We start from the raw sequence: 72,089 nt of genomic DNA, 5'->3' as shown, positions 1-72,089 counted from the left end.
TATAGACCAGCCCGTCAACCAAACCCAATCAACTTAATCCGTCCTATAAATTGTTAGTATTAATTTGATTTTAGTGATTTAAAATTTTATTTTAGTTCATGGGCTTTCTAAGCAACCCAACGTTCTGTGGGCTTGTTTGGGAGCTCGTTGTCACGGACAAAATGTTTTCCGTTAACTTCTCCTTGACAGTGGCCCAAATCTGCTAGCGAAACGGGTTGAAAATGGGTTGAATCGAGTTGTCAAGGAGACTCAAACCCAACCCGCTGTGGGGAGACAAAGGGTTTTGTAACTCCCTCATCAATGATGGAAACTCAAGGGTTATGAAACTCCTATGAGTTATGGGTGACTCTTGAGCTTTTGGTCATTATGAGGGCTCATTATGAGGGTGAGTTAATGTGTCTCATAATGAGAGAGTTAGTGTGTGTCTAGGTTCGTTGTATCTAGGAGCCTATAAGTAGTGGGGTTTGGCTAAGGCCATGACACACAAGAGAGGGTGTGTGTATGTGTGGGTAGTAATCTCTTTTCTAAGTAGTGTAGTACTTAGTCTTTTGAGAGAACCTCTGCCTCTCTCTCTTTGTCATTTCCCTTTGCATACTTAGTCATAGGACGCGAAGGTCCGGGCTAGCAATAGGGACGAAGGCTTGCCTATCTTCGAGCAGGAAGGCGGGCGCCGCACGGACTTTGCGAACAGAACCGCTAAGGCCGTGACAGTTGGTATCAGAGCCGGTTCGAGAAGGAACCATGTCTTTGTCGGAAGCTGTCGTCGTTGACGTTGTGCCCGAGCGGGAGCGAACCGAGGGCGATCGAGGTGAACCATCAAAGGCGAGCAAGGCCAAAGGTGGGGGAGAGCACCGCGATCCAGGGGACGCAAAAGGGTGCAACGAGAGTTCAACTCTGACAGCCTTGCAGCTTTGCGAGGAGGTGAAGCGTGGGAAGGCCGAGGACCTCGAGGAGGAGGGCCTGAGCGGCGGCGAAACTATCGAGTCTCATATGGCGCTGAAGTGGCCAGCGTCGAAGCAAAGTGCAAGTCATTCTGCCAAGGAGCCTGTGAGGACCAAAAGGCGTTCCGCAGCTTGGCGGAGTACGCGTGCGTGTCGCGGAGGACATGCACACTTGGGGCGTTCAGCAGCTTGGCAGAGTGCGCGTGCGTGTCACGGAGGACATGCACATCCGGCGAACTCTTCGCACAGCAGGCTTGCTGGTGCACTTGCTCAGAGGGGCAAGACACTAGGTGCTGGTGCGGGGACAAGTGCGGACATTGGGAGCAAGGCATGGGGCCGATCGCGCGTGAAGGCACGACGGACCGCGCGGAAGGTTATGTGGACCGGGAGCAACTCGGCGCGCGACGAGGGCGTCTGCGCGTTAGGTGGGAGAGAATGTCATGGACAAAATGTTTTCCGTTAACTTCTCCTTGACAGTGGCCCAAATCTGCTAGCGAAACGGGTTGAAAATGGGTTGAATCGGGTTGTCAAGGAGACTCAAACCCAACCCGCTGTGGGGAGACAAAGGGTTTTGTAACTCCTTCATCAATGATGGAAACTCAAGGGTTATGAAACTCCCATGAGTTATGGGTGACTCTTGAGCTTTTGGTCATTATGAGGGCTCATTATGAGGGTGAGTTAATGTGTCTCATAATGAGAGAGTTAGTGTGTGTCTAGGTTCATTGTATCTAGAAGCCTATAAGTAATGGGGTTTGGCTAAGGCCATGACACACAAGAGAGGGTGTGTGTATGTGTGGGTTGTAATCTCTTTTCTAAGTAGTGTAGTACTTAGTTTTTTAAGTGAACTTCTGCCTCTCTCTCTCTCTCTGTCATTTCCCTTTGCATACTTAGTCATAGGACGCGAAGGTCCGGGCTAGCAATAGGGACGAAGGCTTGCCCATCTTCGAGCAGGAAGGCGGGCGCCGCACGGACTTTGCGAACAGAACCGCTAAGGCCGTGACATCGTGCTTAAGTTTTTACATGCGAGGTTAGTCCCATATTGGGAACAAAAGTTTAGTTATTGCACCATTTATACTCCATCATTCTTAGATTAGTTGTTTGGGAGATAATGATAGTGATGCTTTTCACAAAACATACACAGATCTTATCTTACCTCGGTAAGGCCCCAAATCTTATATCTCGATAAGATTCAACGGCTTATCCGAAACAGAGCCGGTCCATTGGACCCTACCTTTGGTTGGGGTTAATTGAGATTTACTTCTTTTTTCTCTTGTTCTTTTGCTCATTGAGATCGGTAAGGCCCCAAATCTTATATCTCAATAAGATTCAACGGCTTATCCGAAACAGAGCCGGTCCGTTGGACCCTATCTTTGGCTGGGGTTAACTGAGACTTACTTCTTTTTTCTTTTGTTCTTTTGCTCATTGAGATCGAGTTGCATTACTAGGAGTGATTGTCGGAGTCTTATACGTAAAGGGGCAATCTCATTTCTAGGATAGTGCTTAGCACGTCTCGACTCACAGACCTCATTTGATCTTCATTTTCATATAATATTTAGTTATTAATTTTTGCATGTGTTTTTAAATACTTGTTTAAATTTTGCGTTTTAAAATATTTAAAAAAATTATAATTTTCGTTAAAAGATTAGAGAGATTTTTTCAACATAAGTAACTCCATCGCAACGCATCCATCCTAAATTGATGCGTTGATAACCCAAACAAATCAATAGCTAGATTGAAATCGTCCCAGGAATAATTCAGGTGGAGGTTGCGATGACCCAAACTACTAACAGACTATAGAATAGGTGAACGAAAATTGATCTCAAAAAGAGATCAGTTTGTGTTGACCCAATAATTTCAGGTAAAATTTGAAAATTGATCTCAAAAAGAGATCAGTTTGTGTTGACCCAATAATTTCAGGTAAAATTTGTCACTACGATCTGGTAATTCTGGTCCAACAAAATAACATTGTAGCCCAGATCGAGGTAATAATTTGTTTTTTTAAATTATTTCCATCAGTACCAACTCTGTAAGGGAGCTTCTCACAAACTACAAACACACAGCATGTGCAATAATTGAAGGCTAAGGATTGCGAGGAGACATCACAGGTGAAACACAAAAGGCGTTGTACGTCTCATACGTGTCAGTGCCACTCCGTGAACAGCCTCCACGGCACCCGAGTTGTCAACGCCGCAAACATGAAGGCTTACTCTACGTACCCACATGTGCTCCATTAATTTATCAATAGTAAAATCCAAATGATTAAAAAAAATTATATATGGTAGTGGAGATGAAGGGAAACCAATAATATAGAATTTATTTTTATATTATTTAGAGCAAAAAATGAAAGAATTTTTTATAAAAAAAATAATAAATTTATTAATTTTTCTATTAACTGATTTTTTTTTTTTTTAACTCTTCACTTGCAGGAGAATAGGTGGCTTTTCATTTTCATTTTTTATATTACTTAAAGGCTAAGAATTCTTATGTTGTGCATAAAAAAAAAAAAGTGCTCAAAAGAGCTTATGCAAACACACTATAAGCTTTTTAATTGAATATTAAATATTTTGAAATTTAAATCCAAACCACTGTATTCTACACCATTAAAATATTTAACTATAAAAATTATAATTTTTTTTATATAGTATAATGAACTTTAAAAGTTAACGCGGCTGATTTTGGCACATGCTTCGTCCGTAAGAATTATATTTCCAAAATTATAATATTTTAGAAATTGTACACAAATCTGTATAAAAATCTCCATTTTTTTGAGATAATATCTGTTAAATTAAATTTTAAGGATATCAAATTTTAAAAACAGCGTGTAGATGCAACGATGCACCGAAACTGGTCATTTCGCAATATCATCCATTCAAAAAGCACTTTTAAGTTTAATTTTAATCAGCCATGAGGACCAATGTTTTGATAATACAATTAGAAGATTTGAATTCGTATTCTCAAAATAAATTTAAATTTATTTTAAAAATTTAAGGAAAAATTTGGAATCAAATTTTATGTCAAACTGAAAATTGAAATATGAATTCATAATTCAAATTCTTAATAAAATTTAAATTTGCTAAATTCAAATTTGAATTTATAATTTCATCTCAAAGTTGAATTAAAAATATGGGTTCAATTTCCAAAATTGAAAATTCAATGAAATTTTGGATTTAATTTGGTTTTACACTTTTTTGATAAAATAAAAAAATTAGAAGAAGCTTAAAATCAAAATGTAAGTTGGTATCTTCAATTCAATTTAAATTTATATTACTAAATAAAATTTTACATCCAAATTGTGAAACTGAGATCGAGTCCTTTTAATTCAAAATGTTCTTACATCGAAATAACCACTGAAAATACTTTGAATTCGACAATCAAACTCAATTTTTAAAATTTTTTAAGTTAAAGGTAAAATTATGGTTTATGATATAAATTTGAAACTGCGACATTTGTAAAAAATTTATATTACACATCTTTTAGAATTTGTTATACCAAAAAAATTTAAAGCTTCAAGTTGCACTCGGTTTGTGACCTGTGGTTCAAAAACTTTAACTATGTCTTCCTATGGTTTAGCTCATTTCACTTGTTATCCCATGATTCAAAAAATAACACGTTGCCTCTCATGTGGTTTAGCATATTTTTACACTTTATCACCCTGTGATTCATTAAATAGTTTTAATTCGCCATCCTAATTTAATTGGTAAAATAAAAATTAAACCACAGGGGTTTCATGTAAAGTTTTTGAACTACATGTGGCAAAGTAAAAAGGAGCTGAACTAATTAGCGGCAATTTGAAATTTACCAGAAAATTTATAATTGAGGGCACAATTTTAAATTTAAGTTTGATTTTTAAGACCAAATTCAATAAAACTGCCGCATATCTGGAAATTAAATTAATATTGGATGATTATTTAAATTGATTGAACAATCTATAATCTGTATATAAATTTTAATTAAAATTCAATTTGGAAGTAAGAATTTTGATTTGACACGTAGCACTTTTAACGAATTCATATTGAATGTCTTTTAGAATTTCTATATCACAAATAATTTACAATTGATAGTGCAATTAAAACGTGAGTTCAATTTTTAAGTTCAAATTAATTTGAAGCAAATTAGAAATTTGAAACCACAATACATTTGAAAATTTAATATTGGCTAATTCTTTTAATGATTAATTGAATAATTTATAATATGCATTCAAATTTTAATCTCAAGTTCAATAACTTTACAATTAATGAAACAAAGAGTATAATTATAATTATACATACTTACTGACAAAGAGAAGGCGTGAGACAAAACCATCAAACCTATTTGCTAATAATAATAAAAATATACACATGCATAGAGTTCACCTAGTATACTATTGATACTATATAAATAGTGTTTATTATCAATTTTTCTACTCTTGGATTATTGCTATTGTAGTACACTGAACTTTGGTAAATTGCGAAGTTCGAGTGTTGGAATAGTAATTGAAACTATTCCACATCTTTTTAGAGGTTGTCGAGAAGTTTTCGGCAAGTTACTGGAGTGATTAAGCGGCCGGAAGAGCGAAAGTGCATTGCAAAATGCGAAATCTGCACTTTGCACTGAGTACCGGTACCCAGCACAGCAGTTGCGTGGCTGAGGTTGTTTTGGTCATTTCCTTCTCCAGCCTTATCCTTATCAGTCCAGCTTGACCCCTCAGCTTGTTCTTATTATGTTGGAGCTCAGAGAACAGGGGTGAGCCTTTCTCTTTCTTTCTCCCTCTAGGTTTTCCATTTTGAAGTGGAAAACTAGTGATTTGAGCATGGTTTCTTTTCTTCTCTTGTTGCTAGCTGGTTTGAAGACTTGGGGGCCAGCTATGGAAGTGTGGGAAGTGAGGTTTGTTGGTGTATATGTTCAAAAAATAGAGGTTAGCAACAAAATAATTTAAAAAGTGTCAACGAGTCGATCAAGCCGAGGCACGGATATCTCGCTTTCTTTAAGGAGATTCAAGCCCTCTGCGGTTGGCAAAGCCTTTGAACCGATGCAGCAGCACACTGACTTGTCTCCTCCAAGATACAACTGCTCGACTCTCGTCGTGTGGCTTCACCAACTCTGCACAAGTAGATGAGCCCAAAGCTCTACCAAAAGAAACACCTTTCTTTGACCTTCTCTCTCTCAAGTATAATTAAAATAACTTTGTTGTTTTTTTGAGTTATATCCAAGTGAATAGAGAAGTCCTCTATTTATAGGCTCGTAGGATAGAAGTTATATGACATTTAGTGTAGTTCATAAATTGAAGGAATAACGATAGGAGTTTATTATACTTTAAATCACATTTCGGTTGTGATTCCAAGTATGTATTATTAAAAATATATGAGAGTTTGATGGTCAAAGAGGGACCATTATACATAATGAAGGTGTGCTCTGCATTGAACTTTCACTTAGTGAAATAGTAATCTCTACTCCAGAGCCAGAGTGGTCTCAGACTTGAACTTTGGCTGCTTAGGAAAAATAGAAAGTTATTGCTCACATATAACAATTCAGGTGTTGACATGAGCTTTAATAGCTAGCACGTTACGGCCTTGTGCTGATCCTGATTTTCATGAGCATTTTTGAGAATATGCCCATTCTCATAGGAAGCGGCCCCACTTCCATGCTCACATAGGTGAAATCCGTCAAGGGTGCTCCTGTAATTCTGACACCCTGCTCATAAGAACCACATATTTCATTAAGAGCAAAAACTCAACCCTCTTTTCATTACAGAATGAATGCACCCTCACCATAGGGATAGGTAAAGATGTGTAATATATCGAAACCTCGGTAGCCTATATCGAACTTTAGTCAAATTGACCAAAGTGTCCGAGAGAATAGTTGGACAAATTTCATTTAACATTCCAACAACGTTGGAAGGGTTAAAGTTGAGTTCCAAAGGAGTTAGAAAGGTTTTAGCATTGCTCGGCGCGAATTGAAGTGGAAAAGGTGCAAAACTCAAGTCTGGAGCTTTTGTCACCGGTAATGCATTGACCTTGTACCGGTACCATATGGCAGACAGAGAGAAGCAGTTCTCGGGTTTGAGAAAAAAAGGCTGTTAAACCGGTGACAGGATCCCGTGTACCGGTACGCAGTGCACTTCGCAGTAGGTTGATGTCTGCTGCAAATATGAAGATTGGGGGGGCCTTTTTGCAAATATAGCAGCTTATATAAGACCCCAACACCCCTCTCTTGTTCACAGCAGTTGAGAACACTCCTCCCACTCACTTCTCTCCCTCTCTCTCTCTAGAAGCTCTCTCCCAAGATGGATTTGGAGGAGAACTTGGGGATTTTGGAGGAGATTTGGAGGATTAGAAGGTCTAGGTCTCTCCTACAAGGTGGACATTGGAGAGCTAGTGGGCTAAGATAAGGTTTTATGCAAGATAGATGCTAGGGCTTGGATTTAGACCCCAAATCTTTTGGTTTTGATCTTCTTGCAAGGCTAGAAACCTTATTAAGGCCATAAACACATGAAAGTCCATGTTTTTCTTCATGAGCTCTCATGGTAGATTTCTAGGGTTCATGTTAGATGCCCTAGGAATGGTTTGAATGACCTAGAAATGGTTTTAGAGAAGTTCTTAGATGGTTTTAAACTAGTTTTTGCTTAGCTCTAAGATCAATTCAAGAAAATTGCAAAATAATATTGTTAGGGCACCAAAATTAGGGCTTTTGCTCTAGGATGGTTTTGGAGCAAATTGACCTTGTAGAAACCAAATTGGGGGTATTTATAACTAGAAATAAACTCGGTTCGGTGATCCGACGAGTCTACATTAGATTAGGGGGGAAAAAGCCTAATTTGGCTTCGTTTTGCCGCAGGCGAGAGAATAGGCGCTAAAAAATTATCAAATTCGAACCGCAACACCTTTGCTACCATACGTGGTGGGGGGTGCTATCCGGAATTTCTGAATTCCCTTCTATATCTATGTTGCCTTTTTATTGAACATATATGTGAATAGTGACATTCATGCATGATAGGGTAGTTGTTATGAGAATAATGGTTGGCATTCAATATTATGCTTCTAACGTAGATAAACATAGTGATTGATATAGAGCCATATGTGACATGTATGTTGGACCCTATACTTGTATGATTGTGAGACTTGGACTATGATAATAGTAAACAAAGGTGACATTGACATTAGTGACGAGATTGGTATTGAGAAATGAATTGTTAAACAAAGTTTAACCAATTGTGGCATTATGGCAAGAGTAGCCTAGAGAGTGGCATAAATGACAAGATAGAAACCTGTTGTGATATTGACATTGTGGCTAGTGGCTATACGTCCTCAAATTGAGGATTGGATCGATACTCACATTGAGTCTTGGCTTAAGGGTGGTAGCTCCCTCTCAAGCGGTGCATTCCGGAATTGTCACCACGGGGAGCGCGGTCCCCGAAGACGGTCCCTCGGGTGGTAGTGCTTAGAGCCTCCCCGAATGATAGGAATTTTGGGTTGTGAGTTGTTGGGGTTAACAAATGTTAACCGGTTTAATTGGGTATAAGCCAAAGTAAATGTGGAAAAGCATGCATGCATATTCATCATACATATGATTATCTATCTGTTAACAGTTTTTTTGCAGGCATAGTATTAGCATTAGTATGATTTGCTATTTTCTTTCTTTGAAATACTTATCCCTGAATAGACCTAGTGGGTAAGTCGGCGATGTCGGCGGCCGAACCCACTGGAAATTTCGTTGTAGTTCTCACACCACTAACCCTACAGATCCGAGCGCAAGTGGGGGGGGCGGAGGATCGAGGCAAGGGTATAACGCCATAGCTAGTGGCCACCAGAGTATATATATAGTCATTCCTTTTTGTGTCATGTATAAACTTTTATTTTGTTGAAGAAGTGATGTAAAAGATGTGTAAATCATATATTTTGGGTGAATGACTATGTGATGTAAAGAATCATGAATGCAAAGAAAATGAATGTAATAATTTAGTTTACTTGTATTTGGTTAAAATGTAATCAAATATTATATATATGGTTGTATGTAGTAGCTTAGCGCTTTCACTACTTGTTGTTGTTTGCCCTCGTGCAAGCCTTGTATAATTGCAAATCTCGTTGTTTGATTGCATGATTATACTTGTTGTTGGAGCCTTGGGCGGACAGGGGAGGTGCTGTCCGTTCAGCGTCTGTTGACGTGCCCGAATCCGACCAAATAGGCGGAGCTTGGGGCGTGACAAGATGCGATCATATAGATCTATATATTGTGCATTCTTTACGACCATCATATGATTCGTTTTTTCCATTGAACCCAATTTTCAGGACCTCTGATCATCGGGTTGGGTATCCTCATACGTGGTTCATGATGTTATGGGCTTCAACCCTATCCCCCTCGATGTGCTCCAGATCTTTTCTCTTCCCAAGGCCTTGGTTAATAGATCTGCCAGATTATCAGTAGATTTAATATAATCAACACTGATAATACCATTGTTCATATATGATCTCACAGTACTGTGTTTTCTTCTCACGGATCTGGATTTACCGTTATAATAACAGTTTCTTACTCTACCAATAGCAGCAGTGCTATCACAGTGTATTAACACGGATGGAACTGGTTTTTCCACAAATAAAATCTCAGACAATAAGTCTCTCAACCAACTAGCTTCCTCGCTAGCTGAAGCTAAGGCAATTAGCTCGGCTTCCATAGTTGAGTTATCAATAATAGTTTGCTTTTTAGATCTCCAACATATAGCATCACCTGCTAAAGTAAAAATATAACCAGTGGTAGAGAGAGAATCACCTGATAGGGTATTCCAGTCAGCATCACTGTAACCCTCAATCACAGCAGGATACTTCCTATAAAACAAGCCATAAGTTTTGGTACCAACGAGATAGCTCATCACACGTTCCATGGCATGCCAATGCTCTGTACCCGGTTTGCTTGTAAATCTACTAAGTATCCCTACTGCATACGCTATATCAGGTCTTGTACAATCAGTCATAAACCGCAAGTTGCCAATCATACTAGCATATTCCTTATGATTTAAAATTTCATTTTCACTTTTAATAGAAAACAAGTGAACACTCGAATCAAAAGGTGTAGTCACATGCTTGCAATTAAGAAAGTTATACTTTTTTAAAATTTTCTCAACATAATGCGACTGATCAAGAATGATCCCATCTGATGTTTTGGTAATTTTTATATCGAAAATATAATTAGCCTCACCAAGATCTTTCATTTCAAAATAATGACTTAGCATAATTTTTGTCTCATTTATAACATTTAAATTAGAGCCAAAAATTAGCAAATCATCCACATAAAGGCTAATAATAACATGCAACTTTTCAAAAGTTTTGTAATAGATGTACTTATCACACTCGTTTAATTTAAAGCTATTCTCAATCATGCAAGAATCAAAATTTTCATTCCACTGTCTAGGTGCCTGCCTTAAGCCATAAAGGGATTTATTTAGCTTGCACACTTTATTTTCTTATCCAAGCTCAATGAACCCCTCAGGTTGATCCATATAAATTTTCTCATCTAGGTCATCATTCAGAAAGGCAGTTTTTACATCTATCTGATGAATCTGTAAGTCATGAATTGCAGCAATAGCAATCAGAACTCTGATGGATGTCACTCTTGTCACCGGAGAAAAGGTATCAAAGAAGTCTAGATCTTCTTTTTGTTTATAACCTTTTGTAACAAGTCTAGCTTTATACTTATCTACACTCCCATCCGGTTTCAATTTCTTTCTGAGGACCCATTTACAACCAATTGTTGTACAGCTAGGTGGTAAATCCACTAATTTTCATGTTTCATTAGATATTAGGGATTCCATCTCATCAGATACAGCCTCTTTCCAAAACATTGCATCATTTGAAGATAAAGCTTCTTGTAAAGAAAGTGAATTTTCTTCAATATTCATAACAACATAATTAGGGCCAAAATCTTTTTCTATTATGTTCCGTTTGCTTCTTTTTGGTTCAAAAATATTTTCTTCTTGATTTTGCAAAAAAGAGTTTGAAGAACTCGGTTTATTTGAAACACTTTTAAAATCTTGACCCCCACTATTTTTCGATTTATAAGGAAACTTTTCTTCATGAAAAATAGCATCTCTTGATTCAAAGATCACATTATTTTCAATGTCTAAAAATCTATAGGCTGTACTGTTCAAAGCATATCCAAGAAAAACACAAGCGGCGGCTTTAACACCCAATTTGGGTCTTTTGGGGTCTGGTAGCCACACATATGCTAGACAACCCCACAATTTAAGATATCCCAAATTTGGCTTATACCCTTTCCACAATTCAAAGGGTGTCATCTTAGACTTCTTATGTGGCACACGATTCAAGACATAATATGCAGTTAAAATGGCTTCACCCCAAAGGTTTAGGGGTACACCAGCATCAACTATCATAGCATTTGTTAGATCAATAAGTGTTCTATTTTTTTCTCTTAGCTACTCCATTTGAGGCAGGTGAATATGGAGCAGTAGTCTCATGGATAATTCCTAAAGACTGAACAAAAGTGTTGAATCCTATAGATTCATACTCACGACCTCGATCACTTCTAATTGTCTTTATCTTTTTACCGAATTGATTTTCTACTTCATGGAGGAAATCTTTAAATTTGTCAAAAGCATCACTTTTATTTTTTAATAAATAAACATAAGTATATTTAGAAAAATCATCGATAAAAGTGATAAAATATCTATTTCCTCCACGAGTTAGATTACCTTCAAATTCACAAATATCACTGTGAATTAGCTCAAGTAATTCGGTACTTCTTTCAATACTCTTATGAGGTCGTTTAGTGATTTTTGACTTACTACATATTTCACATTTGTCAAAATCACTATTCAGTCTGAGAATTAATCCTAAACTAGTCATCATGCTAACATATCTGCTATTAATATGATACAAACGAGCATGCCAAAAATTCACAGAAGAAAGCATGTAAGCATAAGTAGATGATACTTTATTCTCAATATTTAGTTTAAACATTCCGTCGCATGCATAACCTTTACCTGCAAACTTTCCATTCTTTAAAATCACATACTGATCAAACTCGATGGTCTGTTTGAAGCTAGCTTTATTAAGAAGAAAACTTGACATCAAGTTCTTCCTAATCGAGGGTGTATACAACACATCTTTCAAGATAAGGACCCTTCCAGAAGAAAATTTTAACTCGACCTCACCACTCCCTAAAACTTCAGAAGTATGCGAATCACCAAGCATTATACTTCTTGGTTGTTTATAGGGAGTATACTTTTTAAACCAAGCTTCATCATGACAGACATGCTTATTGGCACCAGAGTTTGCCCACCATCCTTCAGTATTCTCCACTAAGCATATTTCTGTTATCATCGCCACAAGTGGCTCCTCGGTAACATTAGCTTGAGGTAAAGCTTTATGTTTCCGGAATTTGCAAATTCGAGCAATATGCTCACTTTTGCCACAGACATAGCAAATTATAGAATTTTTCACATTTGAAGGAGGTCCTTGGTCATTTTTCTTAAATTGAGGTCTATCACTGTTCTTTTTAATTTTCTTCTTAGGCTTCAAGTATGTATTTCTAGAACGATTGTTATTAGGTAAAGTATTAGAAGATACTAAGTTTACCTTAGTGGCGCTAGCATCATTCTCTTTTGCTTTAAGTGCATCTTGGCCTTTTGCTTCTTCTTCCACGCGAATGCGTGCAATTAATGTCTCGAGAGACATCTCCTTTTGCTTATGTCGAAGGGTCTTTTGGAATTCCCTCCATGATGGTGGTAGCTTGTCGATGATCCCCAGTACGATCAAGTTATCTCCAAACTTGACTCCTTCAGATTGAACTTCATGAGCGATCATCTGAAAATCTTGAACTTGCTCCACCACAGATTTTCCTTCGACCATTTGGTAGCGAAAGAAGTGGCTAGCAGTATACTTCTTTGCACCAGCTTGTTCTGTGTCATACTTTAGCTACAATGCCTTCCAAATCTTCTTTGCAGAGGAGTAAGTATTTTCATAATAATCATAAAACTGATCTGAAAGGCAGTTAAGAAGATAATACCGACAGTTATACTCATCCTTCTCATATTTTCAATTTTCTCGTAGTGTTTGAGAAGTTCTTCTTCATTCATATCGTCGGTATTCATTTTCTTTGGGTTCTTCCCCGTGAGAACATATGCAACTTTAAGTAAATTGAGGTAGAATAACATTTTTCCTTTCCACCTCTTGAAGTGACTTCTGTTGAAGCGAAAGGGCTTGTTGAGATCTCCGGCAGTATTGTTGAACTTTTCACGTGTAGCCCCCATTCTTGAACTCTCCTTAAAATTATTGGTGTATATATTCAAAAAATAGAGGTTAGTTACAAAATAATTTAAAAAGTGTCAACGAGTCGATCAAGCCGAGGCACGGATATCTCGCTCTCTTTAAGGAGATTCAAGCCCTCTACGGTTGGCAAAGCCTTTGAACCGATGCAGTAGAGCACTGACTTGTCCCCTCCAAGATACAACGGCTCGACCCTCGTCATGTGGCTTCATCAACTCTGCACAAGTAGATGAGCCCAAAGTTCCACCAAAAGAAACACCTTTCTTTGACCTTCTCTCTCTCAAGTATAATTAAAATAACTTTGTTGTTTTTTTGAGTTATATCCAAGTGAATAGAGAAGTCCTCTATTGATAGGCTCATAGGATAGAAGTTATATGACATTTAGTGTAGTTCATAAATTGAAGGAATAACGATAGGAGTTTATTATACTTTAAATCACAATTCGGTTGTGATTCCAAGTATGTATAGGTTGTAGGAACTAATTCACGATGAATGCTAGTTTAGTGAAGTTGTAACTCCACTAGCATAGGTTATGAGAATTAAGATTCACATTAAATAATAAAAATGTTACAACAAGATTTTACTGTGTTTCTTCAACCTTAATTCAGTAGAAACTGAGTTGAAGCTGTACAAGGTGACTAGCCAACTTTTCTCTCTAGTTTGATGCTATAGTTGTGGGTTTGAGATTATGTTTTGCTTCCTTGCTGCCAGCTGAGTTGGGGAAGCTTGTAGCAGCTGTAGAGAAGGTGTTTTGGCTGTAATTCTCCAATCCTAAACTAGAGGAAAGCTGAATTGAAGCTTTGGGAAGGTGATTAGCTAACTACTCTCTCTATTTTGAGGCTATACTAGTTATATTGGTGATAGTAGTGATGCTGTTTTGATGTATGTTCACAGCAGGTTTGTGAACCACCTTGGCTGAGTTTTAGTGACCCTTGTAGATTGGTTTTGGTGTGCTTCAACCTGAGTTGGAGCTGTGCAAGGTGAGCAACCTAACTTCTTGCTAGTTTGGATGTGTTGGTAGAGTATTGATGGAGTTTATGTGTGATGGTTCATAGCAGGGTATTAGATCTCTTTTGGCTGAGATTTGGGAGCTTTCAAAGATTGGTTTTGGTGTTCCAACCTGAACCGAAGTGAGGATTTAAGCCTTGATATTATACTAGGTGAGATTCTAGCCTAAACTATGTGATTATGTGAGGTTTATATGTAGAGATTTGAGTTAAGCTTCTAGCTGACTTTAGAATCATTGCTAGGGTGCTTGGAGGCTTTGTATTACCTTCGTTTGCGGAATTAATGAGAGTCGACAGCGATTTGGTGGGTTTGACCTTACTGAAATGGGTGAATTCCCTCTTTGTCTTCTTGACATTATGAAAGTGAAATTGTTACATGTTCGTGTGAATATATGTATATTTGAATGGATTGGTGCACGCATAAATCTGCATAGTATATCGGATAAAAGGAAACCTCTATGTAGTAGGGGAAAATTATGAAATGACTTCGCATACATAGATCACTTGTTTGTTTAACATGCATTACATTAATCTGAAGGGTTTGTAGTATCTGGAAATGAAAAAAAAAATTGTAAATTAATTAAGTTATTATATGGTTGAAGCAAGCGCCAAAATAATGGCATGAAAAGTTTGATTCTGTAATATTGTCCCATGGATTTAAAAACAATAATGTGAATAAGTGCATTTATTCTAAATTCATAGAAGAATATAGTGTGGCAATATATCTATATGTCAATGGCATACTTATAATTGGGAAAAATATGAATGAGATAAATAAAACTAAGAAATATCTAACTTCTATATTCAAAATAAAAGATTTAAATAAAATAGATACTATTTTAGGAATAAAAATGAAGAAACACAGCGGAGGTTATGTTTAATCTCAGGTGCACTATATCAAGAAAATGATTTTAAAATATAATCATTTAGGAATCAAAGGAGTAAGTACCCAATATGATGTTTCTGTTAAATTAGTCAAAAATTCTGGAAGAGCAATTGTTCAAATAGAATATGCAAGTGCAATAAGCAGGTTTGATGTGTGCAACACAGTGCACCAGATATCGTATTTGCAGTTTGCAAACTTTTTAGATATACAAGTAGTCCTAGTACTGATCATTGGAAGGCTACAAGTGGAGATTTTGGATATCTTAAAAGAACTAAAAATCTAGAATTATTCAATGCTAGAAGGTTTTATTGATGCTAGTTGGATAACTAGCTTAAGTGATAATAACTCTACGTCTAGATGGGTATTTATTTTAGAAAGTAGAGCAATCTCCTGGTCTAGTAAGCGTTAGGAGTAGATCTTCACCAAACAAAGTGAAAGAAAGCAATACATTATTTCACACTAGTTTGTATCGACGGACTACTTATTTGAATCTTCTAGAAAGAGTCGACGGAGTCTTCTAGTCTCCAAGGTGGCCGTGGGTGACAGCTTGAACTATTAATTCTTGTCTTTTGCACCCTCTCTGCATTGTCAAGAGAATGAATTTATGTTTGCAGAGAGAGCATATAATCTCCTATGAGATTTGGATCGAGAGCAGGCATATGTTCCCATAATAGACCTAGCCTTTGAATTGGAGCTTCTAGTTTTCTAGCAGCTCAATGCTCTCTAGCCTATTCGCGATATCTATATCTACTCACTTGATTTCCTACTTCTAAAAGTGTCTTTTGCCCAATAGAGCTGAAGGGCTTCAAAGAAACATAGGTGTATAACATATTCTACAATGAAATCTGAATTTATAGCGTTAGCAACTACAGGCAAATAAATGGAGCGATTGAAAAATTTGTTGTTTGATATAAAGTTGTGGCCACAATCGATGCTGCCCATCACTTTGCATTGCGATAGTCAAGCATCAATGTCTCTGGCACTTAGACAGGTGTGTAATGACAAGTCTAGACATATAAGTTTAAGACATGACTATGCTAAAGAATTAATAAAAGAAGGACTAATTACTATTATATATTATATATGTGAGATCATGTGGTAATTTAACAGACCCTTTTACAAAAGAACATTCGAGAGATATAGTAAAATCTATATCAGTTGGATTGGGTTTGAAGCCTTTTTTTTAAAAGTCACCAATAATGGAAACCCAACCTTTATCTAGTTACATCACCAGTGAAAAGATTTAATAGGTAAAAACAAGTTATTGATAAGTGACTATCAATATACTAGAAATGTCGTTTAAATATTATTACAAAATATTAAGTGTATATTATTACAGAATTCGAGGATGAGTGATAAATACTCTTAGTGAAGTTCAAGTTTATTTGATGCCTATCATAATAAAGGCAGTAGAAAAGGAGCTTCACCTATATGAGCATAAGAAGTGGTGCCACTTCTAGCAGTTTAGGGCTTGGTTTGTTCATGAAATCAGGAGGTAGAGCACATGGCCATAAAGAAACTAAACCTATTTAGTGTATGTGTTATTTTTGGTTATAATATAAAGACTCCTGGTTTAAGCTTTGGCCACCATTGATTTATTGGAACTTTGAGATAATTACACTAATTGAAGGTTTAATCGAAAAACACCTTCTTGCTATTTCTAAATCAACATTACAATCTAATGGGGGATTGTTAACATAGATTATAATAATGGATGCAAAATAACTTGAGGAATTAAAATTAAAATTAAATGAATGGTTGTATCTCTTTGGTGAATTAGTAATTCAAATAAAAAAATGTCTTTTCATTTGATGCAAAGATGTGTTTCTTTACAAAAAAATATGTTTCTTTACAGAGAGATGAATCCTTTTGTGAAAAAATATATCTTTTCACTATTTGTGAAAGGAAGTATCCTTTTGTGAAAAAAATATAACTTTAAAAATTATGTCCTTTTATCGTAACTACTCATCTCCTATAAATAGGAGATGTATGATGGCTTCAAGAGCAGCATAATCAATTCTTTCTCCTTTCTAAGTTTTCATACCGATTAATAATAGAGAAGTTTTTAAGGAAAAGTCTTTAAAAGTATTGTTTGCAGTCTTTCGGTGGTCTTACTGTATTCTGAAAGTGATTTGCTGGTAACCTGACAGCATACATTCAGTGGGGGCAAATATCACCTTAAAAAAGTGAACTTACACGCTTCAAGACCATAATTTTTGCAATGCATTTGTTATAGGAGGAGTTTTGGGGGGTGGTTGGCAAAGTTATCATATTGAGAGATTTTGGGTGAGATGTTAAAATCGAAACGACAAAAAATAAATCCAGAAAATCCCTTAATACAAAAAAGAAAAGAAAAGAGAAAAGAGCACACCGATATTTACATGGTTCGGCCAACGGCCTACGTCCACGGACAAGGATGGAGCAAATATTTAATTAATGTCAAAAGACGGAGTACATAGAAAATCTCTCAAAGAACCCGAACTCTATTTTAGATCAGAAACGCCGAAATCCGCATCCGCACATGCGACTCCAAAAAAAAAACAGCACGGCTCCTCAACCGTACGGATGGACCACAAAAAGGCTTAATTAATTTGCATGGTCTCCCCTTTAATTAGATCTCCGAAAGAGATGGCTAAGCCTGCTCTCTATGCAATGCGCATCGCACCGCCGCAACGTGACTACCAGCCCCAAAGAAGCACAGGTGGCTTGGACTTAATTAAGAGCTTAATTAGGCATGGCTTCACTATAGAGATCTGGCTTTAATTTGTATGGCTTTATTAGAGTTGTCGTGCTTCTTTAATTTGGCCGTAGCATGTATATATAATACATGTCTCCTAACTAGAGTCGAATCCTAATTCAATTAGAATTACACTTCTACTTATAATCTATATATACCAAATTAAATCTAAATTATATCTAATCCTAATTATATTAGGATTTAATCTCAATTTAGATAACTATAAATTTAAACCAAATTTAACACGAGAGATATTCTTTACTGGGGGAAGTTAATGAAATGATAGAGTTAGATAATTATTGGAGGATATAAAGAGAAAAGTTGATTTTTATGAAGGTAAAAACGGTTAACATTGACAGACATTTTTTTTAACTGATTCTTTTAATAGTAGTGAGAAAGTTGAGCCACGGTGTTTTAAGAAGTACCGTGCAAATTCACATAATAATTATTTTAATTTATTCAAATTAATATAAATTTGTACATTATATTTATTCAACAATCAAATTCAAATTTACTTTCAAATATATTTTTAAATTTTAATCTTATTTAATTTTAAATTTTTATTTCATGTTAAATTGATACTTGAAATTAAATTATACGATTTAAATTTAAATATAAAAATTAAAATTAAAATTAAAATTAAAAATTGTCCTTAAATCATGATATAAATTTAATTTTGGATATCAAATTTGAATGAATAATTAAAAATTTCAATTAAAGTAAATCAATTAAATTTTAGGTGAATTAAAATTTTGATACGTTTAGTTACACATATTTAAATTTGGAAATGAATTTTTTTTATTAAATATCGAGATTAAATACCAACGGAATATTCTTTTAAGCACGGTTATTTAATCTTATCCTTAAATTAGGCTTTTTTTCATTAAATACCGAGATTAAATATCAAGAGAATATTCTTTTATTTTTTTTTTATTATGTTTGTCATTGTAAGATTTTCCGTACGCTTGTGAGCGCACACACACTATACTATTGATAGTATAATAGTCGAAGTCTATAAATATATATAAAATTAGGCTTGAATAATTTTAAAAGCATCAAATTATTGGTGCTATTAGATTTTCGGCAATTGAATGAAGGGATGTGCGGTTAGTATGATAGTGATTCTCTAGGGTTGAGTGGGTGGTTGGTTGAAGTATGACCTAATGGATTGAAATGGTTAAAGTAGTAAATTTAATAGTGAAAAACTTGGCAGCACCAAGTGCTTGGTGCTATTAGAAGTACCCAAGCCGGGCTTTATGTATATCTGTAGTCCAACTATTATTCTCTTAAAAGGATGAAGGTTTTTATCCTATTAAGTCATTTTAGATGATTGGGACTCCAAATTGATAATCGACAACTTTGAAATTGATCTACACTATTAGAAATATTTAGAAACCAAGTTTCGTAATTTTTAATAAATCATTATCAAGCCTATCGAATAGATGAAAAACGAATAACCTTATATAAAAATTGAGGTTAGACATTCTTAATTCATTATTGGAGTTATCAAATATTATTTAAATAATAAGAATTTTTTTATAAAATCAAGCCATTTTGATTGCTCTATACCATCAAATAAGCAAACGGCTCATATAGACTGTCAAAAACTGTCGGTTTTATGATCATTTTATTACTATGTAAATAAATTTAAAAAATTATGAAATTGATTTGTAGACACTTCAAATAATCTAGATTAATTTTAACATTTCTGATCATCAAATTTAGAATCGCTATCATCAAAAATGACTTAACAGGACAACGGCCCTTTGTTCTCCTAAAAGGATAGTTGTCGATATAACTACGCTAAAATGCATGTAATAGAGCTAAATTACTGGTGCTTATGAATTTTTCTGTCACGCCCCGAGACCCGCCAATTTGGTCGGATTCGGGCACGCCAACAAACCGCCGAACGGGCAGAGTTTTTCTTGTACCTCGGACAGAGTTTCCTCTGTACGTTAAAGGCGTCACAATCCATACAATGTGCGAGGTTCCAACCAGGAACAACATTCATACACAGATTGTAAAAGGAAGGTATCAAAAACATAAATACAACTATACTATTACAAGCATTCTCCACATTTAATTTACATATTACATTTTGATTCTTGTTTCCAAATACAATCCACATTTTACACTTTATTACATTCTTGTCTTTTCTTTTCTACATCCCTAGCTAAGCCGACTTGGGGTATTGCTATCTCTGGTCTCTGTGGTAGGGTGCTATCTACGGAGCTACGCCCTTACCTCGAGTCACCGCACCGCTCGCGTGCGAACCTGAAAACCCCCAAAACCATGTGGGGTGAGAACTATTGTCATAGTTCCCAGTGGATACGGCCACCCAAGGGAAGAGCTCGACCCACCAGGTCCAAAGAAGGCAACAAAGCAAGTTAGTTCAATAGATAGATATCATCATATATATATACTCATGCAACTACTTGCTATCATGCTCTTGCCTCACAATTAAGATAATGCAAAATTATGCAACTCATGCAAGTAGATTAATTAATTCTACTCTCTATCACTTGCCATTCTTTATTCTTTACTATTTGCTATTCCTTGTCATTAGCCGTTCATTATTCCTTGATATTCTTTATTATTGGTCGTTCTTTAATATTTACTATACTTCATTATTAGTTGTTCTATGCCCATTTGCCATTCTTTCCTAAGGTTACTTTTACCTTAGCCAACTATGCCACTCGACTCGATCTTGAGTCAATCATCTGCGAATAATCCACGCTCTGTCCGGCTCGAGGTAAAGGAACTCTTACATATACCTTAGCATTCAATCCACAAGCCACATCGCCCAACGGGTCGCCCAGAGTTGCGTATACCCGTGGTCAGGAATCTTCTCGGTGGGAGGGGAATATACCACACGCACCAGTGGCCCAAAACCCCCGATAGGGAGAGGAACATGCCACATACACCCTAGCGCTCAATTTCATACCGGGCGAGGAGAACCAACATACCGGTTGAATCACTGTCGGGCAAGGAGAACCAACATACCCGCAGTTACGATTCACTTGCGCTCAGTCGCAAGTCTCATCTGCTGCACTAGCAGCTGCTGCACTCGCAGCCTTCATTCATAGGGATTCTGGAATCCACTTTTCATGTCTCAAGGGTTGGTCTGACCCTATATCAACCTTTCTAGGTTCAAGCAATTACTCAACCTAAGTTTAATATATTAGGTCTAATGTCATTTCCATCCTAGGTCCACTCAACTCTAGGTTCAATGCCACTCATCATTCACCTATGTTCAACAACACTAGGTTTCAATGCCCATATGCTCATAATCTAGGTTTACTTGACTCTAGGTTCAATTCTCAACCTATGTTCAATGACACTAGGTTTCATGCCGCTCACCTAGGTTTATTTAACTCTAGATTTCATTCTCAATCTATGCCCAATGACACTAGGTTCAATGCCACTCATGATTCACCTATGTTCAGTAACACTAGATTTCAATGCCACTCATGATACTTGTTATCTTAGTTATCCACACTTAGGATTCTTTACATGCCACACTTGTCGAGTTCTTTACTTTTCTTAGAGTTTATCGATCTTAGTTCACATTCATATGAATCTAGCATACTCTCACAATGTCAACATGCATATACTTTATCATCCAATGGTAGTCAATACTTAGCATCTCATACATTCTTTAACATTTACCACATGCATTCTTGATTAGCATAAATCTCATGCATTCATTAGCATCTATCACATGCATTCCTTATTAGCATATATCATATACATTCATTTAGTATTTAGCTCTTGCATTCACTTAGCACATATCTTATGCATTCATTAGCATACATCTCATGCATTTATTTAGCATCTAGCTCATGCCATTATTTACTTTGCAATTAACTACCATTATATGCATCAACAATACAACTATACTCCACTTTGGCACGGAAGCGACCTAATCGCTTCGGTGAAGCACAACCCACCTAGTATTGCTCTCAGATTGCATCCTCTAAATACCCCAAAAATATGTGGAGTAACATACTTAGAATACCCTAAAGACTACTAGAATATCATTCATGAAGGATTTAACCAAGTCCCAAATACTCACCAAAATGCGAACGCCGAGTCGAAAGCACGCCGCTCAACCGGGTGCACGAGGACTCGAACCGTCGCCTCCATCGCGTTCCCAAGCTCCTTCTCCTCCAAAACCCCAACTTTGGGAGAGAGATCTAGAGAGGGAAGGGAGTATTCTAGAGAGAGAGAGAAGAGCTTCTCTCTCTACCTTAGTGTGTGTGGTGTGTGTGTTTGGGCTGAGGGAGGAAGAAGAAAGGGGTGTAGCCTCTTTTTAAAGTCAAACCCCGACCAATATTTACAAGTACGCCACTCTCACTGGGCAGTTTTCGGGCTCGGGTTCTGGACCTTGGCTAGAGGGTCCAGACCCCGTAGGTACCTCCAGCCCCGAAATTTCAGGACTTAGTCAAATTTTCAGCAATTTCAGCCTTTTCTCCGTTTTGCTTCGTTTTCGCTCGTTGGGCCTCCGATTCGTCTCTAATCGTACCGAGACCCCCAAAACATGTTTTCGAGCACATTTAGACCATCTTTTCATCCACGCTTTGCCGGATCTCGGCCAAAGTCCAACATAGCTATTCGGGTTCTGTTTCCATGTCCAACGCGCACCGAAAACACTCGAATGCTCCCGAACTTCACCGGGACAATTCCAATAGCTTCTAACATCCACCAAAACTTTATAACTATAGAAGTTCGGTATATAACATTTTCGCCCTTGGATTAAAGGGTTGTAGGATTAGGATGATAGTAATCTACTTGAGTTTGTGGTGATTGGTGGAATAATATGATTCAAGGGGTAAAAATAATCAAAGAGATAGATCTAATGGTGGAAAAGTTGGTAGCACCAAATGCTTCGTGCTATTAGAAGCATTACAACCTATCTCTATATATAGAGTTTGGCTGGGGTGTTTTTAATAGCACCGAGTCTTTGATGCTTGTGACTTCTTGGCCCTTGAATCAAAGGGTTATGGAATTAGGATGACAATGACATACTTGGATTCAGTGATACTTGGTGGAATAGCATGATCCAAAGAATAGAAATGATCAAAGTGATAGATTTAATGGTAAAAAAAATTGGTAATATCAATTGTTTGGTACTGTTAGAAGTACCCAGCTGAACTTTATGTATTGAAAGTGAAGTGCCTCTAATAGCACTAAGTCATTAGTGCTTGTAAATTTTTGGCTTTTGCATCAAAAGGTTTTGGGTTAGGATGATAAAGGTCCACTTAAATTAAATAGTGGTTGGCGGAATAACATGATCCAATGAATAGAAATGATCGAGTAAATTTAAGGCTAAATTACATAAAATCCCTACCAATACTCATTTTTTTATTTTCCGCCTTGACTTTTAAAACCCTATATTTTAGCCACTTAAAAAATAAAAAATGTTCATATAGGGGTACAGTGTTAACTATGATGACAAAATGACTAAATTGCCCTCTCCCTCTTCATGTCCTACCCAATCCTACTTTATTTGTAGCCTTTCCTCCTCCGTCCTTCGCACCTCCCTCAACCCCAACTTCGACTTTGCTTGCTCCGCTAGCTCTCTCTGCTCTTCCTACAATCCAACCGCCCCTCTATTTGGTGACGATGGGGATAAGGTCAGGGTAGGCACAAATGGAGGGGTGGGCAAGGGTGAGACGGCAGAGGAAGGCGAGTGCATTGGATTGGACATGGATGGAGGGATGGGCAAGGGCGAGACGGCAGAAGAGGGCGAGGGGGCATGGCCGAGGATGTCATCGGCGAGAAGAGAGACAACGCTGCGAAGAGAAGGGATACAAGGGTATTTTGGGTATAAAAATATAGTAATAGGATATAGACGAAACCCTAACGGAACACTGACAGTGGCATCCGAAGTGAATATATATATTTTTTTAAGGGGGTAAAATATAGATTTCTAATAGTCGGTGAGAAAAAGTAAAAAAGTGGGTATTGACAGAAAGGTTTCTATAATTTAGCCTAAATCTAATGATGGAAAAGTTTATAACAATAAATGTTTGGTGCTATTAGAAGCACTCCAGCCGAGCAATATATAGAACTAGGCAGGAATGCTTCTAATAGCACCAACTCATCCGTGCTTGTGAATTTTTGGCCCTTGAATCAAAGGGTTGTGGAGTTAGGGTGATAATGGTCCCATTAGATTTAGTGGTGGTTGATGGAATACCATGGTCGTAGATGTAGAAATGATCCAAGTATTAAATCTAAGGGTTTGTTTGGCAATTATAGGAATTTAAAATAAAGTTTTATATTTTGCTGTAATATGTTGGTACAAAAATTTTAAAACTCTATAATTTTTTTACACTGTTTTTTAGTGTTTGGTTCAAATCCCCAAAAAATAATGTGATGTGAAAAAAAAAAATCCACTACCACCACCTTCTCCTTGCTCAAATCCAACCCTACCACCTTCACCTTCTTACTCAAACCCACAATCTCCCCATCCCTCCCACCTTTGTCATCACCCTCTGCTGTGACAACCTAGTACGAAAAATTCATCGATGCCCTATCTTGGAGCGGGAACGCTTGTTGGCGGCGACAACAACCAACGGTGAGGAAAAACTTCACAATCTCGAGGACGTAGCAGAGGTAGAAGAAGAAGAGTAGGAGGTTGGGGGGCGGCGGCGGCGGAGGTAGATGGTGGCGGCGATGGAGGCGGCAACTGACGACGAGGAAAAACACCACAATCTCGAGGAGGAGAAGGTAGTAGAGGTAGAAGAAGAAGAGTAGGAGGTTGGGGGGCGGTGGCGGAAGTAGAGGGTGGTGGCGGCGGATGGCCGCGATGCTAGCGGTAGAGAGTCGGGTGGTGGAGGGGCGCGCGGTTGACGGAGTGGAAGAGCTCGTGAGTATCAACGGCGGAGTCTAGAAGGAGGTGGTGGTGGAGGATGTAAAGGGTAAGAGGAAAGAGGTTGGATGCGTTCTTTGGGGGAAAAAAAAAAAGTGATTTTTACTATTTTTTCCACCAAAGAAATTCTATTTTGAGCTTATTTTGCTATTTTTTTTACAATTTCAAAACTTATACAAACATGTCTCTTGTAATGTTTCAAGAGCTATAAAAAATAAACTGTAAATTGGATAATTACTCTGTTTTGGAGACTATCCCTAATAGTGAAAAAAATTGTAGCAGCAAATTCTGTGTTACCAGAAGCAAGCAACCGAACTCTATATAAATATATATGGGGCAATTGCTTATATACCCCTGTAAAGTTCCCGACTTTCCGATTTACCTCTCTTAGAAGCCTAATATTGAAAATACCCTTCCTACGTTCCAACCTATTTCTAATATACCCCTAGAGTTAAAATCTGTTAATTAACTCTGTTATTTCTGTAAAATTACTATTTTGCCTTTTCAAATGTACCCTTCCACCTTCACTGTCTTTCTTATTTGCCCTTAAAGTTAATGGCACAAAAAGTATTTTGACTTTTAGTTTTTTCCAATATAACCCTCTACCGTCACCAACATTTCTTATTTGCCCTTAAGTTAAGGGTAAAATTGATATTTTAATTTTTTTTAACTGTGGTAGATATTTAACTCACGCTTAACCCAAGTTAACTTAACAGGAGATAACTGCGGGAGTATTTTGTAATAACGGTGGAACATATGAGGGGTATTCTAAAAAGAAAAAAAAAAGAGGAGTAAATTAATATTTTCAAACGTGTGAGGAGTATATAGGATATTATCCCAATATATATAATCTAATTTTGCTAATCTGATTTTGCTTGCCGTCCTGTATTGGCACAAAGTAGCATGGAAGAGTGCATTTCGCTTAGATTTTATTTTTTGGCTTTCTTCGTCATTGATTTTTTGTATTGGACAAACTAAAATTTCCAATTTTTTCATAACAAAAATATTTAAAATATAATATTTTTTCTAAAATTATGATTATTTCTCTCCACAGTATTGTACTATGTGACGGAGGAAATCTACACTGTCACACTTGCACCACGTCATTAATAACAAGTCAATCACATTCCTTTTTTTCAAATAAAAGTACAATAAAAATATTTTTTTACAATCATGATGGAACATATACTCATAAAAAGAGATATTTGATTGATTTGTTACGCCACGTCACTAATATATTCGTTGTATTCTAGAATTTTTTCCTGTGACGAGGGTTAGTAATGATTAATAAATAACAGATAACCAGTGTAGCCAGCTCGGCACTGTCCCCCCCTGGCATGCCTCGTGCCGCTGCTGGCCTCCTGTCTGTCTACCACCGGCGTCACCCATCTGCAGAGTGCAGATGCAGATGCCCTTTCTGCGAACAGAGCCAGACCAAGATTGGATCGCCTTCCTTAATTAATTTGGCTTGTGGCAAGTGCTGTTATGAGAAAAATTAATTGCGGCAAGTGCTGTTATGAGAAAAATTAATTGCGGCAAGTGCTGTTATGAGAAAATTTAATTGTGGCAAGTGCTGTTATGAGAAAATTAAGCACCTTAATCTGATTGAACCTGCTTAAATAATTTGCAAGATAATTTCATTGATCTTTCAAAGATGTATGATCCCACACAAAATTGACAGCAAAGTACACGAACCAATCGAGCAAATATCAGAAGCGAATCAACACTTAACATAGATCCACCACTAACTACAAGTTTCAATTACCTCTAATTTTCCCAAGCTAAACACGTACAAAAGGAGTAAAAACTGAAACTTTTTTTTGATGATCGTCGTCAATTCATTAGGATCCGCGGATCTTATAAATTAGTCGTCGTTGTTTACTGCAGCGGACGCCGACTTCTTCTGAAGATTAGCTGTTTGAATCATGGAGCTCTTGCAGTGCGCGATGGCGCCCTGTATGGCGCTCTGCAGCTCCTCCATGGACGACGAGCTCGCCGACGACGAAAGAGCTCGATTGAGATCTGGGAAGCCACCGCTGACCCCGCCGCCTATGGAGAGGAGTCCGGAGTGCGTTGGCGACGAGCGCATCGAAGAGGGGCAGCTGGCAGCGCTGGACTTCTTTCTTGGGAACTTGAGGTTGCCGGAGAACGAGTTGGAGTGCATGTAGATGATTTTCGATCTCCGACCGCTGCCGTCGGAGATTCCGTCGCTGCCACGATCGCCGTTGGCCCGTTTGGCAGCGGACTTATCCTTTCTGATGGAGAATGTGAAGGATTTCTTGTTTCGATTCTGCTGATCATGCTGATTCTGCTGCTGCCTGATCTGCTGCAGCGATGACAGCTTCTCGTAGAGCAGCGGCTTCACCTTCTTGACGTACTTCTTGATCACTTCTTTTGTGGACGAGGAGGAAGAGGAGGAATAATTGGCGGATCTGGAGGAGGAGGAGGAGGAAAGGGGGATGTCGTGGAGGTCGGCGAGGTGGTGGTCCTTCTTGCTGCCGCCGCGGTGGAGGAAGACGGAGGAGAAGCGGGAGGCGAAGGAGGAGAGGTATTTGGGGCCGCGCTTCGGCGGGTGCGGCGGGAGGGGCGTCGTCAGTGGCGGAGCTGGGACGGGCGGAGGAGTCGGCGGCGGAGAGCTCGGCGGAGAAGGAGGAGGAGGTGCTGCCGTTGGAGTCGCGGGAGGCGGTGGTGGCGGTGGTGGTGTCGGAGGATGCGGAGGACGAGGAGGAGGCGAGGAGGAGGGCGCGCACCATGGTGATGCGGGGGGACAGCTGGAGCGGCAGCAGCTGCCCCTTGTAGAACAGCTCGTCCGCCGGGCACAGCTGCTGCGACGACAACGCCAGCGGCCGCCTCGACGTCGGCGACAGCGACACCGCGAACTCGAAGTCCGTCGCCGCTGCCTCCTCTTGACCTCCCCATCTCTCTCCCCTCTCTCTGTGCGTGTCTCACTGCAACTGCGTCGAAGATGACGAAGACAGTCAAGAGGAAAGGTTTGAGAGTTTGGAGAGAGATATGTAAGAGGGAAAAAAATACTGGGACGGGCGGCAGAGAGGAGTGAGATTTTCAATAATATATTGGGTTGGGAGTTGGTGATGGAGCGAGGTTTGATGTGTACGGTTGGCAGTGGGAAATGGGTCACATGGCTAGCCAAGAGAGAGAGATTCCTAATTACCAAAGTAAGGGCTTTTTTTTTTTTTTTTTTTTTTTTTTTTCAAATAGCGTCTTGACAAATTTTATTTGTAAAAATAATTTCGTCCAAAAATTATTTACAAAAATAGTCCTGTCCCTACCACGTCAGCGCCACGTCAGCGCCACGCGGGCAGGACGGGCCCAGATGTTTAAGTTAAACACGGTAAACCATTCACCGTGTTAATACAAGATTTTTGTATTAGACACGGTGAATGGTTCACCGTGTCCAATACAAATACCCCAACAATGGCTAAGTTGGAAGTATTTGTATTAGACACGGTGAACCATTCACCGTGTCCAATACAAATATTTCGATCTTAGCTATTTTGTATTGGACACGATGAATTATTCATCATTCACCGTGTCCAATACAAAAACTTTGTATTGAACACGGTGAATGATTCACCGTTTTCAACTTAACCATTTGGCACAGCCCCGCCCGCGTGGCGCTGACGTGGCGCTTGCGTGGCGGGGCCAGAACTATTTTTGCAAATAAATTTTTGACAAGCCCAATTTACAAAAAAAAATTTGTAAGGAGGCTATTTGCAAAAAAAATCCCCAAACAAAGTATTCAATGCAAGTTATGCAACTCACATAATCACATACCGAGAGAGAGAGAGAGAGAGAGAGAGAGAGAGAGAGAGATTGGTAATTTATTAGTCTAGCCTGTCTTAATGCAAGTCATCATATATAGGACAAAGAACCCATCTCACGCTTTAAGAAAGATCTGAACACTAATGCCAAATCGGAAAGGCCTAATGCTTTCCCAACTAGATATTTTTCTTACAAATATTTTACTTTATTAATATTTGGATAAATTGCACATTTGGTTCTCAAAGCTATTAGTCACGTGAAACCTTAATTTTTAAATTTTAGTTTATTATAATTATTTGATCAAAATTTTTTAAAATTAGTATCATTAAATTTCATAAATAGTTTAGTTAGTAAAATATTGATAAATTATTAACTAAAATTGATGTGAAAATACGTGATTGATAATGTAATAATAATTAAAATATTATAATATTTTTATATTAATAATATGTTAATATTTAAATAACTAAATTAGATTGTTAAACTTAATTACGATAATTTTAAAAATTTAAATTAAAATTTACTATAAATTAAAATTTGAGGATCAAAATATTTTACTTTATAGTTTGAGCCCCAAAGGTGCAAGTTACCCTTTGTACTTTTACATATTAGTTATTTTATTTTTTACGTGTTGTTTTTTTTCCTAATTTTATAAATGAGAAACAGTAATAGCATGCACGGAATGCCCACGGATCATGCAAACCCTATTTCTTTTGCTTCTCCAGCGAGAATAAGTGACGCCATATATGGAACGAGCTGGGTCAGATGACCCCTTTTCTTTCTTTCGTTTCTGTTTGTGAGAAAAATAAAACTTTTATTGGTCCCTAAGGCATACAAATTGTTGCGTGCCGAATATCCAGACCCTTGACCCGGTCAATAATTTTTCTCGGAAAGATCATCGGGATGCGAGACGGCTGCGGATTATGACCCTCGAAGTATGCGCCCACAGAGGATCAAGCGATTAGGCCGATGAGGGATAGAATCAGCCGGGTTCGAAAACCTCCGCAGTAAATTCGCTTCGGCAGGATGAGCCGAATGGAGAGGGGAAGCCTAGAATTCGACTAAGAAACGAGCCGAATGGCCAAACAACTTGTGATCTGATCGGCAGGAAGAGCCGAAGATGAATAGCAAAAGAAAAAGTACACAAATAGAGGAGTGATGCCCGTAGGGCAGACAGACTCCAAGTATGGAAACAGGGGAGTGATGCCCGTACGGCAGACAGACTCCGAGTATGTTAAATTACTGAAACTACTCCTAAGGAAAGCAGTAAATGCGAGAATAGAAAGATGTAGAAAAATAAAGGTGGTCTTTTGTGCGCAGGGGCGAAGACCCTTTTTCAGAGTATCGTATGCCTATTTATAGAACCGCCTTTGCATCAGTTATTGCTCTTGCACGATCAGCCACTATCTCCTGATTCGTAGGACCACCTTCGGCCGATCGGAACCGCTCGTAACTGCTTGTCGTTGTTATAACTCCTCGGTCCAGTGCGGCTCGTATGCGTCCGGTGTACTCTAGGTCTACCGTTTTAGCCGTCTTACGGATATGGACCCGGCGTGCCAATTGTTCGCGCCTAACTGGTCAACAATTGTCCCCTCGCCAGTTTTCGAAGCGATGCTTCGGTAGCTGGCGTTACTTTTTTCGTCTCAAACAATTTCTGTTGCCGAAAGCGGACTTGATCCGAGGCATATTTCTCGGTCCAATCAAATTCAAATTCTCTGACGTATTCTGCACTACGATCTTCTGTACGGTTTAATCTAAGTCGTTTATTCTCTTCTTTACGGCCCCGATCGCATTCTCTACTTTTGTCTCATGTGCGGCATTAATTAACTCATCTTAATTGCCGCTGTCTATTCATCATTACAGCCGACCTTGGGACTCGTAATCGAAGCGACAGTTCAATATGACGGCCTTTTCTTCTTCCTCAAGCTTCCCATTTTTTTTGTCTCATCCAATTCTTATTTCTTTTCCTCATATCCTTCACTAAAACCTCTTCTTTGTCTCCTTCATCCTTCTTCTCATTTCGTAACCGATTCTTTCGGCTCTTCTCTTCTTTTGAACAATGTCTTTGGTTCCTCCTCTTCCTTCTCATCCATCTCTTGACTACACTATACTCAAACCTTTCATTGATTTAGATCCATCTAGATTCATACTAGGTCCTTCTCTTGTAGATGCACCATCTTCTACTGACTCCCCTTTCTCTGATGAGGGACTTCCTTGGAAAAGGATTATTCATCTCCATTCTTGGTACTCATCAGCTTCAACAGGAAAGAGTCTCAGAACCTGGCCAAGTGTTTCTGAAGCATATTTGGCCTGGTTAGATAGAGTAGAATCCGTTTTTTGCGCCTTCTGGCGAGAAATCGGCATTTATGAAGCAATTCAATTATCTCGGCACCCTCCTATAGCCGATAATCTTCTTCTAGCCGCTGCTCTTTGTTTCTGATCCTCTGTTTCTAATGTTTTTCTTTTCAAAAGGGGGCCTCTTACCCTCACTCTTTTTGATGTGGCCGCCATTGTTGGCTTACGCCCTCATGGCATTACTCTCTCTATGGCCTACAATCCTGACGGTGTGTCTGATTTTGAGGCACACCTTGATCTAAATGATTTGGCTTATTCTAAATTTTTTCAAAAATTTGCAGGTAAATCCCCTGCCCCGGTCACCAGGAAGGAACACACGACGTTCCTTCTATACTGGTTATGCCACAATCTTTTCTGCACTCATTCGCAGAAAATTAACCGAGATTTTGTTCCAATCGCCGTTGGTTTAGCTAACGGCGATAAATTGGCCTTGGGGCCATATTTCCTTGCTTTCGTTTACAGGAAAGTTTTTGATTCTATTAAGCCACTACCTTCCGGTGATGGCATTGCCATCAGCTCTCGGTGTGGCGTTTTTTGGTTTCTGCAAATGTTTCTTCAATTCTATATTCCTGCTTTATGCCAATCCTCTTTCAATCCGACTTCAGCTGCCCAATTTGATTCTTATGGGCTAGCCCTCGGTTGTCCGCAGCCGATGACCTCTGGTCAATCCTCTGATTTTCTTACTTATTTTAAGGCTTTTTATGAGCCAGCCTCTGATTCAGCTATTTTTTGGGCTCCATTTGTTGATCGTCTCACCGGCCTCTCTTGGTTTCTGGCTCGGTTTGAAGCCATTCAGGGCGAGTTATCTTCTTCTCGCGCCGGTGAACATTCAGATGTATGGTATTCGTATCTAGCCCCTCGGGACCTTCATGTGGGGCTTAAATCACGTTCGAAACTACTGCCGAGTACTGAGGTTTATTCTCCTCAGTATGTGGCACGGCAATTTGGGTTCGTTTAGCCGATCCCGGCCCCTTCTAAATTTTTTACGGCCAACACAGCCGATCATCGTCCTCCCACCAAGAGCATATTTGAAGCTGACAAGCTTTCGGCTATGGGGAATCGTCTCAGACCCTTCTTCTAGCTGGCAAGCTTCCGTCCGAACTATACAGGGGTAGCCCTCGCCGGTTATGCTACCATGTGGGATCAGTTTACTGACCGCTCCTATGATCTTTCTCTGCCTCGAGCACTCCGTAAAATCATCCATCCATTTGGTCAGTCATCTAATTTTTGTTTATAATTTCCTTCTAATATGGCTGTAACTTATCTTTTATTTTATACACAGCCACCACTCCGAGCAGAGATTCTCTAACCGAGATTGAGTCTCCACTAGACACTATTTCTGATGCCCCGCCTTCTTCCTCTGTAAAATATCATTTTTCCACTCATCTTAATCATAATTATTTTTTTTTGCTCACCATTTTTGTTTATTTCTGTTTTCAGTCGATTCCTGCTTCTCCATCGATCTCAGCTTCAGACAAAAGACCGATTGAAGTTGTTCAAGTCACTCCCCCGTCGTCTTCCAAACGGCGTAAGTCAGTGGTTAAAAGAAAATTCCAACAGGCCGAAAGTACCCCTTCGGCTGATACCACTAAAGACAGAGCCGAGGATATTCCTTCGACTGACATTCCATCCAAAGAAGCTACTACACCCTCTTTGGCTACCGCTGTTCCAACCGAAACGATTGATGTCAGGGTAAACCAAATTAACTGGTTGTACGAAAAGAATATTTCTTAATTATTTATTACTTTCTTTTAAACTACAGTCTTCTCCTGAACGAGCCCATTTTGCTCATTATTCGAAGATGCAGATGGAACGGCAGCTTCGCAGGGAAGCCCGTCTCGAGAAAAAGAAAGGAATGGAAAAGAAGAAGAAATCTGTTGAAACAGCGAGCACGACGCCGTTACCCAGTGAGATTGCATCATCTTTTTCTGCTCCTGCCCCGACATCAACTACAGGGGATGAACAGATAAACATACCTCTCGGGCGAACTTCTGAAGACACAAGCACTATTCCTCCCCGCTCACCCCAGGGAGCTTCTTCCCCTATTGCTGATGATCCTTTATCTGCGATTCTTCATTCTCTTTTTATTTCAAGCCCCAGCTCCAATGAAGAGGATGATTCTTCGACCATTACCATTTCATCAGACACCCAGAATAAGTTCGATGAATGCCTTAAAATGTATAGCATTGGTATTTCTGGTCTAGCTCAGAATCCAGAACAATTTGACCAGCTATATGCCCTTTTACTTGATTTGGCCAATCAATTAGATATTACTCCCGGCATAAAATATTTTGTAGCAACCTTATCACTTTAACTTTCATCTTTTTTGGCTCGACAGCGATCTTTGGGCGCCGAACTTGTAGCTTTAGATCAACTTTTTCATCGTGTTGATCATTTTAAAAAGAATATCCCTGATATAGCAGCTCCGCCTACTGAAGTGCATCAAGAGGATAAGGAATTGGCTGATCAAGAATCGGCTCTACAACAACGGATTTCTACTCTTAAAGAAGAGTTAGCCGCAGCCGAATCTACTCTCGCACAAACCTCTGAGCGCCGACTTCAACTAAAAGATCTACTGAAGTCCAAAAAGGAAGAAGGGATAAGGCTTAAAGAGGAGCTTTCTCAACTTTACAAAGTCCATCCTTTGATGAAGCGCCGAAGGAAAGCTGCTGAGACCGCCCAAGCCAATCTCATAGCCGAATGGAATCAACTCAAAGACTTATTGTCCTGATTCGGCTTGTAATATTCTAACTCTGATTTTAATTATTCTCCCACATGGATGGGTAATATCTCTTTAAATATTTTCCGTTAATTGGTTTTTCATTTTCTGACCCATCTCTGCTTTGTAAATAATATGCGTTTCCTCTTGTGATTCGGCTAATCTGAAATGGTCCTTCCCAATTTGGGGACCATTTTCCATACATTCGATCTTTTTGACCGATTGGAAAAATCAGCCGAAGTACTAAATCACCGACGACAAATGTCTTTGATCGAACTTTCTTATTGTATGCGCTACGCACTCGGCTTTGGTATGCTTGTATATTGTCTAAAGCTATCAGCCGAGTATCACATACTTCTTCTGCTTTGTCCATCATTAAACTACTATATTCATCAGCCGACAAATCTTTTTGTTTTTCTATCCTCAAAGAAGGAACTGTTATTTCGGCTGGAATTACGGCCTCATGACCGTAAACTAACTGAAACGGTGTCATCCCTGTTGCCGTTTTCACTGAAGTTCGGCATGCCCATAATACTTCGGAAAGTTTTTCATTCCACTTTCTCGGGTGTTTTCCGATATGTCGCTTCATAAGGTTGATAATTATTTTATTTGCTGCTTCTACTTGTCCATTTGCCTGGGCATAATAAGGCGAAGAATGAAGCAACTTTATCTTTCGAGACTCGATGAACCGAACGAACTGTCCTCCTGTGAACATTGTCCCTTGATCGGTTGTGACTGTCTCGGGAATTCCAAAGCGATAAATTATATGGTCTTCTACAAAATCGACAATTTCTTTTTGAGTAACCAACCGAGTAGGTTTGGCTTCCACCCACTTAGTAAAATAATCGATGGCTACTATTAGAAATTTGTGACCAACCGAAGAATTCGGCTGAATTTCTCCAATTAAATCTATGGCCCAACCCCGAAAAGGCCATGGTTTAATTATGGCGTACATCTCAGAGGCAGGAACCCTCTGTATCGAGCCATGAAATTGACATTCTTGGCAACCCTTAGCATACTCTATGCAATCTTGATGCATAGTCGGCCAATAATATCCTAGATGCCGAATTGTCCATCTTAACTTTTTTCCTGCTAGATGGGTTCCACATATTCCTTCATGTGTTTCTCCCATCACTAATAGAGCTTCTTCGGGCCCTAAGCATTTTAATAGAACTTCTTCGGCTGTTCTTTTGTAAAGTTGACCATCCAACAAACAATAGCCGAGAGCTCTTCTTCGAATATTATAATCGACCCTTATATTAGGATCCTCTAAATATTTGATTAATGGCTTTCTCCAATCTTCTTTCACTCCTATAGGAGCTATAATCGGTTCTCGTCTATGAACCGAAGGTAGTAATCTCCTCTGTATTACTATTAACTTTGACTTCGGCTCTATGTATCCTGAAGCCGATTGGGCCAATTCATTTGCCTTTTCATTTTCATATCTGCTCAAATGTTCAAATTCGGCTTCTCCGAAATTGCATAATAGTTCTATTGTCTTCTTCAAGTAATTTTGCAAATTTGGATTCTCACATCGGTATTCTCCATTAACCTGCTTGATCACCAACTGTGAATCACCGATGACTTTGATTGATTTTGCTTTCAATTCTTGCAATATTTCGAGGCCGATTATCAAGATCTCATATTCGGCTTGGTTGTTAGAACAGCCGAAATCTAATTCAAATGCAAATTGAGAAACATAACCTTCAGGAGATTGTATTACTATCCCTGCTCCTGCAGATTTGGTTGTTTTTGAACCATCAAAATACAACACCCAAGGCTGACAGCCGATTAAACTCTGTTTCGGCTCCACAATCTCTACACATGGGTGATCAGCCAGAAAGTCGGCTATAGCCTGACCTTTAACAGCTTTGGCGGGAACATAATTAAGAGAAAACTCGGATAAAGCTAATATCCACTTTCCGATTCGCCCCCTTAATACTGGTTTAGATAACATATATTTTACCAAGTCGGTTTTACATATTACCGATACTTCAGTTGGTAAAATATAATATCTTAACTTCGCACATGAATAATATAAAGCCAAACATAGCTTTTCAATAGCCGAATACCTTTTTTCAGTATCTAAAAGACGTCAGCTTAAATAATAAATGGCTTGTTCTTCATTTTCTTCATTTTCTTGAGCTAATAAGCATCCCAAATTTTCTTCTGCAGCCGATATATATAATTTCATCGGCTGATTTGTCTTCGGAGGTACCAATACTGGAGGATTTGATAAGTATCTTTTTATATTTTCGAATGCCTCCTGCTGTTCCTCTGTCCAAATGAATTCTTCTTTATCTTTCAGCCGAAGTAATGGAGTAAAAACCTCGATCTTTCCAGCTAAGTTAGATATAAACCGCCGAAGATAATTAATCTTTCCCAGCAAACTTTGTAGCTCCTTTTGCACTTGGGTGGCGGTAATTCTAGTATTGCTCTCGCCTTATTTTTATCAATTTCGATCCCTTTTTTCTGCACTAAAAATCCCAAAAAGTTTCCTGCAGAAACTTCAAAAGCGCATTTCAAAGGGTTCATTTTTAAATTATATTTTCTCATTCTCTCAAAGGCGAGTTTCAAATCGCTCCAATGCTCGGCTTGTGATTGGGATTTTACAACTATATCATCGATATATACTTCCAACTTTTTGCCGATTAAATCATGAAAAATAAAATTCATTGCTCTCTGGTAAGTAGCTCCGGCATTTTTTAAGCCGAACGGCATAACAACCCATTCAAAGGTTCCAATTGAACCGGGGCATCTAAAAGCCGTTTTAGCCATGTCTCCCTCAGCAATGTAAATTTGGTTATAACCAGCATGTCCATCCATAAAGGACAGTATCTCATTACCTGCAGCCGAATCTACTAACATATCGGCTATTGGCATTAGATATTCGTCTTTAGGTGTAGCTAAATTCAAATTCCTAAAATCAATACAAACTCTAAGTTTGCCATTCTTTTTACGCACTGGAACTATATTAGACACCCAATCAACATAACGGGCCGCTCTAATAAATCCGGCCTTTAAAAGATTTTCAATTTCATTTTTAATTTGAAGTACAATACTCGGCTCAAACCTACGAGCCGGTTGTCTAAAAGGCTTGAACCCTTTTTTGATGGGCAGCCGATGTTCTACGATCTCTCGGCTTAGACCTAACATTTCTTCATAGCTCTAGACGAAGCAGTCCTTGTATTCCTTCAACAGTTTCTTCAATTCTTCCTGTTGCTGAGCCGACAGCTTGGAACTTATAAACGTCGGCCTGTTATCTTCATAGGACCCTAGGTTTACTTCTATCAACAAATCCTGGGTCTCCAGCTTTTTTTCGCCGGCTTTAATAGGCGATTCTTCTAGCTTCATTTTCGTTGTTTGCCTATTCATCTCATATGATTCATTAGTCTCAAAGACCGATTTCATTTGGCTTTCTTCCTCGGCTTTATGAGCCGAATCCTTTATGGCTTCTTCGGCCTTATTGGCCGAATTGTCGGGTGCTATCACATCGGCTATAGCAGCCGAATCATCTCCATAGCCGATCTTGTTGATCGGCTCGTCTTGTAGAGGCTTATGCCCAGCCTCTATTCTCGATTTTTGGGACTCCATTTTAACTATTTAGGTGGCTTCTCATCAGCCACCATAGCATTGATGTCTTTGGAGAGAATTAATTGAATCCCCTCCTCCGTCACTCTCACAAACGAAATCTGATCCGAATCAGCATCGGTCCAATTGGTGTTGCCGATGTCCTCCATGTTGACATCTATCATTTGAGGTCGTCCTTCGGCCCCGACTTCTTCCACCTTATCTCCTATCCACTGGAACAATTTTTCGTGGAGTGTAGAGGGTACACACTCATTTGAGTGTATCCAATTTCTTCCCAAAAGCAAATTGTAGTGGCTATCTGCATCCACTACGAAAAACGCAGTTTTTAGAGTTTTTGAACCTACCGTGAGTTCGGTGGTGAGCACTCCTCGAGCTTGTTGACCGTTTCCTGTAAAATCGGTCATAATTGAATCGGTGGGCTTCAATTCGTCTTCATCTTTGCCCAACTTCCTGAAAAAAGAAGTAGGCATCACATTGACCATAGCGCCGCCGTCTACCATAACTCGGCCTACCGGCCGGCCTTCTATTAAAGCTTTTATAAAGAGAGGCCTGATGAACCTCTTCTGCATGGCCGATGGTTTCCCAAAAACCACAGCATCGGCCTGTCGAACATCCTCTAGCTGCAATTGGGCTACGGTAATCCCATTTTCTTCTTCTTCTCTGAATTCCTCGTACTCAACAAATTCTGCTTTGAAGGATTGAGGCAGAGCGTCTACCATATTCACCTCGGCCGGTGATTCGTCAGCCGATTTTCCTTTGACTCTCTGTTTCTTCTCTTCTGACTCCTTGGCCGTTTCGGCTGAGGAGTCGCTTTCCATACGGACCTCCCTCTCTTTAGGAGGCCACCTTTCTCTCTTTATCATTGTCTCGAGGGAAGCTATTTTATCTTCCAACTCCCTCCTGGTCATTTTCTCTTTTAACTCGGCCTCAGTTGGCCGTTTTATTCTTGACTTCAACTGTAGGGCAGGCGATGAGCCGCCTGCCTCATGGTCATTCCTCATCGGACGAAAAGGGTGTGGCTGCTCATCCAGGCGTCTCCATACATTGAGCCTCATCCCTTTCGCCTCTTCATAATGTTGACGTGCCTCGGCTTGCACCCTCTGCTGCCGATGCTTTTGGGTTTTTGTTAACATCGGCCCCTGCCATCTGGCTGATGGTTTAACTTCGACTTCGTGCCATTCGTCCACTGGCACGTTTGCCGGTACTTTTACTATTCTTAAATGATTTTTTAGAATTTTTCTTCTTTCCCATGGTCTCGGCCAAGGCTGAATGTCGAGTTCGTTGACTAGCCTCCGACCGAGGAATTCTATGTCCCCCTCGGTCATTCCTTCAAATTCCGGTTCTGGTCTCGGCCTGGCTTGCTGTTGCCAGTCTGGCCGATATCCAGGGAACCTTTGCTTGGAGTTGAATGGTCTATCCTGGTAGTCCCATCGGCCATGACGTTCTCCACACCTGTTGTTGTAGTAATCATGCAGAATCTTCTACATGAGTATATCTTTTTTGCGTTGAACCGAATCTACTTCCGGTTCAGTATCATTAGAGGCTACATCCGAGCATTCTTCTTCTTGGTCTTTGCCATCAGGAATGTCATCCCAATCCTCAGGGAACGCCATCAGCTCATTCCATTCGTTCCCCTTTTTCTTGGCATTCACAATGGCTTCCCAGTCTTTTTTCGTCATTTCGGCCTTGCACCTGATGCATAGCCAAAGGTGTTTCTTGGCATGGGCCACGTTGTCAGCGGTCTCCTTGTCCAAAACTTTTTTTCCTTTAATATTCACCATATTGACCTGAAATGGAAATGAACTTTTGTTAATTATTTTATTTTCGTTTTCTTGGTCGGCCAATATGAGCCGACCCTCCTCTATTTCTTCTTGTATCTGCCTTTTCGCAGTCGCTTTTCCTTTCCTTTTTATGTTCACGGCGTTGACCTGTGATGTAAAAGGATTCTTATCAATTTTCATATCTTTATTTTCTTGGTCGGCAAAGATCAGCCGATCCTCATTTATCTCTTTTTGAATTTGCCTCTTAAAGGCAGTACATTCGCTAGTTTTATAGCTCCATGAATGGTGCCATTTGTAGTATCTTCTGCGTTTCAGTTCTTCTACAGGAGGTATAGTTTGACCTTTCTGTAATTTAATTCGTCCATCCTTTAACAACCGATCGAAAATAAGATCGGTCTTTGTTATGTCAAATGAATAACTAAATGCTGATATTTGTGCCTTTGCTTCTCTTGATTTTGCATGCTTCAGCAAAGCACATTTGTACGGTTGACTGTTTCTCACCATCTCGGCAGCACAGATTTCGGCCTCATCAGCCGAATCTTCTGCCTCTTCAGATGAATTCGGCTCTTCATGAGCCGAGGATTCTTCAAAAAAAGAAATATTTTTCTCTTTCCCTTTACCCCAATCCTTGTTTCGGCTCCATCTAGGCCGATCTTCATTATTCCCTTTTCGAAATTGCTCGTATTGAGCAACTCGAACTCCTAAATCAAAAAGATTTGGAAAGAACTTATCCTCAAAATGATCTTTAATTTTAAAATGCATGCCGTTAAATGCCATTTTGGCAAATTCTGATTCCGGCATCCTTACAAAACATCGGCTTCGAGCCGTCTTGAACCGGTTCAAATATTCATCAACCGATTCTCCTGTTTTTTGTCTAAATTGAGCCAAATCTGCAACCGACAACTCCGGCTCGGTTCTATAGAATTGCTCATGAAATTTATCCTTTAATTCGTCCTAGTCTCGGAGAGAATTAGCAGGTAGCTCGTGTACCAAGTGAAGGCAGTCTTGGTTAGTGAAGTATTGAATAATCTTAATTTTAGAAAAAGATCTGCCGCTGCTTCGCGGCATTAGGTTACCCTGCTGCAACCCGAGAACAGCAGCTCTCGGGTTTGGCTGTTGCTGAATGGCGTACCGGTGACACCAGCCCGTGTCACCGGTACACTGCACTACGACAGCAGTTTGTAGGCTGCTGCAAATATAGGGAGTTGGAGGGCTATTTTGCAATTGTGGAGGCTTATAAAAAAACCCCATTCCTCATCTCTTGTTCACAGCCAAGAGAACACCTCCAACACCATTTTTCTTCCTCTCTGTCTCTAGGAGCTCTCCCCCAAGGTGATTTGGAGGAGATTTGGAGGACATTAAAGGAGATTCTTGGAGTTTGGAAGATCTAGAGCTCTCCTACAATGTGGAGCTTGGATAGCTAGTTGGGTAAGGTGAGGTTTCTTGCAAGATCCTTGCTAGGGCTTGGTTTTATGCCCTAAATCTCTTTGTTTTGAGTCTCTTGCAAGATTAGAGACCTATATAACCCTAGAATCCCCTGTTGGAACCATGGTGCTTTTGACATTGAACTCTAGGGTTGAAATTAGGATTTTTGTGGAATTAGGGTTTATTGTTAAATTGACCCTTTGTAAACCTAATTGAAAGTAAAGTTAATGTTGTGGGCAACTCAAATCGAAGTTCCTACGACTCGGGTGACGGGTAATCGAAGAAAAGGACCGTTTTTGCTTCGTTTCCACCTGGAAGGCCGAGGCGATGTCCACAAATCACGAAATTAGAATCCAAGCACCTCAACATCATTTAGAGCTGGGGGGTGCTATCCGGAACATCCGGATTTCTCTTTATGTCTAAGTTCCTTCATTGCCATGCATTTGTTCATATATACTATACATGCATTGTAGAGTAGATGCTTGTTATTTTCAATTCTTGCATTCTCTTATGGTATATGTGGAAGCATGATATGATTCATAGTGGCTAAGAGTATGAGAATTGGGTCGAAAACAAAGAAACTCTATATTGACATGAATAAGGACTTGAACATTGGGGCATTAGAAGCGACCTTGACATGAAATGTAAACATAACATTGTGGCATTAGCTAGAAACAAATGTAACCTTGTGGCATTAGCTAGAGACAAAGGTAACATTGTGGCATTAGTTAGAGACATTGTAGTCTTGTGACATTTGGCTAGAAACAATGTGACTACTCAAGTTATAAGTATTGGGATTGGTGTTCCCGGATTTGATTACCACTAGTTGGTAGGGTATCCTCGGTTTAGAGGATTGGATTATACTCACATTCGTCTGTTTTGCTTGGCGGTGGTCACTCCACCCAAGCGTGGTCTTCGAAGTACTTCACAGTAGGGACTAACGTAGCTGTCCCGCAGACGGTCCCGGGTGAGTGTATGGTTGCTTCTCACGATTAGTAGGGATTTGGTTGTGAGTCGAGGCTTAACCTTCGGGTAAGCCGGATTGATTGGGTTATGAAAACAAAGGTAAATGTCATGCATCATGAGCATAGTAGTTGCTACTATTATTTACCTTACTTGCTTATTGTTCATATTGTAAAGGCATAGTAGCATGATAGGAATATTATTAATTGGCTAACCCTTCTACTTTTGCCTGCTTAGACCTAGTGAAAAAATCGGCGGCGTTGGTAGCCGAACTCACTGGGAGCTATTTATTAGTTCTCATCCCACTTTGTTGCAGGGCTGAGTTTAGGTGGACAGGTTGAGGACCGCGATAAGGACATAGCGCCCTAATTAGCTAGCGACCACCTATATGCATTAGAGTTAGGCACCATTTTGGGAGTTTCCTTTTGAGAGATTTATGTATTTTGGTGAGGTTGCTAGAGATATTCATGTATTATGAGGAGTCGTAAACCTTATGTATCATTTTGGATGCAAGTAGTAAAACAACTTATGTTCATTGGTGGAAACTTGTAAAAATGGTTGAATGTCAAATGTAATAGTTAGATTTTCTCTCTTGCTCGCTTGTATGATTACTAGCGTGGTATCATGTATATTGGTGATGTTATTCCTGGGCAACTAGATGTACATGATCATTGTTGAGCCTTGGGCGGACAGGAAAAACTCTGCCCGTTCGGTGTCTGTTCGGCGTACCCAAGTCGGCCAAATAGGCGATTGTGGGGCGTGACACATGGTACGCTTGCGTGCCAATGGATACGCATGACCTCCTACTGGTACGCTTTGGCATGGACTTATTTTATTTTTTTTATTTCAATAAACTCTTATAATATTATTTTGAAAGATTTAATAAAATAATTATGAATATTTGCTATGTATAGCTTACTATACTCATTAATTAACATAGTTGTAAACTTTTTTAAATATAAAGTACAACTATATCTGATGCAAAATAGAAATTTTGCAGATTAAAATTTTTAAAATGTAAAGACATCTTTTTTTTTTCTTTTTTCTTTTGACTATATTACTGTCTTTCTTTTATAAAATACAAAAAAATAATTTTTCAAATAAATTAAATAATTTAAGTATCAATTAATTTAATTTAACTTTTAATTTTATCAGTATTTTCAATTTTATAACGCAAAAATAAAATTTTATATTTGATGTGCCTTAAAATTTGTTTATTGAGTTCGATTTTGTTTCCCCAATTTGGTAAAAGTTTCACTTTGCGACAAATTTTGATAAAATAATTTGTGAAGAAAAGATGGATGCCTATGATGGAAGCGGAGGGATTGGATATGTAAATTAAAAATTTGCCCTATATTGATAAACAAAAAAATTAAATTATAATTCTTTTGACTTGCCTAGATTTTCGATTTGCAATATATTTTGGGGGTTGTAGGGTATCCAGAATACTTCGGCTACCCCAAAAATAAAACAAAACATAAAAAAAAAATGCACAGTGCCGGCACGACACTGTGCCGCGACACGCATCGTCGTGCCGCTCTGTCTCGTGCGGCACGACCCCACATACCGCGGTACGGTGTGTCACGCCCCGGATTACACGTTCCCCGAGCACGCCGACAAATCCGTCGTATACAAAAATTTTTTTCCTGTATACGAAGCATAGCTGTACCTGTAAATCATACAATACTACAAACAGTAGTATAGAGCTGCTAGAAGAACCAGTAATAAAAACAAACCGAGTTCCATATACATACGCCAAATCCAAGATACAACAGCAGCAGCCGAAGACGATAGCTCTACAAAAACGGGATAAAAACAGGGCACGAGAACTACTGTAAAACAAGTAGTCCTCAGTGGGTGCCGCCCTCAATATCATCGGTCGGCCCACTAAGTCTACAGATCTAAGCTCAGTGATAGAAAAGGAAGCTAGAACAAATCTACAGCTATATGCCACTATCCTAACATGATCCAATACTACTATCTGTCGAGTAATGCAGCCTCAGACCCAAATCCATAGGGACTGTGAAAACACCCGTCCCAGGGACTGTGAACGCACCCGTCCCGCCTGTCGAATCCTAAATGCTACCTCCACACTAACAAGTCCGTGGAGAGCAAGTCCAACCAGGACACTATACAACGCAAACGCACAAAGCCCGACTTCGGAGTGGCACTCGTGGGCGCTACCCAACCGAGTATGCAAGCGTATCTCTACTGAGCTCAATCAGGCTCTTACAGGCTATAATCAATTAAATAGGGTTCAACTGGTCTAACAATCAAGACTCACGTGCCCTCGGCACAAGCTGATGCAAAACCCGCAATCTGGTCCACCGTCAATCCTGACGGCACCCGACAGTCTGAAGCAGCCTAGACACTGCTGTAAAAATAAGTTCTGCGTCTCCGCCCGAGCGTAACTATATTCTACACTATTTCGGGTATCCAGCACCAACAAACTGCGGTGATACAGTTCTACTACAGCTCCTAAGTTTTCAGTGTATCAAAAGCACACAACAGTGTGGATACTATCCGCGACAACTCCCGAAGCTATCTGAGTATCAAATGCGCATGCGGGGATACGAAGCACAACAGCTTCAGAAGCTATCTGAGTATCAATTGCGCACTAACAGCGGGAATACAAAGCACAAAAGCTTAAGGAGGGAGCAGAAAAGACAGTGTAGAACCTACAGTTAAATATTACCCAAGCTCGGCATCCCGTCCGAGCGTAAATGCATTCTAAACTACCCCGGATATCCACCGCGCTGAAACAACAGTGATACAATCAAACCACGGCTCCTAGAGCTAAATCAGGTAGTAGAATCATATGACAGGTCGAATCGCTAGTTTTCTTCTAAGTCAAATTTCAAGTCCAACATGTATATTCAACTAATTACTATTCATGCTCTCAATTCAGCTTTCATACAATAAACCAACCGATGAATTTGAGCTACAACAGGATATTCCGAAGTCGAAACTATACAAGTTTACTATACATATACTTAGGAGCAAAACCGATGATAAACCCACTTTAATTGCTAATCCCTGGCAGCAAAGAACTCCCTCAGCTGTGGAATAACCTGCTGGATCGACCGAAGTCCTCCAAGTCTAGAAATCGAGCTAACTCCAAGCTCTACAATCGAAATCCATCAATTCTGTCCATGTATAACAACAGCAGGGTAAAATAAGGTTCGACCAAGCTAACCTTCACCAAATCCTGCAATCTTGGGCTTCGTGGATTCCTCTCGAAGTCCTGAATCCAACGAACCAAGTCTCACTGCAATCTGACGCTCCTACGTCGTACACGAGCCGAAACGCCAACGGTCGATGCAGGAAATCTGCAAAAACAACATCCTTGAGCTTAAAGTAGTTGAAGCGATGTCTATGGATCACTCACCTCGAAAACCCCTCTAGAATCGGCGCAACGTCGAAGACGGCGAAAAACCACGCTCACCCAGCCTCTTCGCAGCACCACGACGATGAAGACACACTCGAATGGCACCGCGGCGCGACGTCGACGACACTCGAACTCCACCCGAGCTCCTCCTTGCCCACGGTCCAAGCTAGAGAGAGAGGAGAATAAGGACATGGAAAACTCACTCTCTCAGCTCTACACAAGCCTAAATACAGTAAGAGAGAAAGGGTAATACGAACGAGGTGGAAAAAGACCAAAAAGTCCTCCTACCTACCTTGGCGTACCGGTACACGGGCCCGTGTACCGGTACAGTGGCCAACCCGAGAGCAAGCTGCGTGAAGCCCTGAGCAGTGTACCGGTACACCGTGATGTCTGTACCGGTACAGCAAGTAGGAAACTGCTATTTACAGATTTTCTTGCTAAATGCTGCTCTCGCGTCGCACAGAGTTCGTTTTGCGTCTGTTTCATGCCAACGTGACTCAGACTTGTCCCGACACTCTCCAGAACTGTCGTCAAGCCTCAACCGCCAAACACCAAGGATCTTACACGGGGGGGGGGGAAGGGGGGTCCTCCCCGCTATACTGTGCCCCTTTCTTGGTGGCACGGTACGTGCAGCACCGACACGGTGTGGCACGGCCGGCACTTGAATCCTTGCCTGAAAGTACTACTACAAAAGGCTACTGAACTATTGCTACTGCCAAACTATTCTATAATCAGAAAGATAAAAATAGTATAACAAATAACCAAATAAATAAATTTTATCGAGTAATAACACTCTAATTAAAAAATTATAAATTATAAATATTTAAATATATGAACAAATAAATATCTATTTTATAATTAAATTTTTATATTTTCTAAGATAAAAAAAAGGAGAGATGCAATTTTTTATGCGTTCACATAGTGCATGTTCTAAATTTTATCAAGAAAAAAAAGTAGGAAAGCAAATTACTGGTGGGCACGTGCCCACCTGGGCCCAGCCCTTAGCTCCACCACTAGCTACTAGATACTATTTTACTGATTTACTGCGGCTCCAAGTTATTCTCAAGAGTTCAATTGTATGGAAAAAGGATACTTTTCTCTTCTACATAGGGCTAGTTATAACCTCCACACTCAAACTCTGCAGAATTCTCAGCAGAATCCCGATATTAAGGAAATGGATGTTGGAATTTCGGTACTCACGTCAGTATCGAATTTTGTGAATCCGCAACCCGCTTCGATACCAGCTGCTGTTGATCCGGTACTGATTATTAGGATTCCGCAATGGAAGTGTCAAATCGAGTTTTTATTATAAACTCGTCTTCTCAGCAAAAGCTGATACAATCATAAAATAGAGAAAAAACCAAATCCGAAAATATGCGGGTAAAATAAGATTGATTAAATAAGAGAATATTATACCTGATTCCTCTTCTGCATAGAGTAGTTACAAACCGAGCCCTCTTTCTGAATCTCTCATACCTTTCTCTCGCTTCTATAAACCCACAAAGAAAACAACTCTCTACGTGCACCCGTGCACTCGGTGCACTCAAAGCATATAGGTTTCTCTCTCCCGGTACGACACTACCGAAAGGATTTCTCAGTCGTGCACTCTCCAAAAACATTCCATCAAGAGCTATTTATAAAGCTCCACCAAAAACGTACCCCAATCCTAATATATTTAGGATCCCTACTCCAATAAATATTTAAATCTTAATTGATTTATTTCTAATAAATTTAAATATTTATCATAATCTAGTTAGATTCATACTCTAATTAATATTTAAATCTTAATTTATCTCCAATAAATTTAAATATTAATTCTTATCCAAGTAGGATTTAACCACAAACTAACCAAATCCTAATATTCTCCACCTTAGTTGGATTTGTAGTCTTCAACCGCTGCATCGAGCTCACCATACAAACTCCATCTTGAGCTTGTCTCCTCCGCTCGATGTCACCGCATTCGCCGCTCGGCCTCGAGCGACTGCACATCCGCAAACTTTTAGAACCCAAATCGCCTTCGCTCCCGTTCTGACTGTCCTTCCGTTCAGAACGTATAAGTTCTCATGCTTGTTTGCCTCGCACATGATCCGATCTCGCTTTCGGACTCTCATAGCTCTACCTGAAGCTGAAAAATCGCAACCTTTCGAGTCCAATACCCCTAACGAGATCAAATTTCGCTTCAAGCCATGAACATGTCGCACACCTGTCAGCGTCCTCACGACCCTATCGTGCATTCGGTTCTTCACTGTGTCGACTCCCAAAACTTTGCACGCCGTCCCGTTCCCCATCAGAGCCTTTCCATCCTTATTTACCTTATAGGTAGCAAAAGACTCCTTCTCCGAGCATACGTGAAAGGAACATGCCGAATCGAGCACCCACGCGTCATCCAAATTTTAGCACCTTCGGTCGCCGCATACAGCACATCAGAATCGATCATCTCCGATTCTGCCGCCTGCCCCTTCGTTGATATCGTCTCATCTTGGTTCACGACAGTTTTCTCCTTTTGTCGCTTTAACTCCTTCAGATCATTCTGAAGCTTTTGACAGTTGCGCTTTATATGTCCTTTCCTATGACAGTAGAAGCACTCCAGCTCGGATAGCGACTTCTTCTGTTGATCTTCGATCGCTGATATTGCCGCCTCATTCTTCGCTTTCACTACCAAAGTAATATCCCGACTTTGCGTGCCAGACTCCTGAGTCATCGTTCGAGAGAAATGCCGCCGTGACTGACTCCACACTTATGGTCTCCTTGCCATAAAGCAACGTGGTCACCAGATGCTCATATGTCGCTGGTAGCGAAGATAAAAAGAGAAAAAACCAAATCCGAAAATATGCGAGTAAAATAAGATTCATTAAATAAGAGAATATTACACCTGACTCCTTTTCTGAATAGAGTAGTTACAACCCGAGCCCTCTTTCTGAATCTCTTCTACCCTTCTCTCGTCTTCTATAAATCCACAAAGAAGACAACTATCTACGTGCACCCGTGCACTAGGTGCACTCAAAGCATATAGGTTTCTCTCTCCTGGTACGACACTACCCAAGGGATTTCTCACCATACACTCTCCAAAAGCATCCCATCAAGAGCTATTTATAAAGCTCCAACAAAACGTACCCCAATCCTAATATATTTAGGATTCCTACTCCAATAAATATTTAAATTTTAATTGATTTATCTCCAATAGATTTAAATATTTATCCTAATCTAGTTAGATTTATATTCTAATTAATATTTAAATGTTAATTATCTCCAATAGATTTAAATATTAATATTTATCCAACTACGATTCAACTACAAATCTAACCAAATCCTAACGGATATCACCTGCCATATAGCATACGATTGAGATTGTTCCACTTTATCCAATAGTTGAAGCTCTACACTTTTGATTCGTAATCATCTTCTGTTATGCTATGAACAAACAAGATCATTCTCCACTCTTTAGGTTCAACAAACAAAACTTGATGTCAACAATTGTCCTTCTCATTGGCTGTAAATAAGGTTAAGCTTTAAGTTTCGGCCAATGATTCATGAAATAACGCCTCACAAGCACAGCTGTCGCTTCAACTTCCATGTCATGACACGCGGCATCCTACTATTGACCCTGTCAAAGTATTTAAAGGTCGTGGGCTATTCACTTCAGTCATTTTCTCCTACAATTTATCTCTCTACTTAGGCCCCAAAAGTCTCTGATCTCTAGTCTCCATCAGAGATGTACACCAAAAATCATCTTTGTCATAAAACCCTTCATAAAAAATTATCGAAGATCGCCTCCGTTATGGAACATCTATTGAAAATCACCTATTCATTCGCCAAAAATACTCTTTCACTTAAGCTGAATGTAACGGCCTGCAACCCCGAACACATCAAAGCCTTTGGTTCGGTCGAGGGAAATAAAGAGGGATTCGGCCCCTACATTCTCATTCCGGTCCCAACTGGTAACCGTTTCATTCTCGATCCCTGTTCTATTAAAGATACTGAATATTACTCTATAGATACTTTTCTTTACACTATTTCTTCTAGTCTATCTTGTTGGAGCTCCTCTGCCCATCCCCTATAGGCATAGATATTGGTTCTCGATCTGTTGGATCGACATCAACGAATGCTAGGTGATTGAGCCAGACTTGGTAGAGGACATGGAGGTCAAGATTCACATCACGAGGCAGCGATCTTGACTACACAGAGCGAGCAGAAAAGCAATGCGGACCAGCATCAATGTATAATGTGATGCTCAAAGTTGCTTACGAAGGGAATCAAATGGTTAGGATTGCGAAGCAAGTTAAGCTTGCGTTTTATTGGATTGTTTGAGATCCTAGAGTGTATTGGTCTGATGGCTTATAGATCAAGACCTACTTTGAGTCTCGCCCATGTTCATATATAGTATTTTCCACATCTCCATGCTTCAAAAGTATATATTGGATACTTCCTACATGATCAACCATATGTCGATTCAGTTTCAGAAGGGTTTGAGCTTTCATGAAGCTCAGAAGTAGATTTTGGCATGCAAGGAAAAATGATTGCTTAACTAGACTATTCCATATTTGAAGTTTCATTAGAAGAGTCACAAGGAGCGTGAAGCCACTTGGGAGCTCTATAATGCAAGAGCGGTACCCACTTTTGTCTACGTAAGATTTGTAATTAAGTTTCGAGGACGAAACTTCTCGGTAAAGTTGGGGGACCACTCTGTAATTAGATAGTTTTTTTCAATGAAATATGTCACTTTTGAGGTCTAACAGTAATATAGGCCATGAGAGGAACTGTCGTGCATTTTCGAGCAATAAAATGAAGCTTGCATATAAATCAAGTGAGAGAAAAACCAACAAAACTGAACTTTGATACAAAAAAGGAGATATTTCATGTGGCAAAAGTTTAACTTTTAGCAACATTTAACTAGCAACATTTAACTAAGTGACACAAATTATAAAATTTAGCAACATTTATTTATTCACGTTGCTAAATGTATTTATTTACCAATATTTAGATACAAATATTGCTAAATACAAATAACACCAACACTAAGTATTAAATGTTGCAATGTTTAACAGTATTTTTGGTGATAAATGACAATGAGTTTTCCAAATTTTGAAAAGCCCTCCAAATTTTTAAAATTTCATCTCTCTCCTTTTAGTGATTTTTTCTTCCATCTCTCTCCCTTTTCTTTGTTTCTTCACTTTAAACTTCAAAAGATTTTTTACTCTCGTGGTTTTCTCTTCTATTCCTTAATTCCATGAAGTCTTTCTCGCCAATTTTTTTATTTTGTAAGATTGGAGGAAAAAATTAGTATCGGATCATCACTTTTGTTTCTAAAGATAAGTAAGTATTCCTTTCTTGTAAGGTAAAGTAATTTCATATTAACTTCTAATCAAAATCATAGATTTGAAATTTTCTTTTCTTTTTTTCCTTAACTAATAAGGTTTAGTATGACTAGAATAGGATTGCCCTTCAACATTTTGATTCTTCGTTACATTAATTTTTTGTATTATATGGTATGCTATGAGGTTTTTTATTTCTTAACTTTCATCAATTTTTTTTTTACATTTTACTTTTAGATATTATATTTGTGGTTATTACATTGGTATTATTTTAATTTGATGCTTTTTCTTTNTGAGGTCTGGTCACATCTCTATCTTGGAACATATAACCAAGGTGGACATAATCGGACTCTAAGACATATACTTAGAGCCAATTAGGCTCTAATACACAGAGTCTAATATTGACTGGGTTTTAATACATATACTTAGGACCTAGTCAATCTCAAATCCAACTGAATCCTAATACATATACTTAGGATTCAATTTATGTACAGTGGGGGTATGCCCCTGCTTAAGCCATGTAAACGGCAAATCATATCAATAAAATTTTATTTGCCTGTTTTGTCTCTTTTATTATCAGCATTTATATTTGGTCTCTTAATCGAGGGTTCCTTAACACCGAAAGTGTGGGGTAATTAACAACAGATTCTTGAGTCTGTTGGAAGCCATGAACGTATAATCCTGATTTCAAAATAAAACATAAACAAATTTTATCTCTACCATGAATAACCACTCGCCTTAGAAACAACCTACGGCGGGGCCGGTTCGTTCGCGGCAGACACTAATAACTAATTAATGTTAATATAATGAATATTTTTACCAATAGTTCAAAATACTATTATATGTGATTGTTTAGTAATATTTGATTATTATTAACTATAATTAAAAAAATTAATCAAAATTAATAATATTTTAATTTAATGAACATCAAAATTTATAATTAATAAAAAAAATTTATTTAATTCAAAAAATAATAGCTAAATTAATACAAGAATTAATTAAACAATATGCACCACCATTTAATAATTGCCTTTTTAAAATTTTCATTTAGCAACATTTGTTAATTATTGTTAATTCTTCAGCATTAGCAACACTCTCTCCATATGTTGCTAAAAGATTCAACAACACGGGCATAGGCAACACTAAAAGTTAAGTGTTGCTAAAAAATTTAGTTACATTTCTTACTCATTTAGCAGCATCTATATATGCCACTAAATCTATACTTTCTTGTATGAGACTTTGTAGTTGGAGGCATTGTGTACAAAATGCACAAGTGAGGTGGTTTTGAGCAAGAAATTGAGATTTAGAAGGGCCAAATAGCATTTATTACAACATAGGAGAAAAAGGGCAGTGTTCGAAAAGGTCCTCATTTCATGTGTGAAAAGTAAAAAATTTTCAACACGAAGGACTTCTATGCGAAGGTGGCTAAGAAGCAGTATATAGGAAAGCAAATTAAGATGGCGTAGAAAATTCTGCAATTGTTATAATAAAAAAAAGAGAAAACTAAGATTATTTCTCCTTTTTCCTTTCTCCTCTCTTTCTCTCCTCACCCATAGACGCCACACCCTCCCCAACCTGTGTTGCCAGCATGCATATTGTAGGTTTGTTCCGAAGCCAAAAACAGTATTTTGGAACTCGATACAGCCAAGTTCGAGGCAGTGGATCTCATTATTGCACTTTATGGGATGCGACTGTCACGACACCTAAAGTGGTATCTTTTGGGATAGTAGATGATATGTTGAGTCGTCACATGGTGTGTCTCGAGACAGCAAGTGGTCTAAGCAGACCTATAACATAGCTCGCAACGCTTCATGGTCTGATTGGAGGTCTCGATAGGTTAGGGAACAAATTTGGAGATGTTTGAAAATCGGTTAAAGAATGCGATGTTCCGATCACACTTGCTAGTGTTGTTGGTGATTAAGTTGCATTGGTTGTTGTTAGCTTGATGTTCGAGGGCCATTTCGACTCTTGTAGAGTTGGCCCGTTCGTTGGTTTAGTTCCGAAAGTCATATTGCGAAACTGATATTCCGAGTATGTCGTAATACACTTCATTGAGGTTTAGGTTTATTAGTTAATTAGTGTTATGGACACAGAGGCTGAAAATGACACTCGATCATTATGCCTAGGTTCCTGTGACACCTAGAGGCTATGGTGGAGTCACGAACTCAGGTTTATTCGAGCAAAGATAGGTGCTTCAATCTGGATGTCAGTAAAGTTATGTTCTACTTAGTTATTTTCTGTTATGCTTCGATCATATATCTTATTTGTTGAGTACATATGCTTATGCATGTATCCTTATATATTGTTCGTGTTATTTGCTCTATGATTCAACTTTTGTTATTGTTATAACTTATAATTAGATAATACATGATTGGTAGAGTAGCTCTAATCAAATTATTATCACTTACTCTCTTACATGCTTAGTTACTCTACATGTCCGGTTTATTATTATTTTTCTCTTCATAAGATTTATGATTACTATGTTGGACTGTATCGTCATTGGACACTTCACATATAGAGTAGGGTTGGATTATGCATGATTACTCACCTAGTGTGTGCATGTGTGAGAGAGAGAGAGAGAGAGAGAGATTTAACTTACTAGTGTTTGGGATTTGGTATGTTACCACTAATTAGTGAATCTTTCGTTAAAACCCTACCAATTGCTCGTTGAGCCCGTGGTGATGATTCACTAATTCTTTGGACTGCTATTTGATTCGGAGGAGTACCATTAGGTTTGGGGACAATATTCGAGAAAATGCTAGAATTTATTAGATAATATTTATTGTCATGCCCCGCAACCGCCAATTTAGTCGGTTCAGACTCGTGCACAGAATGCCGAACGGACAAAGTCTCCCATGTACCGCCAAAGTTTCAACAACATCATGTACATCTAGTTTTGCCCAAATAAAAACAAATAATATACATGATTTGCGCGAGAAAAATAACAAGAGCAAGAGAGAAATTTAACTAAACTATTACATTCATTCACTTGTTTAACCATTCTTTTACAATTCACCAAAATACAATTCTTTAGTTCATACATTATATCCTCACTACATTGTCTCTCCAAAATGTGACATCTCTCTTACATGATACAAGTACAAGGTATGCTAATGCATGGGATGTCCGCTATCTAGGGCGCTATGCCCTTGCCACGACCCTCGGCCGCTCTGGGATCTGTACAACAATGGGGTGAGAACTAAAAGAAGTTTCCAGTGGGTTCGGCCGCTGACCCTGCCGATTTTTCTATTAGGTCTAAACAGACATAAGTAGAGAGATATACAAAAATAAGAAATACTAATATACTACTATGCCTCAACAACAGGATATGAATAAAGTAACCATGATGCTCATGATGCATGTCATTCATATGCTTGTAACCCAATCACACCAGCTAACCCGAAGGTTAAACCCAACTCACAACCAATCCCACATGTGAGGAGACACCCAGCTGCGCTCACCCGGGACCGTCTGTTCGGTAGATACGTTAACCCATTATGTGACAACTCCGGAGCCCACTGTTTGGTTGGAGCGACCACCGCCACGCTAAACAGACAATGTGAGTACAATCCAATCCTCTAAACCCGAGGATACCCTACCAACTAGGGACAACAATACTCGGGGATCTATCCATCCGTATCAACTAATGTCAAGTAACGAATGGAAAACGGTGTTTTTCCTCAACGATGTGCCATAGGCTCATAGGAACTTCGTCTTGAGCCTCCCTATGGGTCGATTTATTCTTCAACTAAGGAATTAAGGAATCAATTTTACTATAAACCCCATATCTACAAAAACCCTAATCTCAACCCTAGGGTTCCACATGTCATGGTCAAGCATCTTTCACCATGAGAAACTATGGATCACTCTAGATTTCTAAACCTCAAGAACTCTAAAAACATGGATTCTAGGTCAACCAAAACAAACCCTAGATTAGAACTTGCAAACCCTTACCTTGGTCACCTCTAGACCTCAAGTTCCACCTTGCACTAGAGCTCCTTTCTTTCAAAAGCTCCAAATCCACCTTCAATCCCTACCAAATCCACCTTTGTTGGGAGATTCTAGAGAGAGAAGGAGAGGGAGATGAGAAGAGAGGAAAACGGGGGGTATTCTCAGTTGGTGCGCATGAGGAGAGAGTGTTGGGTCTATTTATAAGTGGAGCTAACCAGTTAAGGAAGGGTTCAATTCCTACTCGAAATAGGTTTTTTTTTTTTGTTTTCCTTTTTTTTTTCAAAAAAGTTTTACTATAGCAAACTCAAAAAACGGTACGCATGAAAATTTATTTTTTACTGTAACAAAACCCCCTTTTTTTCCTCAAAATTTAGTTTTAAAAAATCCGAACTGTGCAAAGGAAAATACTGTAGCAACCTTTTTTTAAAAACTTACTGTAGCAAAATTTTTTATTTTAAAATATGCGTACTAGTCTTAAAAAATCACTGTAGCAATTTTTTTTAAAAAAAAAAAAACTATAGTAGAACAGTAAAATCCCTTTTTTTTTAAAATTTAAAAACACCCCAAAGCAAATATGAGAAGTAATAATTTGCAAATAAACTATATGCAATTAGAATTTGAAAATGTTAATCCCAATTTATTTAAATTTGAATGACAAGTATACAAGCAAATTGTCAAACAGAATTATATGCACTATATATATATTTTAATGGATTAGCACCGTCAGATTTAATCACAATCAGATAGGGGATTACGCCGTAGATTGTTGGGAAAGTGCCGCAACGAATAATCCGATTGTGATAAAGTCTAACTAATTTCGTGATGAAATTAATAAAATCAACTTACAGATATTCGCTAAATCCCAAAAAAGGAAATGCAAAATTAATTAGCTCCGAAAGCGTGCGAGGCACTGCCCTAAGGCGTATTCCCTTCCTTCGTACGGGATTAACCGAAAACACCGCCCCAAGACACGACCGAAATTTCTCCTCCTACAGACACGAACGCGGAAGGGGTTGACGGAGCTTCTTTCAACACCCAGCGATAAACAGAAGAGAATTAACTTATGAAAAGGAATCTCAAAATAAAATTATTTCTTTTCACTATTCTTCATGCAAATGAAATATATCTATATGTCCTGACAACAATAGACGTATATACATATATATACATATATATATACATATACATATATATATATATATACATATACATATATATAGAGTCCTGCTACTATCCTATTAACTCCAACGTTCACTTTTCCTTTAATTAGTTTCTAACAAATGACAAAACGTCCGCCGAGAATAAGGTGCGCACAGAGCGCGGACGCGCGTAACGTCCGCCCATGTAGCGGGCTAAAGGATTAAAAAAATATAATAAATAAAATTATAATTAAAATGTAGAAAATTAAAAATAAAAAAGGAGTAATTAATAATTGAAATAAGATGTAGGATTTTGAATTTTCATCAACATGTTGGAGCACCGAATGTGATGTTGTGGGGAAGGTACATCACTAGGATGAAGGTGTGACCACCATGGGACAATGAGGCAATGCGCAGGCTAAAACTTTACCTTGTAAGTCTTTAAGAGATCAGGTAAAAATTGATAAATTGAATATAACTAATAGTTGAAACATACATAATAATAGGATTCTCAAGATAGTTATTGTTGGTGAAAAATCTAAAATTTCCCAATTATTAATATTATTTTTTATTTTTAATTTATTAATTCTTTTGTTCTCATTTATTAGTATTTATTATTATTTTATTTTAATTAATTTGATGGAATGTACGGTATTTATTGGCTTGGAGCATAGTTAGTTAATTCGGATTTGGCAAAAATTCGGTACCGATATAATACGTACAAAATTTGTTTTCTAATTTTTAAATTCATTAAAAAATTCGGCTTAAAAAACAGATTCGGTATAAAATATAAAATATAAGATATAAAATATAAAATAATTTATATTTTAAAATAAAATTATAAGTTTTCTATTCATATTTTCAATAATTTGGTAATAATTCGCGAATAATTCGCAAATTATTCGCGAATAATTCGGCTGACCCAAAAATTCGTGAATAATTCTCTTTTTTTTGAAAAAATTCGTAAACGGACCATTTAATTCGGATTTTCAATAATTCGCGAATAATTTGCGAATTTACTAACTAGGGCTTGGAGTGGAACGTTGGGTTGATTCCATGCAACGTTCTGTTCTTGTAATATATCGAGAATTCGGAAAATAAATAACGAACTTTAGTCAAATTGATCAAAGTGCGAGGATGGTACACTTCGGAAAGTTCGAAGGTGTTAAAAGGATCAAAAGTGCATTGTGGGAGGTTTTCGAGAGCTAAAAAATCAAAAATCTGCATTCTACAGATTTTGTGCTCTCGGGGACCAGTCCCTGAAGGAGAGACCGGTCCCCGTACGCGTGAAAGATGAGAAAAGAGGGAAATCGGCTAAGTCCTAGAGATCAGGCTCTCGGGAACCGGTCCCTGCTAGAGAGACCGGTTCCCCAAAGAGAGACTAGTCGCATTGTGCGCGGGAGCCCTGCTGACCACGGGGAGGGGCTACGGGAACCGGTCCCTAAAGGAGAGACCGGTCCCCCCAGCCCGAAAATGCCCAGTCTGGGCAGTGTGAATGCAGTGAAAGTTGAGGGGCCTATCTGCATTTTTGCAACCCATGGGTTATGTTGAGGGGTTATGAGGGCCCTATCTCTCATTCTCTCCCTCTCACACACTCTCTCCTCTCTTTCTCTCTCTAGAAGACAAGAAGGAGAAGAAGAAAAGAAAGGAAAGAAAGGAAAAGAAGAAGAAGAAAAAGAGAAGGAAGGTCGAGAAGAAGAAGAAGGAGTGAAGTAACTCCCTCTCCTTCACCTCTAGCACAAAGAAAGGAGAACTTTGAGGTAAGCTTGAACCCTATTCATGGTAAAATCCTAGAATGAGAACCAAATAATCTAGAAATGGTTTTAATAGAACCTTTTGAGTATTTGGAGCTATCTTTTGCTTCTTGTTGAGATCAAAGCTATGGATTGGATATATGTAGTGAAATTGTGAGGTAAGCTTCAACCTCTCTCATGGTAGAATCCAAACTAGGATTTTGATTGAGCTAAAAAGAATTTTAATGGAATCTCTTGAGTAGATTAAACTCTCTTTTATTTCCTAATGAGATCAAACCCTAGGTTTTGTGTATGTATTGGAGCTAGGGCACCCAAATTGGGGTTTTTGCTCGGGAGGATTTCATAGTGAAATTACCCTCTAGAAACCTAATTGGGAATATTTCCGACGCGTTGGTGCGCTCGGATTGACGTTACGAAAAACCTATGTAAAGATATAAGCAAAATGGCTTAATAGGGCTTCGTTTTGCCGCAGGTAACGAACTAGGAGTCTAAAAATTCCAAGAAAATCATTGTAGCATCCTAGTACGCCTACGAGGTAGGTGGTGCTATCCAAACTTATTGGAATTCCTTCTATGCCTAATGTGTCATTCAATTGAGCATATATTTATATTGTTGCATGCATTATAGGGTAGATGTGATGTTATAAATGTGAGTGTTGCATGATGTGAGTACACGTGCTATTTGAAATGTTTGAGAACCTATTCAATCCTATATATATAATGTGAGCACCCAATGAGATGAAAGAACAAAGTGACACAACAAAACATAGATCGAGTGGCATTCGATAATGTAAAGTAAAGTGATACTAGAGTTAGTGTGTGTAGCATCAAAGAGAAATGTGACGCAAAGAACAATGATAATGATTAGAGACAAGTAAAGAAAAAGAAAGTGGCATAAAGAATGAGTGAAGTTAAAGAACAATGATTGCTAGAGTTAGCAAAATAAAGTGATGTAAAGAACACTAGAGTTAGTGTAAAGACAATGGTTGAACCATATATCCTTAGAGTTAAGGATCGATCATACTTGCTATGAGTTTCGTGCTCGAGGGCGGTTGCTCGCCCTCGAGCGATAGGCTCCGGAGTTTTGCATCACGGGTTGGAGTAAACCCGAGGACGGTCTTAGCGGGAGGAAGCTGAGGGCCCGCGATGATGGACTTAATGTGGGCAAGTTAATGTGGCGAAACCCTCGGGTTAGCCGTGAGATTAAAGAACAAAAAACAAAGCTTAAAGAACAAAGTGTAAAGAACAAAGAACTTGCATACTTGCATGATATACGTTGAGCATATTTCTTGCCTTATTGTTCAAGCATAGTAGCATCATGATTATAGTTTGGTTACTATTCTGCTTATCCTTTCTATTATGCGTGAGTTAGTGCTAGTGGGAAAGTCGGTGAGATTGGGGCCGAACCAACTGGAAACTTTGTTGTAGTTCTCACCCCACTATTCCACAAAGCCGGGGCCGAGCGAGCCGGCGAGCGACCGCGGTAAAGGTATCGCACCTTAGTCAGAGGCCACCAGAGTTGGATTTACATTTTGTAGTAGCATTCCCTTACTTCATCTTTTGTATTTGATGAACTGAGATGTAAAAGAAAAATAATGTAATGTTTATCTCGAGGAGAATGTGATGTAAAAAGAAATGATGAAAAGTATGTAAAGAACTATGAATGCAATGTATGTGATCAAAAGAGAATCATAGTACTTGTGTAGATGTTTATTTTTCTTTTTTTCACTCATGGCTATTGTTTACCCTCGTGTAAGCCGTTTGTGTATGTTTCCGCTAGTGCTTTTCTCTACTTGAAAATATACAGGTAATGAGCCTTGGGCGGACAGGAAAAATTATGTTCGTTCGGCGTCTGTTTGACGTGCTCGGGCCGGCCCAAATTGGTATCGGTCCCGGGGCGTGACAGATATTGTGGTATCAGAGCCTAGAGTGAAAGAATAGGAATGGACCTAGAAACCCTTAGGATTGGAAGACCTTAAGGATTTAGGAAACGTGAGTGACGTGGAATTAAAGATAGCGAAAGCATGTGATTGGGTTACGTTGGGACGTCTCTAATGTGATTAGAGGTTAAGTTTAATTTTTGTTTGTCCTCTACTTCTAGTGTTGTGTCGGGCGGCCGACGACATGACGCTTCAGGCAAGGATGAATGTGCATGTTGCTTTCGCCAGATTGGGTATGGTCAGCTAATGTTGGTCAAGTAGCTAATGCGAGTTGCTTCTTTTCAGGAAGCAATGTCACCTCGTGGTCGACCGCAGACAAGGTCGATGCCTGAGGGGTCGAATGCGGCGCTCGAGCGATCTGGAGCGAGTGGCAACGGAGAGCTTAGGGAGCAGATGGCCGCACTTATCGGCGTAGTGCGGCAACAAGCGGAGTCTGTTCAACGCCAAGGGGAGCAGATTCAACGGCTCCAGGAGGCCTTGGAGCATCAGCAGGCGGCGTCCCAGGCGGGTGTCGAGCATGTCGCGCCCCCTGTGGCAGTGCCGAACGTGGACGAGGGAGCGGCGGCAGCAGCAGCTGTTCCAATTACGGTAGTATCGGCCGGATCGGGAACCTCAAATTTCGATAGTGTGGCGGTAGAAGCGGAGCGGGAGCGCACGTTGGCGGCTCTCATACAGTTTAAGAAGTTCAACCCACCTGTCTTTGAAGGTAGTTTGGTGGAGCCAGCGGTCGTGGAGTCGTGGATCGACTCGATGGAAACGCTCTTCGGAGACCTAAATACCTCGGAGAAGGACAAAGTGTACCTCGCCACCCATTGTCTTGAGAAGGCGGCGATAGTATGGTGGAAGCGAGTCAAGTGGGATCGACCTGCCGATCTTCCGCTTATGCTTTGGGAGGAGTTCAAGAGAGCAGTCTTCGCGAACTACTTCCCCGACACGGTGAAGCGGAGGTTGCAAGAAAAGTTCTGCAAGTTGTGACAGGGCGATCGATCAGTGGGGGAGTACGAACAGGAATTCTCCTACATTATCGACTGCGTTCCCGATGTTGTTAGAGATGATCGGGATAGGGCTGATTGGTTCTTGCGAGGACTCCAGTCGAGAATTTACGAGAAGGTGCAGATCTTGAAGTTGTCGACCTTTGCGGAGGTCTTCGATAGAGCTTTGTGGGCGGAGCACGGTAGTGCTTACGTTTGAGAGGAATGGGAGGCTATGGCCGAGAGCAAGGAAAAAGGCAAGAAGCGGACGACGGGTGGTGCCGGGGGCCGGCCAAATGCTAAGAAGCCCCCTCGGTATCCCCGACAGCAGACGAGGAACTGGAGACCACCTCGGTGCGTCATTTGTGGCGGAGAGCACCGAGTGTCGGCTTGCTCGCAGCGCAATGGCAAGTGTTTCAAGTGTGACCAACCGGGATATCTTATCCGGGAGTGCCCGAGCTGGACGTCGTCTGCGCCGATGGCGGCATCAGCACCGTCTACCCCAAGACAGCTTGCGGGGTTACCACCAGCGATGTCGGCTGGGCGCACGTCATCACCGCGTTAGCCGGAGGGATCGAGAGCGCCTAGCGGCCCAGTCTTTGCCGCTCAGGTGGAGGAGCAGCAACCTGCAGCACCCGACGACGTCGTGGCAGGTATAATTGTGATTAAAGGCACTAGAGATAGAGCAGTATTTGATACAGGCGCATCTCATTCATTCATTAACCCATCATTTGCTCAAACTCATGGCATAAAAATGGCATATAACGAGGACTACTGGTGGGTGAACGCCCCAGAACATTCATTCAGTGTCCACAATGAGTGTTTGGCGTGTCCAGTGCAAATAGGCGATTGGATTATGCCGATTAATCTGCTAGTGCTAGATCAGATGTGGGGATTCGATGTTATCTTGGGGACCAACTGGCTCTCCAAGTACTATGCGGTTATAGATTGTGAAAGCAAGGTGATCACTTTTCGTGAGCCTAATCAAGAAGAACTGGTATACCAAGCGTGCAAAAGTAGGCGCTTTACGGCGACCATATCGTCTGTAAGGGCGAAGAAGATATCAAATGAGGGTGTAAGGCCTATTTGGCAACCATGGTCGATGCTCGAAAGGAGTACCCAGAGTTGGGGGATATTCGGATAGTGTGCGAGTACCCGGATGTATTTCCGGCGGAGTTACCGGGACTGCCACCGGACCGGGAGGTCAAGTTCGTCATTGACTTGATTCCCCGGGCGGAACCAGTTTCGAAGGCTCCGTATAGAATGGCATCGGTGGAGCTAAAGGAGTTGAAAGGCCAATTACAAGACTTGCTCGATAAAGGCTTCGTGAGGCCGAGCGTGTCACCGTGGGAAGCTCCGGTGCTATTTGTGAAGAAAAAGGATGGTACACTTCGACTCTGCATAGATTATCGCGAGTTCACCAAAGTGACGATAAAGAACAAGTACCCGTTGCCGAGGATTTACGATTTATTCGATCAGTTGCAAGGGCCCAAAGTGTATTCGAAGATTGATCTCCAATCGGGGTATCATCAACTAAAGATTAGGCCGAAGGATGTGCACAAAATGGCGTACCGTACACGGTATGGCCATTATGAGTTCACGGTAATGCCGTTTGGGCTTACTAATGCCCTAGCAGCATTCATGGACTTGATGAACCGAGTCTTTAGGCCGTTGTTGGATCGATGCGTCGTGGTATTTATAGACGACGTATTGGTTTACTCAAAGAGTGAGGAGGAGCACGAAGAGCACTTGAGAGCTGTGTTGCAAATACTCAGACAAGAGAAGCTCTATACAAAGTTGAAGAAGTGTGATTTTTGGCTAAAGGAGGTCACATTCTTAGTTCATGTGGTATCGGGCGACGGAGTGTCGGTAGACCCGAAGAAGGTGGAGGCGATCAAGGATTGGCCTCGCCCGACAAGTGTAGCGGAGGTCCGCAGTTTTCTCGGACTTGCGGGCTATTACCGGCGGTTTGTGGAGGGGTTCGCTAAAATAACCACTTCGCTAACGCGCCTTACCCATAAAAGAGTAAAGTATGTCTCGAGTGACGATTGTGATCGGAGCTTTGAGGAGTTAAAGAGCAGGTTGACGTCGACCCCGGTGCTTGCCTTCCCGACTCCGGGGGAGACCTTTGTAGCGTATAGTGATGCCTCGTATGTTGGTCTCGGGTGTGTATTAATGCAAAATTGGCGGGTCATTGCATATGCATCGTGCTAATTAAAGAGTTATGAGAAGAACTAACCGATTCATGACCTCGAGTTAGCCGCGGTGATCTTCGCGCTAAAGCTTTGGAGGCATTACTTATATGGTGAGTATTGTAAAGTCTACACAGATCATAAAAGTCTAAAATACTTGTTCACCCAGAAGGAGTTGAACATACGGCAGCGGCGGTTGTTGGAGTTTTGAAGGACTACGATGTCACTATACTATACCACCCGGGAAAAGCCAATGTCATGGCCGATGCTCTAAGAAAATCGGCGGAGAACTTAGCGATGGCAATTACGCCTCAACCGCTATTGCAAAAGGAGATGCAAAGGCTTAGGTTGAAAGTGGTAGCGCCGGGAGTGCTGGCTACACTTGCCGTATTAGTTGTGCAACCGACCCTATTGGAAAGGATCAAAGAACTTCAAGCTTTGGATCCTTATCTTCAGAAGATACGAGGTGAAGTTGAGAACGGTAGTGCCGAGGATTTTGGCATTGGAGCCGATGGCGCACTCCGATTTCAAAATCGTTGGTGCGTGCCCAAAGATAGTGATATTCGAAGAGCGATCATGCAAGAAGCGCACCAATCTCCTTATAGTATACACCCGGGCGGTACTAAAATGTACAAGGGCTTGAAAGAGCATTATTGGTGGCCGAATATGAAAAGAGACATTGGGGAGTTCGTGGCACAATGTCTAACGTGCCAACAGGTGAAAGCAGAGCGCCGATTTTCGGCGGGAAAGCTACAAAATCTATCAATACCTGTTTGGAAATGGGAAGATATAGCGATGGACTTTATTACCGGTTTGCCTCGATCACAAGACGGACAAGACGTGATATGGGCGATAGTGGATCAATTAACAAAGTCGGCACACTTCTTGCCGATACATACTACGTGGTCGGGAGACAAGTTAGCTCAAGTTTATCTCAACGAGGTTGTGAGACTTCATGGGGTTCGGGTATCAATTGTATCGGATCGAGACCCCAGATTCACATCCCACTTTTGGAAGAGCTTGCAAGACGCGCTAGGCACACGGCTCGACTTTAGCACAGCGTTTTATCCTCAGAGTGATGGACAGTCAGAGCGGACAATACAGATCCTTGAGGATTTACTTTGAGTGTGTGTACTAGATTATAAAGGAGGATGGCATGATTTTCTGCCGATGGCGGAATTTGCATATAATAACAGTTATCAAGATAGCATAGCGATGGCGCCATTTGAGGCACTATATGGTCGAAAGTGTCGTTCTCCTATTCATTGGAGCGACGTGGGCGAGAGAACGGCTCTTGGCCCGGATGTAGTGCGGGAGGCGGAGGAAAAAGTCTGCCTTGCCCGTCAACGGTTAGCAACAGCGCAGTCAAGGCAGAAGAGTTATGTCGACAAGCGAAGAAAGGACTTAGAGTTCGCAGTTGGAGACCGCGTATTTTTGAGAGTGTCGCCGATGCGTGGAGTAAAGCGATTTGGGGTCCGCGGGAAGCTAAGCCCCCGTTATGTCGGACCATTCGAGATATTGGAGCGTGTGGGTGCGATAGCGTACAAGCTCGCACTACCACCGAGACTCGCTGGAGTTCACAATATTTTCCATGTGTCAAATCTCTGAAAGTATATTCGAAACTCGACATATGTATTGGAGTAGGAGCCCGTGGAGTTACGTGAGTATATGTCTTATGAGGAGTACCCGGTGTGCATCCTCGAAAGAGAAGAAAGGAAGTTGCGGAGTCGCAAAATTTCATATGTGAAGGTCCAATGGAGCAACCATGCAGCACGAGAAGCCACTTGGGAGCTTGAGGAGACCATGCGGAGAGACTATCCGCATTTATTTGAGTTGACAAGTTAAGGTATGTGTAATTTCGCGAACGAAATTATTTTAAGGGGTGGAGAATGTAATATACCGAGAATTCGAAAAATAAATAACGAACTTTAGTCAAATTGACCAAAGTGCGAGGATGGTACACTTCGAAAAGTCCGAAGGTGTTAAAAGGATCAAAAGTGCATTGTGGGAGGTTTTCGAGAGCTAAAGAATCAAAAATCTGCATTCTGCAGGTTTTGTGCTCTCGGAAATCGGTCCCTGAAGGAGAGATCGGTCCCCGTACGCATGAAAGATGAGAAAAGGGGAAAATCGGCTAAGTCCCAAAGATCAGGTTCACGGGAACCGGTCCCTGCTAGAGAGACCGGTCCTCGAGAGACCGGTCGCATTGCGCGCGGGAGCCCTGCTGACCACGGGGAGGGGCTATGGGAACCGGTCCCTGAAGGAGAGACCGGTCCCCCCAGCCCGAAAATGCCCAGTCTGGGTAGTGTGAATAGAGTGAAAGTTGAGGGGCCTATCTGCATTTTTGCAACCCATGGGTTATGTTGAGGGGTTATGAGGGCCCTATCTCTCATTCTCTCCCTCTCACACACTCTCTCCTCTCTTTCTCTCTTTAGAAGACAAGAAGGAGAAGAAGAAAAGAAAGGAAAGAAAGGAAAAGAAGAAGAAGAAAAGAGAAGGAAGGTCGAGAAGAAGAAGAAGGAGTGAAGTAACTCCCTCTCCTTCACCTCTAACACAAAGAAAGGAGAGCTTTGAGGTAAGCTTGAACCCTATTCATGGTAAAATCCTAGAATGAGAACCAAATGACCTAGAAATGGTTTTAAAAGAACCTTTTGAGTATTTGGAGCTATCTTTTGCTTCTTGTTGAGATCACAGCCATGGATTGGGTATATGTAGTGAAATTGTGAGGTGAGCTTCAACCTCTCTCATGGTAGAATCCAAACTAGGATTTTGATTGAGCTAAAAAGGATTTTAATGGGATCTCTTGAGTAGATTAAACTCTCTTTTGTTTCCTAATGAGATCAAATCCTAGATTTTGTGTATGTGTTGGAGCTAGGGCACCCAAATTGGGGCTTTTGCTCGGAAGGACTTCAAAGTGAAATTGACCCTCTAGAAACCTAATTGGGGGTATTTCCGACGCGTTGGTGCGCTTGGATTGACGTTACGAAAAGCCTATGTAAAGATATGAGCAAAATGGCCTAATATGGCTTCATTTTGCCGCAGGTGATGAACTAGGAGTCTAAAAATTACAAGAAAATCATTGTAGCATCCTAGTACGCCTACGAGGTGGGTGGTGCTATCCAAACTTGTTGGAATTTCCTCTATGCCTAATGTGTCATTCAATTGAGCATATGTTTATATTGTTGCATGCATTATAGGGTAGATGTGATGTTATAAATGTGAGTGTTGCATGATGTGAGTACACGTGCTATTTGAAATGTTTGAGAACCTATTCAACCCTATATGTATGCATGAGATATAATGTGAGCACCCAATGAGATGAAAGAACAAAGTGACACAATAAAACATAAATCGAGTGGCATTCGATAATGTAAAGTAAATTGACACTAGAGTTAGTGTGTGTGGCATCAAAGAGAAATGTGACGCAAAGAACAATGATAATGATTAGAGACAAGTAAAGAAAAAGAAAGTGGCATAAAGAATGAGTGAAGTTAAAGAACAATGATTGCTAGAGTTAGCAAAATAAAATGATGTAAAGAATACTAGAGTTAGTGTAAAGACAATGATTGAACCATATATCCTTAGAGTTAAGGATCGATCATACTTGCTATGAGTTCCGTGCTCGAGGGCGGTCGCTCCCCCTCGAGCGATGCGCTCCAGAGTTTTGCATTACGGGTTGGAGTAAACCCGAGGACGGTCTTAGCGGGAGGAAGCTGAGGGCCCGCGATAATGGACTTAATGTAGGCAAGTTAATGTGGCGAAACCCTCGGGTTAGCCGTGAGATTAAAGAACAAAGAACAAAGTTTAAAGAACAAAGAACTTGCATACTTGCATGATTTACGTTGAGCATATTTCTTGCCTTATTGTTCAGGCATATTAGCATCATGATTATAGTTTGGTTACTATTTTGCTTTTTCTTTCTATTATGCCTGAGTTAGTCCTAGCGGGAAAGTCGGTGAGATTGGGGCCGAACCCACTGGGAACTTTGTTGTAGTTCTTACCCCACTATTCCACAGAGCCGGGACCGAGCGAGCCGGCGAGCGACCGCGGTAAAGGTATCGCACCTTAGTCAGAAGCCACCAGAGTTGGGTTTACATTTTGTAGTAGCATTCCCTTACTTCATCTTTTGTATTTGATGAATTGAGATGTAAAAGAAAAAGAATGTAATGTTTATCTTGAGGAGAATGTGATGTAAAAAGAAATGATGAAAAGTATGTAAAGAACTATGAATGCAATGTATGTGATCAAAAAAGAATCATAGTACTTGTGTAGATGTTTAGTTTCTTTTCTTTCACTCATGGTTATTGCTTACCCTCGTGTAAGCCATTTGTGTATGTTTCCACTAGTACTTTTCTCTACTTGAAAATGTACAGGTGATGAGCCTTGGGCGAACAAGGGAAACTCTGTCCGTTCGGCGTCTGTTTGACGTGGTCGGCCGACCCAAATTGGTATCGGTCCCGGGGCGTGACAGTTCTCACCTCTATTTATACTCGATTTTTACTGTTCATAGGTAATGAACATTGTAGAGAGAAAAATTATTATATTGAAAAGAAAGTTTGCTTAAGATCTATTTCATCTTCAATTTTCATTTTATTTCGATCTCTTTGTTGCTGGGTGTTGGAAGCTACTGCGTCAACTTCTTCTACGTCCGTGCTCGTAGAAGGAATTTCAGTCATATCTTGGGGCGGTGTTTCCAGTTGATCCCGCACAAAGGACAAGAATACATCTTAGGGCAGTGCAACACACGCTTCCGACTCAATTATTTCCGGCTTCCTTCTTTGGCAATTTTTTTGGGAACTTAGTGCTCGCTTGTAAGTTCATTTATTAATTTTATCACAAAATTAGTTAGATAATTAATCACAATCGAATTTTCAATACGATTTTTCTAACAATTTAAGGCGTAATCCTATCTGGTTTTGATTCACAATTTAACAAGTGCTAATCTATATTAAATTAATTTTGTCATGCATATAATTTGTTTGTTAACTTGTTTGTATGATTGGCATTCAAATATAAATTTTTCGGGATTAGCACTTGAACGTGTAGTTGTATATTATTATCTAATTTATTGTCTATTCTAGTTGTTGAAATTTACTATTTTATTTTGGTGAGTAAAAAAAAGGGCTTTGATTTCTTTAAACATTATTGTTAAACATTACTCTTTTCTTGCAATTAAATAAAAGGGTAAACTTCAAATACCACCCCTATGGTTTCACACATTCTCACTTTAGTACCTCGTGGTTTAAAGTGTATCAAATTAGTGTCCTATGGTTTCATTTTTATCTTTTCTTCAGCTTTTTCGTTAATATTTTGTTAAATTATATACAAAAAACTTCAGATACCCTAGCTAAATTTATCGATCGAATATTCATTTTAGTACACTTTAGTTTTAACTTTGTCACTGATTTAACGAAAAAAATTAGTAGAATCAATAATAAAATGAAAAAAAATGAAAATTTTAGTTTTTTTTTTTTTCAAGATATAGAGGCGGTTGTGTTAAACCGCCTCTAATATGTCTCTAATGTAAAACATAGAAGCGGTTATAACAACCGCCTCTTGACAACCGCCTCTACCAGCGATTTTTCCTGTAGTGACAGGGCACTAAATTGATACACTTTAAACCACAGGATACTAAAGTGAGAAAGTGTGAAACCACAGGGGTGGTATTTGAAACTTTCCTCCAAAAAAATTGATTTTACTGTAGCTCATAAAATTACCGTTTTTCTACAAGAAAAATTGCTACAGTAAATTTTTACTATTTTATTACAGTTAAAAAAATTTTCTTTAGGTAGGATTGGAACACACAGTTGCTAACGACACACCCTTCATGAAGGGACCGGCCGTGGAGTTACCGAACACACCTCAAACCTGCACAGCACACGAGCACACCGAAAACAGGATTTTTCGTAGACGTAAGAGATGAAAATGATCGTAGGAAAAATAAGCATAAGGATAACAAAGCAATAAAGAAAATAAGAGATCACAAGAACACAAGATTTACGCGGTTCGACCAATCATGAGTCGACCTACATCCACGGGCAAGACCACCTCAATGCTTTCTTTGATTAATCCACGGCACAAAAGTATAAAGGAGTAAATTGGATTACAAGAAACTCTCTCTCAGAAGCTCTCCACATTTTCCTCTCAATTAGAGTGTCTACAATGAAGCTTATATCTAAAAGATTAATTGCAAGGGTTTATATAACTCTAAAATCCCAATTCTAGTAGGAAACAATCTCCACCTTCCATCTGAGTCTGATTCACATCTAGCAGTTGATATCCTCTTAAGAATCCTCTTTAAAGTGATTCTGGACTATCCCTAATCTTTTGGAACAAGATTAGATCAAATTAGAAACAAACTCTCTGCATATCGACTGGGAACATGACTTTACATAATCCAGCACTTCAAACAAGCATCTTGTAACCGACAACACCACTTTTAATTTATGCTTTTCTTATTGTTTCAGTTTATACTCTGTTTGCTATATAGATATTGTTTAGTTGCATATATTATTTACTCAAAAATATCTAATAGAAATCAAACTTTTAAATTGTTTGAGCCATCCGTTTGCTGCTAAATGAGCAGTGATAAGATATTAATTTTAAAAAATTAAATCCAAAACTATTTTGGCTGACTAGGGTAGAAATGTCACGCCCCAAGACCACAACAAAACCACACAGAGGGCTCGTGCACTAGACCCGCCGAATGGACAGAGTTTTTCCTATCCGTCCAAGGTGTCACAAGCATGTATACACCATATATTCCAAGCAAGAAATGAATACATACGTTGTATAAGGAGAGTATCACAAGATATAAAGTAAACTATTTCTATTACAAATTTAAGCGAGTTCACTCATCTCACCTCTCACCTTGGCATTAGGTGGATTTCTACACACCCCTGACCATAAGCTCATAGGTATTGAGTCACTCCTTTGGCATTATGTGGCAATTTGTGCACTCCCGGCCATAGGTTGCTAGGAGTTTCGAAATTCCTTCTTCTATGGTCACAAAGGTCCATTGTCTTTACTCTATATTGTCAACCTTTTTAGGTTCAAGCCATCATGTCCAAGTGGTATTCTACCCACTATGTTTCCAACTTATATTCCAATGACACTATGTTTTCTACATTTAAGTATTGAGTTATCTAATGACCCTCAAGAAAGTCACCCTATCATTCAGTCTACAACATAGGTATACAAAATAACGATGCATGCATCCATTTATCTTATGCAAATTAGTAACTCTAAATTTAATACATTAGATGTATGCACATTTACTCATACATAGGTAGTAAACTAAAATCATCCAAGTAGCATGTGCCTCTAACATGCATATCTAACATTCAAATTACCATGCAATAAAAATTAACTTGTTTTCACTATTACTCTCTAGACATGTGAGATGACCAAGTCACTTCGGTGCACACAACCTACCATTTAATCCATAACATATGCATTCCACTAATCATGTAAGCATTCATTCACGAGTCATAACATAATATGCAAGAATACCATACATGCATCCATTAATCCATGAGATATGATGCCCTTGATTCATGTGCACTACATGCAACCACGTGCATAACGTTTGCATTCCACTACTTATGTCAATATTCATGTATCCATTCCACAAATAACTTAATATAGTTATTTTTCACTTAGACATGGAAGTGATCTAATCTCTTTAGTCAAGCACAACCTATAGTCAAGCACAACCCACCTCAAAATGCTCCTAATTGCTTGTAGGTACTTGCAATTAGGCCAATTCCCTGGGCTACAAGCTTATGCCAAGCTTCCTTACCCTAATACAAGAAAAATGGTTCGTTACCATTTTTGAACTCTCAAATAGTTTTATTTCAAGAAATCAAATTATCCCACATGATTTCCTACCATCTAATTAGGGTTTTAAAGAGTCAAATAATTTTTTGACTCATTCAAAACAAAAGCCCTATTTTAAACCAAGGTTTTTCAAAACAATGGCAAAGCTCCAAATCTCATGGCAAATCTCTACCATTTGGTGCGGTCTAGATTTAGTTAGAGATTGCTAAAATCTCTAAACAAAGAATCAAACCCAAAACCCTAACTCAAAACACCAAGAACTCATCTCAATCTCAAATTTTCCAAGCATCTTCTTACTCCAAGAAGCTTGCTCCAGACATCCAAGTCCTTTCTAAGATCAATCTCTCCAAATCTCCAAGTTTTGAGGAGATTTCAAGAAAGAAAAGAAGAAAGTGAGAGAGAGGACGGAGGTGTGGGGTTGAGCCCCCTTTTTACCAAAATTACAGAAATGTCCCCGATCTGGGTTGTCTGCAAGCGAAGAGTCCAAATCCTGGAGCCAAGGTTTGTACCCCATAACTAGTTTTCTATTTTGCGTAGGCAAGGTCCGGACCCTCTTGTCATGGTTCAGACTTTGATACTCTGGCCTATATCAAGATCCGGATCCTCAAGTCAAGATCCGGACCCGAGAGTCCAGAAGTCCAAAAACACATTTTTCAAAATTTTTATTTTCGCTCTTTAGAGCTCTAGTTCAATTCTAATCGTTCCAAAACTCTCGAAATTTGTTTCCAAGCATGTCTAAATCATCTCTCAACTGTTCTTTGCGCAATTTGGCCAAACTTCAGTATAGTTTACCGGAACTTAGTACACTACAAGAAATCTTAACAAATATGATTGTTTTTCTTCTTTTTTCTTTTTTTTTTTGAGAGAGAGATAGGTAGCACGCTACCCGCTTCGTTTATTTCATTTAGAAATAAACTTAGCTAGAAATGTGAATCAACTAGGATTCGAACTTTGGTCTCGGGTACCAACCACCAAGCCCTTTGCCACTTGCTCTAGGGACGGTCGGTAATATGATTGTTTTTCTTAAAAGATTTTTTGAACCTTTTTTGTAGCTCATTCTAATTATCCTTAGTTTCTTTATTCCCTCAACTTGGTTATTTAGAATGGCATTTGATGATTCTTCTTGCCTTAAGCCAAAAAAATTTAAAAGGGTAGGCTTTTTGAGGTGGCGAAAACAGTTAGAGGCTTGGCTTATTACCTTAGGCCTCATAACTGTAATTGAAAAAACACATCCTTTTCCTACTTCTAAAATTTTTTTTGGTCCTCCTCCGCTAACTCCTCTATCTAATTCTTTTAAATTTGCTACTACCTCAGCTATAGAACCTAAATCTAATAAATCCCCCAAGGAAATTGAATTTCACTATAGGTTTAGAATACTTAGTTGTCTATCTAACAAACTTTGTGAAACTTATAGAAAATATTAAACTGCCAAATATTTATGGTATGCCCTAGAAGATACCTACATTAGTGATAATAAAGGCATTGCTAGGTTTACCATTACTAAATTTAACAATTTTAGAATGGTAGACAACATTTTTATAAATGATCAAATCCACCAATTTCAGAAGTTTGTCCAAAAGATTCATAAGAATGGTTCAACCTTAGATGAAACCTATCTGGCTACTTGTCTACTAGACAAATTACTCCTTTCCTAAACCAAATTTGCCCAAGAGCTTAGACGAACCCAGAGAACTTAAACTTAGGTCGGTAATCCAAGCTATAGAATAGAAGACTAATACCGACTTAAGGAGATTAAACTATCCAACAATCGATCAAATATAAACCTAACCGAGATTCAGAACTAGAGCCATGAGCCTAAATCCATAAAAATTTCAAATTTAAGGGTAAAGGCTTTAAGGGTAGGAACCCGAACCGAAACCGAAACCATTACGAGAAACCCAATACCAACCAATCTAGTGGGATCGAACAAAAAAAAGGGTAGTTTCTGTTATGTATGTGGCCAGGACAACCATTTTGCTTTAAAATGCTTTTATTGAAAGAAAGATAAGGCTGTCTACAAGCAGGGCCAAAACAATAGCAATAACTATCCTAAGCCTCAGGTCAACATGATTGAGGGCGAATTTTCTTCCTCTACTTTTAGGTCAGTCTCTTTTGTACCCAATGTTAACATTACCTATCATGATTTAAACTGGTAGTTACACTCAGGAACTAATGTCTATGTTTGTACTAATTGGTTCTTATTCTCGTCTTATCAGGGCACAAGTAGAGGATGTGTGACCGTTGGAGATGGAAAAGCTGTCAATATGTTGAGGATCGGATCAATCAAGCTG

General features: G+C 39.5%; 1 protein-coding gene across 1 annotated transcript; it reads right to left on the bottom strand.

The window, feature by feature from the left end:
• Nucleotides 26,315-30,846, bottom strand: LOC109724240 (probable membrane-associated kinase regulator 1). The gene is given in 3 exon segments (XM_020252988.1): nt 26,315-27,287; nt 27,289-27,633; nt 30,731-30,846. Coding segments are annotated over 3 exon segments (1,185 nt in total). The 3' UTR covers nt 26,315-26,563.

The sequence above is a fragment of the Ananas comosus genome, linkage group 18 (assembly GCF_001540865.1).
Source record: "Ananas comosus cultivar F153 linkage group 18, ASM154086v1, whole genome shotgun sequence".
NCBI lineage: Eukaryota > Viridiplantae > Streptophyta > Magnoliopsida > Poales > Bromeliaceae > Ananas > Ananas comosus.
This window is presented reverse-complemented; position numbering and strand designations above follow the sequence as displayed.